Source organism: Zea mays, chromosome 2 (genome assembly GCF_902167145.1).
Source record: "Zea mays cultivar B73 chromosome 2, Zm-B73-REFERENCE-NAM-5.0, whole genome shotgun sequence".
In the NCBI taxonomy this organism is placed as follows: Eukaryota; Viridiplantae; Streptophyta; class Magnoliopsida; order Poales; family Poaceae; genus Zea; species Zea mays.
Genome location: NC_050097.1, coordinates 42,404,924 through 42,477,012, shown reverse-complemented (window position 1 = coordinate 42,477,012; position 72,089 = coordinate 42,404,924). Strand labels below are relative to the sequence as shown.

Genomic DNA, 72,089 nt, shown 5'->3' with positions numbered 1-72,089 from the left:
TTCTTAAATGCTTCTAATTCTAGAATAGCAAATTTTAAAGAGTACTGCAAAGCAAGGGGTGTTAGACCCAGAAAATTTGGCTCGGATATGGATGTTAGATGGAATTCTACTTATTTGATGCTTAAACACTTGGTCCCATACAAAACTGTTTTTTATGTCTTCATCAATTCACATTATGAGTCACAATTGTTGCCTCCTAATCATTGGTATGTTGATGAGAAGATTTTAGAGTTTCTAGAACTGTACTATGACTCTACTGTTGTTCTGTCCGCCAGGTGTTTATTATCCAACTAGTCCACTAGTTCTTCACCATATTCTGGAAATTGCATCTCATTTGAAAGCATGTGAAAGAGATTTAAATCTTAGAACTATATTGTGTTTCCAATGCATCTTAAATTCCTTAAATACTGAAGTGACATACCTTTGCTATATTCGTATGCATTCATTCTTAACCCTAGAGCTAAGATGAGAGGTATAGACCCCGTACAGTACGTGTAGACCACATCGTCCCCGTCGTTATACCCGTAGGTTTGCTGTGAGGGTGCATGAGAGGCCTGACGTCAGCCACATCGTCGTCGTCGACTCGTCGTCGTCGGTGAGCTAGCTATTTCACTACTATTCAGCTAATCAGCTAGGAGCAGCATGCATGCATATATGCATGCATGTCAGCATGTGTGTGGACTGAGGATTCCCTGAACCAGAGATGCGCCAAACAAAAGCATGCATATGCATGCAACAGTAGCAGTGGCCCGGGTGCAGTCTTTTTAGAAGCTTTGCCTTTCTTTTCGTGCGCCCGGTCAGGTCTGCATGCCCCCAGGCCCCAGGCCACGGGCCACGGGCCACGGCCAGGCGAGGCCGCTGAAACCCGAAAGGCGTCCCTTTGTCCTCTTGCAGATAGCGGAGGCGGCAAAAGCAGCAGTCAAGGTTTGTTTATATATAATAACAATAATAATAATGCAATATATCTTCTTTTCACGTTCAGGGCAGCAGCAAGATACGGCTTTTTGTACACGTACACGTACTGCACCCACCAGCCGCATCTAGTACCGTACTATATATTCACAGGGCTTGCTGCTTCTCTCAGCGTGCGTGCGTACGTACGACAGATAGATACTATACTGAGAGGTCAGGGCAAGTATTAGCTGCAAGCCTGCAACAAAGTGCAAGCGGTTGCAACCCCCCAACTCCAAGAAATGGCAGTCTAACAGCGCAAACCCACAGTTTCCTGTAGCGCAAGCGCAGCACTGCTCTTACCCGTCAGCATGCATGCTGCAAAGGCCAAAGGGGCAGGGCAATTGGTTGGATTGGATGGGTGCATGCATGATGGCAAGAGGGGGGCGGCCGGGCAGCAGCGCAGCCGGCAGCCGGATTCCAGGCAGCGCACACCATCACCCCCTGCCCCGGCCCCCGGCCCTGCTGGCTTCTGCTGCTGGACTCACAGCACAGGCCGTTCGGGAGTATATAAACATCTACTCGCTAGGGGGTTTCACACCTCGCGTTTATGCAGCTTCAGTTCTTCACGTCTAACCTGATAGATAGAGATAGCTTCAAGGAGCTGAGGTGTGTCGTTATGACCTCCTTTCCGCCGCCTTCATCTGTACTATACTTTCGTTTCAACAGTGACTATCAGGAGACTGAATGCCACACAGTAGAGGTAGAGCTACGCTGGTTTCGCTGGCTGCAACCACAGTCCGTCAGCGTCAGCAGCAGCGGCAGGGAACAGAGGCGTATGGTAGGACGAAACCATACAGACTCTCACATGCCTGATCAGATTACTGAATGAAGCTGTGCACTTGAAGTCCCGGTCAGACATGGGCCTGCAGTCGCAGAAGAATCGGTCATCTTCTAGCCTGTTGGAACAGGCTTTGCGCTGTCAAATACAGTGTGCAGTGCAGTAGGCTGCGTTAGTTCACGACATAGCGATTGAGATGAGAAAAGACCAACCTACGACATATAAAGATTCCATAAGTGAGGAGTAGTAACCTGCATATCTTCCACAGGGGGACAAGAACATAGACTTCGTCCCATTTATTATTAGCTTTGGAAACATTGTCACAGCAACAGATAATTTCTCTGAATCCAATTTGCTTGGGAAAGGAGGTTTTGGCAAAGTGTACAAGGTACTCGTAAAAAAATTGGGATTAATTTTTTCAAAAAAAAATTGGGATGTTGGAAGGCACAAAGGAAGTAGTTGTCAAGAGACTTGGCACGGGTTCTGGCCAACGCAAGGAGTTCAAAAATGAAGTAGTATTAATTGCAAAGTTGCAGCACAAGAACCTAGTTAAGTTTCTCGGTTGTTGTATTTATGAAGATGAGAAACTGTTAGTTTATGACATGAGTACTTATCCAACAAAAGCTTGGATTACTTCCTCTTTGGTATATTGGAATTCCAGTTTTTGATACTGTTAATAACATCCAACAGATAAAATGTCATATGTGCCTTATGATATCCCGTGTTTTCTATTATTCTTAGTAGCTTCTGCAAGAAAATCAATGCTTCAGTGGCCAACAAGGTTGACGATAATCCAGCGGGTTGCTAGAGGAATTATGTATCTCCATCACGACTCACGATTAACTGTAATCCATCGAGATCTAAAAGCAAGCAACATCTTGCTAGATAAGGAGATGGAACCCAAAAAGATATCAGATTTCGGCATGGATATGATATTCTCTGGTGATCAGCTCCAAGCAAATACTAACCGAGTTGTAGGGATATGGGGGTGTTTGAATTCACTAGAGTTAATAGTTAGCAGCTAAAATTAGTTAAGACACCCAAACGTCCTAGCTAATAGTTCAACTATTAGCTAATTTTAGTAAATTAGTTAATAGTTAGATGTGTATTTGTTAGCTAGCTAACTCTATCATCAATTTTTAGAACTATTAGTTATAGTGCATTCAAATACCCACATAGTAAGTAATTGTTGCACTGTCAACTCTACAGATAGAGAATTGATTTGTTGTATAGTTTTAAAAAAATATGCAAACCTTTTTGGTCAAATCTTTTGTACAGTGGCTACCAGTGACGGATCTAGGGTTAGACCACTACCGGAATCCAAGGCTTTGCCGAGTGTTGTATTCTTTGCCGAGTGCCTTTTGTCGGGCACTCGGCAAAGAAGGCTTTGCCGAGTGCCGCACTCGGTGACGCTAGACTCTCGGCAACGATGCTCTTTACCGAGTGCTGGACACTCGGCACAGGACAACACTCGGCAAAGGGGGCTCTCGGCAAAGGGCCGTCAACGGCCGTCCCAAAGCTGACGGCCGTCAGTCTTTGCCGAGAGCCAACGGCTGGCACTCGGCAAAGAGGCTTCTTTGCCGAGTGTCACACATCTAGCACTCGGCAAAGAACTCTTTGCCGAGTGTCATCTCTAGACACTCGGCAAAGTATATTTTTATTTTTTTGATTTTGTCTCCCAAACTTTTTGTGGTATGTTCCTACACTATGTAGACCTACATGTATCATTTGTGGACAATTATAACATAGTTGCAATCGTTAGTAGATTTAGTTCGTTTATTTGAATTTCTTCGGAAAATTCAAATTTGAATTGCAGGTCACTCGAAACTTGGAAAATCGTGCATGAAAAAATAATATTCATGGTACTTAGCATAAGTTACGATCGATTTCAGAAGCGTACCGGAAACTTCGAGCAACATGCTCACTAAACATGGACGTGAACTTGACATCCACATGTTTAAAAATTGTATAAAACACGAACAAAGTCAGAAAATCATGAAATTTGTCCCCGTGTCATGATATCATATGTATAGGCTGTGATAAAAATTTTAGAATATTTGGAGAAAGTTGTGAGACACTATGTGTAGAAACCTAAGAGGACTTCACATGAAATCATAGAGTTTCAATGTGGATCTCTTAGGTTTCTACACATAGTGTCTCACAACTTTCTCCAAATACTCTAAAATTTTTATCACAGCCTATACATATGATATCATGACACGTGGACAAGTTTCATGATTTTCTGACTTTGTTTGTGTTTTATACAATTTTTAAACATGTGGATGCCAAGTTCACGGCCATGTTTAGTGAGCATGTTGCTCGAAGTTTCCGGTCCGCTCCTGCAATCGGTCGTAACTTATGCTAAGTAACATGAATATCATTTTTGCATGTACGGTTTTCCAAGTTTCGAGTGACCTGCAGTTCAAATCTGAATTTTCCGAAGAAATTCAAATAAACGAACTAAATCTACTAACGATTGAAACTATGTTACAATTGTCCACAAATGATACATGTAGGTATACATAGTGTAGGAACATACCACAAAAAGTTTGGGAGACAAAATCAAAAAAATAAAAATATACTTTGCCGAGTGTCTAGAGATGACACTCGGCAAAGAGTTCTTTGCCGAGTGCTAGATGTGTGACACTCGGCAAAGAAGCCTCTTTGCCGAGTGCCAGCCGTTGGCTCTCGGCAAAGAGGTAGTAAAGAATCTTTGCCGAGTGCCGCAACGGGGACACTCGACAAAGAACTCTTTGCCGAGTGCCGCCGATCTGGCACTCGGCAAAGAATATTTTACAATTTTAAAAAAATCTTTGCCGAGTGCCGGATCGCGGGCACTCGGCAAAGAAGCGACAATTTACCGTCCGCAGCTTCTCCTTCTCCTCTTTCACTCTCACTCAACACACTCACCCGCCGCCGGCCACCGCGCCCATTGCCGCTGCGCTGTGCCTCCCCGCGCCCGTTGCCGCTGCGCCGCGCCTCCCTGCGGCTGACCACCGCCGCGCCCACCACCGCCCGGCCTCCCCGCGCCCGGTGCCGCAGCCGCCGCGCCTCCCCGCGCCCACCACCGCGCCCGCCTCCCCGTCCGGCCACGGCGCCGCCTCCCCGTCCGACCACCACCGCTGCCGGGACCGCCCCGACCCGCGCGGCCCAACCGCCGCCCCCACGCGACCACCACCACCCGCGCGGCCACCACCACCGCCACGGCGCCGCCTCTCCATTAGGTATGAATTTGTTTATGATTTATTTTTGTATTTATTACGTGTCACTTTGTATTTATTATTGATTAGATGTAGGATGTAAATAATGAAATCATGTAAATTTATGAATGATAGGATGTAAATAATGTAAATTATGTAAATCTGTGCATGTTTATTTATAGGATGTAAATAATGATAGGATGTAAATTAAATTTGCAGTATATATTTTGTGGATGTCGGCCATCGTGCTGCTAGTTTTATTTGCAGGTTATGTAAACATCCCCGTACAGGGGAGGTGCTGCCGAATTTTTTACATGTTATATTAAACTATAGTCGGTTATATATGTTATATATAGGATGGAGGACCGTGAGTGGATGTACACGGGCCGTAGAGGAAGGAACGATGTCACCACTGAATGGATTAGAAAGACCGATGATTTCGTGGAACGGGCATATGGCGAAGCTGCTAAAGGGGCGAAGCTAGTCCCATGCCCGTGCGGCAAATGTGACAATCGGAAAAGAAAACCAAAGAAGGTCATGGTAGAACATATTTGGAAGAATGGATTTACGCCGGGCTATACTCGGTGGATATTTCATGGTGAAGCGCATCGTACGAGAGAGGAGGTGTTGAGACAACGTGTCGAGGATTATGACGCGGATGCGGGGGTAGCAGATATGTTGAACGACTATCAGGAGGCACAGTACACGGGAGGATGTATGGATGACGAGCCAGAGCCGACTGCAAAGGCGTTCTACGACATGTTCGACGCGGCACAGAAACCCCTTCATGGCCAGACAAAGGTTTCTCAACTGGATGCCATTGGGCGTGTAATGGCGTTCAAGTCGCAGTACAGCATGAGTAGAGACGCATTCGATGGCTTGTTGACGGTTATTGGGAGTCTGCTTCCGGATGATCACGTTATGCCAAAGAGCATGTACGAGGCACAAAAACTACTTCGTGCACTCAAGATGACGTATGAGCAGATTCATGCTTGTCCGAAGGGCTGCGTGCTATTTAGGAAAGAATACGCAGAGGCAAAGTACTGTCCCAAGTGTAATTCGTCTAGGTTTATGGAGGTAGACTCTGGTGATGGACAGAAGAGGCAGCTCGACATCCCCTTGACAATCCTACGACACCTTCCGTTCATACCGAGGATCCAGCGTCTTTACATGACAGAGGAATCCGCGAAACAGATGACATGGCACAAAAATAGAAAACGATACAATCCTGACAAGATGGTGCACGCATCAGATGGTGAAGCATGGAAACACTTTGATGACATTCACCGTGAGAAAGCCGAAGAGGCTCGTAATGTACGTGTTGCGTTGGCCACAGATGGGTTCAATCCCTATGGAATGAGCGTTGCCCCGTACACATGTTGGCCTGTGTTTGTTATCCCAATCAATCTCCCCCCTGGTGTGTGCTTTCAAAGGCAGAATATATTCGTGTCGTTGATAATTCCAGGACACCCGGGCAACAAAATGGGTGTGTACATGGAGCCTTTGATCGATGAATTGGTACGTGCCTGGGAGGAAGGGGTATGGACGTATGACCGAGCTACGAAGACAAACTTCAGAATGCATGTTTGGTACCAGTACTCCATGCATGACTTACCGGCGTATGGGCTATTCTGTGCCTGGTGTGTTCACGGTAAGTTCCCATGCCCAGTTTGCAAGGAAGCTCTTAGGTTCATTTGGTTGAAAAAGGGTGGCAAATATTCGTCCTTCGATAAACATCGACAATTTCTTCCTGCTGACCATCCATTCCGCCTAGACATCAAGAACTTTACGAAAGGTGTCGTAGTGACAGACCGCCCACCTGCAACGATGACTGGTGCCGAAATTCGTCAACATATAGATGGGCTCGTGGCCAATACAGAAGGTGGTTTTGTGGGATATGGTGAGCATCATATGTGGACACATAAGTCTGGCTTGACTCGGCTCCCCTATTATGACGACCTGCTCCTTCCACACAACATTGACGTGATGCACACTGAAAAAATGTTGCCGAGGCACTGTGGGCAACAATTATGGACATTCCTGATAAGTCAAAAGATAATGTGAAGGCAAGAGTGGATCTGGCAGCGTTATGTGATAGACCAAAACTAGAGATGAAGCCGCCAAGTGGCGGAAAGACATGGAGAAGGCCTAAGGCCGATTTCGTCCTAAGTAGGGCCCAGAGGAAGGAAGTACTTCATTGGATCAAGATGTTGATGTTCCCTGATGGGTATGCAGCTAACCTTAGTAGGGGGGTGAACTTATCTGCTATGCGAGTCTTAGGGATGAAGAGTCATGACTTCCACATATGGATTGAACGGATTCTTCCTGCGATGGTTCGAGGCTATGTCCCTGAGCATGTCTGGCTAACGCTTTCAGAGTTGAGCTATTTCTTCCGTCAGCTTTGTGCAAAAGAGTTATCTCGGACCGTGGTTGTAGACTTGGAAAGATTGGCCCCCGTGTTACTGTGTAAGCTTGAGAAGATATTTCCACCCGGCTTCTTCAATCCAATGCAGCATTTGATTCTTCATCTCCCCTATGAGGCACGAATGGGGGGCCCCGTGCAGGGACGTTGGTGCTATCCAATCGAGAGATGTCTAAAGACTATTCGAAAGAAATGTAGAAATAAATGCAAAATCGAGGCTTCCATTGTAGAGGCATACATTCTAGAGGAGGTCTCAAACTTCACAACAACTTATTATGGTGACAAACTGCCGAGCGTGCATAATCCACCTGTTGGGGCGAAGGCAAAGACGCCACCCTTCGCTCTAGGCCTTCGCTGCAGCCGCTGGTTCGACGGAGACAAAGCGGGCAGGGACACCCTTCGCAGGACTCGGCACTTTGACGAAGGCCTGCGGCGACGTCCTGCCACGGCGCGTCCTCGTTCAGTCCCAAGGCCCACGTGTGATCTGGCCCATTGTAACGGGCCCCGCGTGGCCGCCTCTGTATTACGGGCCTGACTTGTAAAGGAATACTTGTAATTACGGTCTGTAACCCTGCTTTATGGGAATATTCTGGGGATAAAATAGGTGTCTGAGGGCACATGCGTCCTTAACACAAGACGCTGGGCACTCAGATACCTATAAATACCCCCGCACAGTGCCCGTGAGAGGCTAGATCAACAGAGCTATTGCCCCCGTGCACGTAACCCTGTTGTCACCACTGTTCTCCCTAGTTGGCCTACTTGCTGCAGAGAGCGAGTTCCAACATTTGGCGCCCACCGTTCGTGCTACGACAAAACCACCCGCGATGGCACCCAAGAGAGCTAACCCCAAGGCTGACGAGGCTGCGAAGGCAGCACTGCTGGCCGCAAGAAAGGGCAAGGCCCTCGTCCTCACCCAATCCACCCACCAAGAGCCCACTGAAGACAATGTTCCCCACACCGGCGAAGACGACACCTTCCGCACCTGCGGAACCGAAGGACAGTCGCAGCCGCCCCCAGGCTTCGCCCCACTGGAAGGCGCGGACCTCACCGAGGACGGTGAGGTCCTCGGCGTCTCAACAGAAGAACAGCTGCAGCTGCGCGCCCTGCGCCTCAAGAACCGCAATCTCCAGAGGCAGAAAGAGATACTGGAGGCCAAGCGCCAGCGTGTGTCCGCATTAGCCAAAGTGCGGCAAATGATACGCGACGAGGAGCAGAAAGCCCAAGACCTCGAGCGCGAGATCGCGCTGATGCAGCGCGAAGGCCACCTCGGTCTACAGCAAGAGCCACCCCTCCAACAGCGCACACAACCGGAGGACACGCGCGAAGGCCACCTCGGCCGGCAGCATGGCCCACCCCTGCAACACCGGGCGCAGCCGGAGAACCCGCGTTTCCCCCAGCATGACTACGTCTCCCAGCACGGCGCGCCATTCCAAGGGGTCAACTACCTCGACGAGCGAAGTCCCCTGGCGCCACACCTACAAGTGACGCCTTGGCCAGCTAACTTTCGAGCGGGGGCATACCCCAAGTACAACGGCAGCACCGACCCGGCGCAGTACATCATGAGTTATCAAGTCGCCGTTGCATCAGCCGGAGGAGACGACGCCACAATGGCGAAGTCTTTCATCATCGCACTAGAGGGCCCAGCACTCACCTGGTTCACCAGATTGCCTCCGCTGTCCATTGATTCGTGGAGAAGTCTCAGGGACAAGTTCCTCCTCAACTTCCAAGGCTACCGTCCAGACACCGACGCTTTGGCCGAGCTCTCGCTTTGCAAACAGCTGGAAAAAGAGACTCTGCGTGAGTATTACCGCAAGTTCTTAACACTCAAGTCACAGCTGCCCTCTGTCGACGATCAGATCGCTATCCACTACGCCATCAATGGCCTTCGGGCTGGCGTCCTCTACAGCCATTGTATCAGAGATCCACCAAAGAGCTTGCAGGAGCTATATCAGCTCTTCGAAAAATATGCCAAATCCGAAGAGCTCCACCAGCGCAAGGTTGAGTCACAGCGGAAGCCCAAAGATGCCCCGCAGTCCAGCCGCACCTGGACGAGGACTCCGCAACCAGACTCCGGTCGAGATGGCCGCAGTCAACAGCAAGTGCACAACATCGTCAACCAACAGCCTGCTGCTGATCCCCCTCGCCGCCAGGAATATCCCCCAGGGCCGCGGAAACGGAACTCGCGGCAGGGGTCGAGGGCGGGCGCAACAGCCGCCGCGCCGATTCTATTGCCTTTTCCACGGCGAAGACTGCGCCCACCAGACCAAAGACTGCCCCGAGACGAAGGCCACCAGAGACAGAATGGCGCGGGCGCAGCCAGCCGACAATCCCAGAATTGTCGCGCATAATTACCAGCCACCCCCTCCACCATATATTCACGCTCCCGCTCCGCATCCACCGCACCACGCTTACCAACACCATCAGGAAGTACAAATCGTACCTCCTCCACCCCCACCACCACACCAGCAACATCAGAACATCCCCCATGCCCCAAAGCAGGAAGACTTTGCCGATCAACCATATCGCGGAGTCATTCACATGATAACAGGGGGGTCTAGCACTGACTTCGACACCAAGCGGCAGAAGCGGGACCACTACCGCAGCATCAACCATGTCGCCGTCACTGGCCCAGTCGTGCAGACGAAGTGGTCCCACATACCGCTAACCTTCGACGCACGAGACGTCGACCTGCGCAGCGCCCCCCACATCGACGCTATGGTCATCAATTGCAGCGTGGCAGGCTGGGACTTACACAAAGTCCTAGTCGACAACGGCGCGCAACATTGAGCGGGACTTCGTGCCCGGTCAGAGAAACGTACACTGTCTCTCGACCCAGCGCGAGGTCCCTGCGCCGGCCAGCCCAACCGACAAGCAGCACGACAAGGCGCAGTTGCAGTGCCAAGACGGGACCAAGACTGTCCCCCTCGATCAGGCCACACCCAAGCAGACAATAACTATCAGCGAAGACCTCACTTCACTTGAAGAAGAGAAACTTCTCTGCTGCCTGGCCAAGAATAAAGATGTCTTCGCCTGGTCTGCCCTCGATCTGGTCGGAGTCAGCCGAGCCATAATTGAGCACAGCTTGGGCATTGACCCTTCGGTGCGACCCAAAAAGCAGAAGCTTCGCAAAATGTCAGACGAAAAGACAGAGGCCGCCAAGGCGGAGGTGCATCGCCTCCTGGAGGCTAAATTCATCGAGCCAGTGGCTTACCCCACGTGGCTCTCCAATGTTGTGATGGTGCAGAAAAAAAGCAGAAAATGGCGCATGTGCATAGACTTCACCAGTCTCAATAAGGCCTGCCCAAAGGACAATTTCCCGTTGCCGCGGATCGACAAAATAGTCGATAGCGCGGCCGGATGCGAGGTCATGTCCCTCCTCGACTGCTTCTCCGGCTATCACCAGATATACATGAAGGAGGAAGACAAGGCTAGCACCAGCTTTATAACACCCTTCGGCACTTATTGCTTTGTCAGAATGCCGGAGGGTCTCAAGAATGCCGGATCCACCTTCTCCAGACTCACCAAAACAGTCCTCGAGGGGCAGGTCGGCAGAAACATATTCACATATGTGGACGACATCGTCGTCGCCAGCAAGAATAAGGAGGACCATCTCACCGACCTAGCAGAGACATTCGCGAACATGCGAGATGCACGACTCCGCCTAAACCCGGAAAAGTGCGTTTTCGGTGTTCGCCAGGGCAAGATATTGGGCTACCTGGTGTCCCGCCGCGGCATCGAGGCCAACCCAACCAAGATCCAGGCCATCGTCGATATGTCGCCTCCGCAGTCCGCCAGGGACGTCCAGCGCCTGACAGGCAGGATGGCAGCTCTCAACAGATTCATCTCCAGGTCCGCCGAGCGAAGTCTCCCCTTCCTCAAAACACTCCGCGGCGCGAAGGACTTCGCTTGGGGACTGGAGCAAGCAGCGGCCTTCGCCTCACTAAAACAGTACCTGTCGGAGCTGGCCATCCTCACGAGCCCCGACTCCTCGCTCCCCTTATTGCTCTATGTCGCGGCTTCGCCGCACGCAGTCAGCGCGGCACTGGTACAGGAGCAGACAGTCGAGGGCGCAGTCAGACAGTGCCCTGTCTACTATGTCTCCGAAGTCCTGACACCGTCAAAATGCAACATGACAGAGCTGGAGAAGATAGCCTACGCAGTTGTTATGTCCTCGCGCAAGCTGCGTCATTATTTTGAAGCATTCAAGGTCCGAGTCACCTCAGACAGGGGGCTCGGCGAACTATTCAGGAACCCGGAGGCATCAGTGAGGATTGCCAAGTGGGCAGCCGAACTCTCCGGCTACCACATCAGCTTCGAGCCCAGAACAGCTATCAAGTCGCAAGTCCTGGCAGACTTCGTCGTCGACTGGACTGGGCCAGTAACGCAGCCGGACCCATCCACAGAAAAGGTCTGGACCATCCATTGCGACGGTGCATGGTGTCATGCGGGGGCAGGCGTCGCTGCAGTCGTCACCTCGCCAGCCGGAGTCAAACACAGATATGCAGCACGCCTCAGCTTCGCTCTGGAATCCGACAAATGTACAAACAACATAGCAGAGTATGAAGCAGTCATCCTCGGCCTCCGCAAGCTAAGGGCCCTCGGAGTCACCACATGTATCATCAAAACAGACTCCAAGATAGTTGCCGGTCAGGTCGAGAAAGACTATGCAGCAAAAGACCCCGCCCTCATGCAATACCTCGCGGCTATCCGAAGTCTCGAGAGACAATTCAAGGGATTCACCCTGCAGCATGTGGATAGGGCCAAGAACGAGGAGGCCGATGCCTTAGCCAAGGCCGCCGCCAGGGGCGAGCCCCTGCCCCCCGACGTGTTTTTCCACACCATCGGCACCCCAGCTGTCCGGAGCCCCGAAGGGCTCCAGATAACTAATGATAGCGAAGGCCACCGTATAGTCAACCTAATCATGACAGAAGACTGGAGGGCACCAATAACCCTGTTCCTACAGGGGTACTATCATCCAGCCGACGTCAGTGAGGCAAAGCGCCTCAGACATCGAAGCCGGGACTTCGCTCTGATCGAGGGCCAACTGTACAAGAAAGGGGTCAGTCTGCCAATGCTCAAATGCGTCACCGAAACCGAAGGCATGCAGATCCTACGCGAAGTCCACAGTGGCATGTGCGGCTCGCACGCAGGGCCAAGGGCCCTGGCTGCCAAGGTGATCCGTCAAGGGTTTTACTGGCCCGCAATGATCTGCGCCGCAAATCGGGTCACGAGGTCCTGCGAAGCCTGCCAGAAGTTCTCCCCTCGGTCAGGCAACCCCTCGCAATATACAAAGCTGATTGCCCATACATGGCCTCTCCAGCGCTGGGGCCTGGACATCGTCGGGCCCCTGCCCACCGCTCAGGGGAACCTTAAGTTCGCCTTCGTAGCTGTCGAATACTTCACCAAATGGATTGAAGCGAGGGCTGTTTCCACAATCACATCAAAGACTGCCCAAAAATTCTTCTGGCAGAACATCGTTTGCCACTTCGGAGTACCGTCCGAGCTAACAGTCGACAACGGCAAACAGTTCGACAGCCAAGATTTCAAGGATTTTTGTTTTTCCATCGGCACCAAGCTTGCCTTCGCTTCAGTCTATCATCCGCAGTCCAACGGGGTCGTGGAGCGCGCCAATGGGAAAATATTCACAGCTGTCAAAAAGATGCTCCTCGATGAAAGAAAAGGCAGGTGGACCGATTTATTACCAGAGGCAGTCTGGGCGCTAAACACAACCGAGTGCAGAGCGACCGGGTTCACTCCTTTCCGCCTTCTATACGGATCGGAGGCAATGACCCCGCAAGAAATAAAGCATGGGTCCCCGCGTACAGTTCCGTCAGCCGTCCCCGACGTGGATGAGCCAACTTCAAAAGATCTCATTGACGGAGACCGGGTCTTCGCCCTACAGGCCCTAAACAAATATCAGGCCCAGACCAAAGCATGGCGCGACCGTGCAGTCATCCCGAGGGAGTTCAGCGAGGGGGACCTCGTACTCATCCGAACAGCTCGGACGGAGTCCAAGGGCAAATTGGAGCCCAAGTGGGAGGGCCCCTTCATAGTCAAGTCAAAAGCTTCCCCCAGTGCTTACAGGCTCACAACGCCAAACGGCGAGGACCTAGAGCACTCCTGGAACGTCGACAACCTTCGCAAATTTTTTGTTTGACCCATTTAGGGCTGATTTCGCCCTTGTAATTCGCCGCAAACAATCTTGTACCGGCCCGCACTCTTTTCCTCCCGGGGGGTGAGGTTTTTAACGAGGCGGAGCCATGCAATATATGTGAGAAAAATCCCCCGCAAAAGCATGTGTCGAAAAAAGACCGCAACAACGGTCTTCGGCATTCGACCAATTCGAAGTCACCGCGAGGCTAAGCGCTAGCCACCCTCGCGTGCGACCAATCCGTGCAGAAGTCGCCTAAGGGTGCAGCCGGACTTAGCACAACAAGTGCGCAAAAATCCGAAGTCTATCGCGAAGACTATCCGCGCAGAAGTCGCCTAAGGGTGCAGCCGGACTTAGCACAACAAGTGCGCAAAAATCCGAAGTCTATCGCGAAGACTATCCGCGCAGAAGTCGCCTAAGGGTGCAGCCGGACTTAGCACAACAAGTGCGCAAAAATCCGAAGTCTATCGCGAAGACTATCCGCGCAGAAGTCGCCTAAGGGTGCAACCGGACTTAGCACAACAAGTGCGCAAAAATCCGAAGTCTATCGCAAAGACTATCCGCGCAGAAGTCGCCTAAGGGTGCAGCCGGACTTAGCACAACAAGTGCGCAGAAATCTGAAGTCTATCGCGAAGACTATCCGCGCAGAAGTCGCCTAAGGGTGCAGCCGGACTAAGCACAACAAGTCCGCAAAAATCCGAAGTCTATCGCGAAGACTATCCGCGCAGAAGTCGCCTAAGGGTGCAGCCGGACTAAGCACAAGCGCGCAAAAATCCGAAGCCTATCGCAAAGACTTCGCGCAACAGCCGCCTAAGGGCACAGCCGACCCAGTACAACAAAAGCGGAAACGACACCAAGACCAATTACAATCATGCTGGCACAGCATAACCAATCACACCAGACAAAGTACACAGCCCTCGCAGGCACAGGCACGCGAGGGCACACAACTCCATTTTACAAGCCCTTACACATACACAAGCGAGGGCACCGCGCCCTACATCGGCTCAACCTTAGGAATAATCCCCATCTCTCTATAATTAAACAACATTATCCTAAGCTCCTCACCCGCAAACAGGCTTCGCAGCTCCCCTTCCCCTGCACCAGCGGCGGCCGGCAAAGACAGCAGCTCCTGCCGACCAGCCCTGCTAACGCGAAGCCGGGCCCCTTCCTCCGCACTAATCCTACGCTTTGCAACCGCCCTTCGCCGTCGGTGCCCGGTGCTAGGACCGGGCACGTCTGGCGCGTCCGCAGCATGTGACGCAGCCTCCGCCGCAGCCACGTCCAAGGCCGCAAAATAATCCAAGTCCCCCTCCGAAGATTCCTCAGTCCACTCAACCGAGCTCCCAGAGTCAGTAAAATCAAAAAACTCAGAAACAGACCCACCATATTCATTTCCATCTTCCGCGGTCGAAGCCGCCAAAAACTCAGTAGTAGCGGTTGCGTGCGCAGGCCCAAAATCTTGAACCTGCGCAGCAACCAAAATTCAGTACAACATCCAAAAATTCCTCAACCCTAAACACCACCTATGCCACCTGCGAAGGCCCTGCCGCTGCGGGAGCCTCCGCCGAGGCCTCCGCCGCTGCCTCCGCCCCCACCTCCGCTGGATCTTCAGCGCTCCGCACAGCAGCTGCGGGGGCATCGGGCGCGCCTTCGGCCGCCTTTGGGGGAAGGTCTTCCCCGGTCGCAGCCGGTGCAGGGGCGCCTGGTGCATCTTCCGCGGTCTCCGGGGCCGGTCCCGGGGCGACTCCAGTCGCGGCCTCCGCAGGGGTCGTCTCCGGGTCAGGCGGCGCGCTGTTCAGCGCCCCGAAGTCGTCCACCCGCTCGCCGCGCTCCGCCTAAGACAAAACACACAAAAATTCAGCAAACACACGCACAGACCGCATCCAGAAAACGCCGAGCAAACGACAACGTTACCTGAGCCCTCGCAGCCTCGGCCCGCGCCCGAACCACCTCACGACCGTATGAACCCCACATCCGGTCATAGAGGGCCCCGCCGGATTCCTTCACCACGGGGTCTTCGACCTCAAAGATATCTCGCCCAAAATCCTCATCTGCCTGGTCGAGGGCCTCAAAGTGCCGGCAGCCTTCGCGAGAGAGCGCGTTCATCGCTGCCTCGCAGGTGACCAAGGAGGTGAACGACATCAACCCCGCCAAGACGGTGGGGAGCTCCTGCAGTTCCTCCTGCACCCATTCCAGACAGCGAAGTCCGGCCTCTCGCTCCGGCACCTCGAAGTCACCCGTCCGCACACCCAGCTTGCGATATGTAGTCATGAGCTGCGTGCGCGTCCGTTCGGCCTCCGCTCGCATCACGGCCTCGACCCCCTCCGCGCGGCTCTCCAGGGCAGTAAGCCGCCGCTGCAGCTCTCCGGCGAGCTCCTTGGCGATATTGCCTTCCGCCCGCGCCAGCCTGGCCTCCGCCTGAGCAGCCTGCTCTTTGGCGATGGCTTCGTTGGCCTCCCTCCTCTCCCCCGCCAGCTGGCGCCGAAAGTCAGCCTTCTCCTTCTCCAGGGCGGCCACCTTCTCCGCCAGTTTGCGGCACTTGCTGTCGGAGGCCGACTTCTCACGGACAGCGTCAGCATGTTGCGTCCGAAGTCTCTCGACCTCGGCAGACAAAGCTGCCGTAAGAGCCCCCGACGCGGTGCGGCTGGTGAAGTCAGCCACCTGCAGAACACACGTAAGGCCGTTACGCAAAAAAAATGTGTGTGCGTATATCTCGGCGGGCGGAGAGGGAATAGCTCGGCGGACCTGACTCAGCGCCTCCGCCGCTCGACTCAACGCCTCCGTCGCTCCCTTCAGCCGGCGGGTCGCCACGCCCGCCTCGTCCCTGACCAGTGCGAGGGCAGACACCTCGCCTCCGGCGCCAAGGGCCTCTCCCCCCGCCTTCGGCGCTGGCGCAGCCGTCGCGATCGCCGCGCCAGGCATAACTAGAGCAAGCGGGCCCTCGTCCGACCCTGCAACGCGTCAACAAATTAAAAAAAAAGTGTGCATATATTTATTTATATAGACTTACCCCCAAGATAATCCTCCACATTAATCTCGGTGCCGAAGTCGGCAACGCGTTTACCGGGCGGCGGTAACGTTCGGGCCGCCTTCGCAGCCTCCGCCACTCCGCTGACTGACGGCACCACCTTCGTCAGCCTGGGGCCTCCGGCGCCCACCGTCACCTCCGGCGCCTTGCCAGGCGCAGAGGCGCCCACCTTCGCCGGCAGCGGCGGCTTGCCTCCGCCGGAGGCCTCCGCCTTCGCCGTTCCCCGCAGCCTTTTCGGCCGAGCTTCGTGAACCCTCACAGTCGCCTGGCGTTTTCGCGCCGCCCCTTGGCGATCCTTGTCCATCACTGCCCACACAACATGACCGATATTTCGCCCATAAGGAAAAACTCTCCACCGATGAACCATACGAGATGTAAAACAGTCCTCCTCAGCCGCGCAGGGGATAGGAATGTCTTTAGGCCAACAACCCCCGGTAACCCTCAGCATCCGAGCCGAAGACTCCCGGAGCTCGGGCGAAGACATCCTCTCCCCCGGGGCCGCACACGTCCTCATTAACTCTCTAGCGAAACTATCAGACACCCCAAGTCTTCCCATCGCAGTACCTAATTTTCTCTTTTTCGAGGAGGCGGCGGCCTCCAGCGCAGGGTCGCCTCCAGTCTCCACCGCCGGTTTCTTCCCACGGCGGTCCGCTTCGTCTTGACCAGGGTAGCCGTCGTACGGCAGCTGATTTAATTCGAAGACCCTGTTCAAACGTTCATTTGACCCGCGGATGTCAAAGCTGCGCTGGCCTTCCGTCCTCGGCACGTAGCGCCCCACGAGCCGCACCGCCAAGCCCTCCGCATCACGCACAAAGGCGGCCGGGTCACGGTTTCGCAAATTCAGTGCGAAGGCAGGACTTCGCACCACCCTTCCTCTGTGAAAGGGCATCTAACGAGGGCATACTTCGCCCAGCGCCCAGCCGTGCGCCAAGGGCCAGACCCCGTACGCCACGAACTCTTCAACTAAATCTCGACCGCTGCTCTGACCGGCGGCGCACCGAAGGGCCCCTTCGTCTGCGTCATCTTCTGCTACCTCATAAGGCGGATACGCAGAGTAATAGTGAGAGCACATTTCGGACACGGGGAGCCCTTTATGGCCTTCGACAGTAGCCTCAGCAACATAAAACCAAAATTCATTCCAATTGCCCCACTTGTTGCGGGCGCACGGGACCAACTCCACTACTGGCATTGTGGTCTTGCCGGTCTTCGGCGTGAACGTGCATGACCCGAACTGGGCAACTCCGTCCTCAACCATCCTTTTCTGCCAATGCAAACAATAATTCTTCGCAAAAACTTCAACTGACGGCTGTCCGCCGTACGAAGTCGTCGCCCAGACATACTTCGCCAGCGCCACTATGGCGTTCGGTGTTAGCTGATGTATTTGAACGCTGAATCTACGCAGGACTTCGCTGACAAAACGGTGCGCAGGCAAGCGGAGTCCGGCGACGAAGAACGCCTCGAAAACAACCAACTCGCCCTCCGGCTCGGGGACTTCCTCCGTCCCCGGAGCACGGGCGACCCCGCCGCCAAAGTAGCCCAACCGCTGCATATCTTCAATACGGGCTGACGTCATCCGTGACACACCAAATTCAACAGAGTCGCCGGCGCGCAACTCCTCCACCTCCACGTTACTCAACGTCTCCTCAGACGAGGCGGCGGCCGGCGACGCAGCGTCGGCGGAGGAAGAAGAGGATGGCATTGCTACGTACCGTCGTCGGCGGCGGGCGGTCTGCTTCACTCGAGCCAGAACGCCGGCGAGCAAAGGGAGCAGCGGAGGAAAAGGAGCAGCAAGACGGCGGGCGGCTAGGGTTTTACGGAGCGCGGAAGGCAGAGTTCAAAAAGCGCCGCCCCCGCCCCCTTTTATAGGCGGGGCGCGGCTCTTCGGGAAACCCGCAATCCGACAGGCCGCGACGCTTCGGGAAACCCGCAATCCAACAGTACGCCGTCCATCAACGGTCACATCAAAAACCCCCGCGGAACCACTTCGAGCGAGGGCAGCGTCTCCGCCATCTAGCGACGTCTTCGGCACCAGGTGACTTTGTCGAACTGGTCCCTCGGAGGGCAAATGTTGGGGCGAAGGCAAAGACGCCACCCTTCGCTCTAGGCCTTCGCTGCAGCCGCTGGTTCGACGGAGACAAAGCGGGCAGGGACACCCTTCGCAGGACTCGGCACTTTGACGAAGGCCTGCGGCGACGTCCTTCCACGGCGCGTCCTCGTTCAGTCCCAAGGCCCACATGTGATCTGGCCCATTGTAACGGGCCCTGCGTGGCCGCCTCTGTATTACGGGCCTGACTTGTAAAGGAATACTTGTAATTACGGTCTGTAACCCTGCTTTATGGGAATATTCTGGGGATAAAATAGGTGTCTGAGGGCACATGCGTCCTTAACACAAGACGCTGGGCACTCAGATACCTATAAATACCCCCGCACAGTGCCCGTGAGAGGCTAGATCAACAGAGCTATTGCCCCCGTGCACGTAACCCTGTTGTCACCACTGTTCTCCCTAGTTGGCCTACTTGCTGCAGAGAGCGAGTTCCAACACCACCCCCTCGTTACAATGATGGCGACAATGAATCGAACCTTAGCATATTTCGAGGCCAACTCGGAAGCGCAAGTGGCTCGACCACGAAGACCCTGACACATGAAGAGTGGCGACATATCATGCTATACGTATTGACCAACCTTGAAGAGGTGACGCCATACATGGAACAATTTCTTCTTGAATTCTGGCGTCGATCAAGGGACCCCACTCCACAGGAATATGACGCTCTTCTTAGAAAGGGTGCGAGAAATGGGTTGCCCGATTTCATTTCCTGGTTCAAACGTAAGGTACATGCTTAGTTTGTAAAAGAGATACGTCTTTGAACTCAATTTAGCATCTTTTAACTTGCGAATACTTGCAGGGCCAAAGAGATCCGTCTATGAGTGCCGAGTTGAGACAAGTAGCCAACGGCTTTGCTTATAGGGTCAAGAAATATTCTAGGTATGACGTCAATGGATACCGTTTTCGCACAACACACTACGACCAAAGTCGGCCCAATCGGAAAACAACGTGTTCTGGAGTCTTTACGCCGGGCCTTGACAATGTCGATTATTTTGGACGAATTGAAGAAATATATGAGCTCAATTTTTATGGTTCCAAACCTCTTACTCTAGTGATATTCAAATGTCATTGGTTTGACCCTCAAGTGACGAGACAGACACATTCTAATCTTGGGATAGTCGAAATTCGACAAGATTCCACCTTAGCAGGAGACGATGTCTATATCGTGGCCCAACAGGCCACACAAGTGTATTATCTCCCATATGCGTGTCAAACGAAAGAACATCTTAAGGGTTGGGATGTTGTGTATAAGGTATCGCCGCATGGGAGGTTACCTGTTCCTAACGATGAAGATTACAACTTAGACCCGGACACATATGATGGAGAGTTCTTCCAAGAAGATGGGCTAGAAGGGCGATTTGAGATAGACTTAACTGAAGCTATCGGAATGGACGTAGATATTGAAATGGTTGTTGATGAGGAGGATGATGAGGTGCAAAATGATAATGACTTAGTAATCCTTGAAGGCAATGATGAGGTTGCGTCTTCCGATGGTGTTGAGATTGAAATGCTTGATAGTGATGATGAGAGTTATGATCCGGCTAACCCCGACACATATGAAGATTATTTTTAATCGATGTAATGCTATATGCTTGATATCGCACCTGTTTTTAAATACATCTTTTTATATGTGCTTATTTGTTTACTCTTAATTGGAGGTTGTTGGACAAATATGGTGGGCGGTTTCCTGAGGAGGAGGAGGGGGAGGAGGAGTAGGACGGCAGACGATGCAGAGCAGGCAGCGCAGCAGTACGAGGCAGAGCAGGCAGCGCAGCAGCAGGCGGCGCCTCAGGACGACGACGACCAGCAGCAGGACGACGACGACCAGCAGCAGGACGCCTCAGGTTCAGGCGGCTCTAGTTCGAGGAGCATCTACTTGTGAGGCCCCGCGAGTCTCCCGCCGCGTCCCATACTTCGGGACAGACGGCCGTTGATTCGGTCGGAAGGGGAGAGGTATGTAACTTTATGTTCTTCATTCTTGTTCATATTATGTGTTCAAAATCATAATATAAACTAATACGTTTTATTTATCACTTGGACAGGTCTTGGACGATTTTGGATTATGCTGGGGGTCATCGTCGCCCCCCAACAACATCCTCGGCCTGCTGTGCAGGGAACACTTCCCTGGACTTGTGGAGTACGCCGGAGTGACGGGCCCAGCCTTCACCTTCGACCACTACGCCGTCGCCCCCGATGCAGTAGACCGGGACGGCAGGGAATTCAATAACAAGGCGGAGCGGGTGAAGCAAGAGCTGTGGGTAAGTCTTAGTATAATATAAAATATGTCGTATTCGTTGCAAATTCTTGAAATAATGTATGAATACATCATTTTTGTATGCAGGATTTCTTCAGATGCGATGCTGGATACGAGGCTAGGGCGGATGTGGTGGCCACCACGTGCTGTAAGAAGCTCGTCGTGGACATGCACTATGAGGCCCGCATCCAGGCCATCATCACCTACCACGGCTCCGTCCTTGGGGAGAAGGTGACCAAACCTCAAGCCCGAACCATGTCGTTGACCAGGGAGCAGTACCTGCAGGTAAAGTCATGCATGTTTGGTACCAGTACTCCATGCATGAATTTTATTTTATCTTCTGATATGCACTTTATGTGTTTACTTTGCAGGTGATTCCACATTGGTGCGCCGCACATCCTCTGTGCTAGGAGCAGATGGTGGATAGGTGGTGTTCGGCTGAGTGGGACGAGGCGCACACAGCTAGCCGGGAACGGCGTTTGCAGATGCATGGCCCCTCGCACCACCAAGGCAGCCGGAGCCTGGGCCAATATGCCGAAGCATGGGTACACCACCTTTTTTATTTAGATATATAGCACTAAGTTAGATATTATTTCTAACTATCTCGTTGGTTTTCGTTGCAGTCGGCGTCACATGGTGGCAGGCCTTGTTCCACCTTCTCGGCCTATGCTATGGCCCATAAGGGTAAGGCGACGTCCGACGTCACCTACAACCCGGATGACGGGCCCGAGGCCTACACCAACCCCGCCGTCTACAGCCGCCTCCATGACTACACCGCCATGGCGCAGGAGGTCCATGGCCCAGACTATGATCCGAGCACCGAGCCTATCGACCCCGATGTGCTCATGAGGGTCGGAGGAGGCAAGAGACATGGGCGGTACTGGATTGCCGACGGGGCAATCGACTCGTCCTCCACTCCCACTCTGTCTCAGGTGAGAGCAAGGAGCACGGGCTCGAGCCCAGCCATTCGACCTCGGCACGACAGTTCACACCTTCGCATACAGCAACTCGAGGTTAGTGCTTCTGTAACTCGTCCTTCCTTTAGTTATATACCTAGTCTTTGAGTTACTATAACGTTGGCTTGTAATATTACAGACCCAACTAGAAGAAGAGAGGAGGGAACGTCACGAGATGGAAGCGAGGATGATGGCAGAGCGGGAGGCAGAGCGCCGGGCAGATCATCAGAGGATGGCGGAGATGTTCCAGTACATGCAGAGCCTTGGCGCCGCACAGGGCATCGCTCCACCACCTCCATTGTTCCCTCCAGTTGACCCTGCTCTCTTCCACACTCCTGTGAGTATAAAAATTGTAGTTAGATGTTTGTAATGCATCTGGTATAACACATGCAATCTCTTATCTGTGCAGGGCCAATCTGGAGCGGCATCCAACAACCCTCCGGAAGGGTTCAGCCCAACGCAGCCCCGGTCAAACCGCCCACCTCCATGAGTGTTGTGTTTTCATTGTTTTAGACTTCAGAACTTATGTATAATACTTATATCTGTGTTTGATACTTATGTGAGACCTTGCGACGTTTGAGACTTATGTTTGTGTTTGATACTTGTGTTGAACACTTATGTTTGTGATGGATATTTATGTTTGTGGTGACGGTTTTATGTTTGTGTTGGCTATTTATGTCTGTGATGATATCTGTGATGTATATATGTGATATATATGTGATATCTTATGTTTGTGTGGATGGAATACAAAAAACAAATAAAAAAGGTATATACTGGTCACTTTGCCGAGTGTTACACTCGGCAAAGAGGCGCTTTGCCGAGTGTCCAGGTCATAACACTCGGCAAAGAGCACAGACCTGGGCACCGGCTTAGGTTCTTTGCCGAGTGTTATGTCGCTGGCACTCGGCAAAGAGGTCGGCTTTGCCGAGTGCCAATTGGGACACTCGGCAAAGAGCCTGACATGGGGACCCTCCCTGGCGGGCTCTTTGCCGAGTGTCCCAACTGGCACTCGGCAAAGAAGGCGGCTTTGCCGAGTGCTGCCAGGAAGACACTCGGCAAAGATATCTTCGTTGCCGAGTGTCACCGTTGACACTCGGCAAAGCCGCCGTCTCCGTCAACCGGCACCGTAACAGTCGCTTTTCTTTGCCGAGTGCTCCCTGACACTCGGCAAAGATATTTGCCGAGTGCCCGAGAAAAAGTACTCGGCAAAGAAGTCTTTGCCGATGCACTGTTTGCCGAGCCTTCTTTGCCGAGTGTTACACTCGGCAAAGCCTTTGCCGAGTGTTTTTAAGGCTTCGCCGAGTGCTTCAGGCACTCGGCGAAGCTATTGATTCCGGTAGTGGACGGTGGAGTATACCATATAAAATTTTGATATATATTCGATCAATCTGTTTAACAATTAGAAATATTTTTTTACATCAAATAACATAGTAAATTTTAAATTTAAAGATTAAGTTAAAAACATAAATAATAAGACTTAAATCTAGAATTTAAGTTACAAATATTCATATGAAAAGCCATACCGATAGTTTAAATGACTTTTTAGTTGATATCTTTTAATTAAATGACATAATCAATATCTTAATTATGTTATCTCCATCCACTTGAAAACACATAATATCAAACGATTAAATAAATTATACCTGCACGGATTAAATCATTAGCTCTCACATGTAACTAACACAAACCGTCACATAAAATATACCAAGTTGTTGATCGACCTCGCTCATTTACTACTTCTTGACTGTCAAAAAATTAAGACCCACCATAAAGTGGTTTGGGTTTTCGTCGGTTTCGTTAGATATAAAGAATCCGAGAGATGGATGTTTGGACTGTCGATTTTATGATCATATTATCTGCCTAACGAATAATCTCTAGAATTTATTAGATAAATCATGAGGACATAAACCTAAACACAAAGGGAACACAATCTACAAGACTATTATCACAACATCCTTTTATGTTTGGCAGGTTAGGGACTAAAAGTGACTAAATTTTAGTCACTAAAGTTTAGGAGGTGAGAAGTGGGAACCAAACATCCCCTTAGAGCTGGGCAAAGAGTTCGGGAACACGTGAAGCCCAGCGTGCGGCGGCTCACTTTCGTGACCGAAGATGCCTTGACCCCAACGTACGGCGATGCCTAGGCTTCCATCATGGGTCGATAGTTGAGATAAGACTCATGTTCAAGGTTGTATATTTAGAATCTATGGGTTGGAGTCCTAAATAAATTTGATTAAAATTTATAAAATATGGCCTTTGTTGGAAGCTATTTTTAGTGCTAAACCCTTTAATTTAAAATAAGATGTAAGTACCTTTGTTGGAGTTGCTCTTAGTCAGGGCGCGCGGTAATAGCTCAATTGCCCATTTAGTTAGGGCCATCTCGGTCATGCAGAGGTGGAGAAGTGTTGCACCTTGTTCGCAGGTTGTGGCATGACACAACCAACACGCGGCATGTGCGTGCTTGTAGGGCGTTGGTCGCGATGCTTGTTCTCTTTTTCTAGTCGAAGAAACACAAACAGAAAAGCAGCCCATTTTTGTTGTGCTTGTGTGATTCTTGTGTGTGTTAATTCCCAAACATCATTGGCGACGAGAGGACACGCTGAACTCCGATATTTGGTACTGGAGACGACGCCGCTCATCAGACCCAGTCAACCATGTCTATGCGCTCTTTCCGCACCACTCCTACTTATGGAGACTGTTTGTTGTCTCTGCCGCCACATCGTCACGCCTCACACTCACCCCAACACTGAGGTCATCATGGTGGTGTCATCATCGAGCGCATCGTCAAATAGAGTGGAGAAACTGTGTCGACTCGACTCTTACGTGTATCAACTACCATGAATGGACGCTCCTGGTCCTGGTACGAGTTGATCAAGAGGCGGTGGGCCTCTAGCACGCTATGGTACCAGACGAGGAAGGCATCATCGAGTATCATGGGGACCGCCTCTCCATGGTGGTCATACCTCGATTGGTTTTTTCCTATATGCTTGAATTGCTCGTAACGAAGCGCAATGTCTGTTCTGCATGGGAGGTAGATCGCGTGCTCCATCGAGATGCTCCTCGACATCAAAACGTTGTTCATTGAGGAGGTCGTCGGTCATCTCCGTGCCATCGAGCAGAGGAAGAAAAAGCAAGCCGCACTGGCCGCTACCGCCTATGACAAGTTGACAACAAGGGGAGACTTCTTCTCACGCAGGAGGATTCGGCTGCCAAGCTCTAGCTATGCGAGGTAGACGATTCTTGTGGATGAGGAGCCAACAAAAAACGTTGGAAGCCTAGACAAGTAGTCCTGGGTATGGGTCATCCAACCCAACCCGCCCAAAAAATCTGATCTGACCTGACCAATGCGACGAACAGACATGGATCATATTTTTTTGACCCGCAACAATCCACAAGTCTAGTACGAGCCATGATTTTTTGACTCAAAATCTGACTCAAACCAAAACCCCGAACCTAACTCGAAAAAACCTAACCCAACACACATCAACATGGAGGCACGAGTCAAACCGATCTGATGTAACACCAACAAATCCAAGAAGCAAGGGTAGGTTCATCACGTCGATAAGATAGTGAGACACAATTAGAAGACTAGGACTGCTTTGGATGGAAGCTTTATCAAACAAAAAAACATTGATTTGTCTTTTAACAATATAAGATGATGTTGTCTTGTTTATTTTTATGTGGGCCTCAAACAAGTCCTCTTTATTGCTATAGTGCTCAAGATAGGTATTGCTAGTGCCCTAGGTTGCTAACCTTCAAATAAATTGTGAAAACCCTACTTCTAATGCTGGTTTTATTGTATTTTCATATTTCAATTCTTTTACATCATTTATACTTTAAATTTAAACTAAAGAAATAGATGTGGCGACAAGCAGATAGTTGCCCATAGAGGTGTACATTTGGGTCGGTTTGATGGTCTGGCCCGAAGCATGAAAAAAAGCACGGACCAAACACAACACGGCCTGGAAATAATTTTAGGGTGAGCCATCCCGACCTGATGCATCGGGCCGTGTTTGGACCGAAGCCAGAGCCCACGGGCGGGCACAACCCATTTATAGATGCACGAAATAGCCCTTTTACTGGGCACAGAATAATTTGTTTATTTATTTGCTACAATATCGATAGTCACACTGTTTCCAGTGTCTCAGTCCTTGCCATTTGCCACTGTCAATCGAAGGCCCATTACCATGACACCACTAAAGGCCCAAGTGCGGAAGTGACCAACCGAAGCAGCCCCTCATTGCCTAGCTAGCACAACACCAGAGGCGGGCCAAGCGGGCTGGCAGGGCCATGACCCCTCACAAGGCTGCGACACTAATAGGAGAATATATATAGTCTAAATTTTGTGTGTCTGAATATATATATATATACTCTAAGTTTTGTGCAGCACAATTAATCAAAGGTTTGATATTGTGGTTGGTAATACATGATCCATAACTCTGTTTTAGTATGTCAACCAAAGTCTAAAAGAAACAAAGAATATAAGATAAAATATTCGTTGAATGACCAATAGATGCATGAAATGTCAAACCTAATTCGCTCGCAGATGTTGATATCTGAATCTCACCCCTTTATGATTCATCATATCGTCTTGCTAGACAGCTGTCGATTGCCACTGGCCATTTGACTTGCCTTTGCCATCCACAACCAAAGTCCAAAGAAAGTGATCACACAAAGCAGCGGAATGAGCGTCAGCAACTTATATACATACTACATTGGATCTCGTGCATAATAAAATCTACAAATTTCAACTAAAGTTGTCAATTGATAGTTAGTGTGTATACGGCAATTTTGACATGTACATGCGAAGGTTGACATATTTATCCTCGAGGCTAGTTGGATTTTTGAATTTTCTCAAAAAAATGTTAGTTATCTCATGAATAATATAGTCCTTATATAAAAGTTGAATATCATCAGTCGTATATTCATCATTATGTCGTCTTTATTATTTTGGTATTGTTCTTGTGTCACAACTTTAGTTCAATATATTAGTTAGCTAGAAAATAGACTCATGGACTAATATAATTTATAAAGATCTAGAATTCTTATTACATGTCGAGTGCTTAAACTTAATAACATTATACGATATTTTTTATCATATAATATTGATGAATTGGTTTGGCCCCCTTATATCGTAATCCTGACTCCGTCCACCCACAACAGGTCAGCAGTCAGAAAGTCACCGGCGTAATAAGGACTAGTTTAGGAGCCACAAAATCAAAGAGTATTGGAAGGGCTATAATCCTTATCTTATTCTCCAATCACATCTGTTTTATGGCTCACAAATTAGCTCTAGATCCCTTCACCATCCCCTAGAACCAGCCGCCGGAGCGCGCAGCCTTCTACCACTCTGTGCCACCACATCACGCCCGACGGCCCAATGTCCTCGCCTCCACCACGCGCGACGCCCGCCGACTTGAGACCTTTCCTGTGTCCCCGCGCCGGCCGTCAGCAATAACTGACCGAAGCGGAGCTCCTCCACACCCGCCGTCCAGAACGGAGCCTGCGCTCCATGCAAATTTTGGGCGTTCGGGCCACAATTCTTATTTCAGTCTTTTTCTAATTTTAGGTCTAGGGATGTTCCGATTTATATAATAAATCTAATATTTTAATATTAATATATATGAAATCTTAAGCTAATTTATGGTCACACTAGTTAGGTGACTATGCGTTGCGACGGCACACAAATATTCAACAAAATGTGAGCGTACACCGATTACATAAAAAAGAACACATATATTATCAATGAAGTTTTCTTTAGAATCTAGTACCTAGGAGCACCAAATTACACAAAGGTACATGATAAGAATATGTCTAAGTTTGTGTTATTTACTAATTTGTCCTTGATTCACCGTATCAACAAATTATGGACAGAAAACAGAGCAACCAATCATAAATCCATACATGGCAACAGATCTTGCACGCTTTCGATAATAAGTTAGAAGTATGCGACCAACATCAACGGTCTTAACTTGAGTGCATAAGAGTATATCCTGCTTGGGAAGCAAGCTGTAGAGGTGAAGCACTCAACTAAAATCTAGTTTAGCTAGAAGATATATTATGCTTGCTGCCATGCCATGGGCGTGAAAACCCAGTTCATGACATAAGCACAAAAATAATTAGGCATAATATAGTAATTTCACCAAAATAAGAAGCATCCATATTGTATTGCATACAAAAAAGATAAGAAACACAGGTGAAACATTACCACACATATTACACAACTTATGAAATACTAATCCCAACCTGCATAAGTACAAAACATTAAGTCCCAACAGGTTATGCTGCTTAATTGTCGAGGAGCAAACCAAGTAAGAAACCAACCAAAAAGGTAATAACATAGGACTGTAAAATATTTCTTGTTCCAAGAAGTGTAGGACCTGATACAGTTTTTTATTTAATTATTGCATAAACTGTTCTAACATTAACGTTTATTGGAATTGATGGGCATTTGTTTTCAATAATCCAAACAAAATATGACCTTTGGCACCTAATGTCCATGTTGATCCATCATATTTTCTAATGCCAAAAACAATGCAACTTTGTAACACTTTGACCCTATAACTACAAACCAATGTACCAGACTAACAACTAATAAACTTCAATAGGCAGTGACATCAGTAATTTGTCTGATATGATAGTACCGAATTATATATGTTTTTGTGCAACTTCCAAGTTGAGAATATATTCATCATCAGCAATCCATAACCAGCATTTCATGGTCATTTCAAAAAGGAAAGCATGGCGGCTGTCAAGGACAACTAAGAGAAAACCACATCTTAAAAATTTAGGAGATATAATTGTTACTGCACCTATCAACATGACAAAGATAACTACTAAGCACCATTTTTTCAGCAAACACTAAGATGCAACAAAGTTCGAAGTAGCCATCTTAGGCTGTACATGAGAACTGAAGACTGGATGTACAAATAGTTACCAACATGGTAGTTATAAGCAATCGACAATGGAACCATAAAATATATGATATCCAGAATAATAAAGGTTTAGGGTTAGAAAACAAATTCAGTGTGGAGAAATCTCAAATGTCAAGAATTTTTGCCTTTCCATAGATAACGGCTTATTCTCCAATTCTACTTATATTGAAGTTAACAACAACTCTGCTCCTTTGCGGAATGTTCTTCTCTTCCTCTCTTTCTGGCGTCTACTCACATCTACGGATCAGCACCAGTGAACCTCGTCGGCTTTGGGATAGACAGCAGCACCTGCACAAAAACCTAAATCAAATAAAAAACATCCCCCACAAGAAGAAAGTCTAGAGATGGAGCCTTCAATCTGTTCCAAGAAAGCCTCACCTCCCGGTTGATAGTGAAGGTTGGGCAGTGGTGGGCCACCACGTCAAACCACACCGACATTGACTGCAAAACCATGCCAAACAAACACACAGATCAGATGGCTTTGTTTGGCTACGGTTTGTTTGTGCAAGTTATTGATAAGATGGGCATTTTACCTATACATCATAGTCATTGTCATTGACTTCGTGGCCTCACCTGCTGGTATGCATGCCTGTTGGAAGGTGTTGCGTGCATGTACAATGGTCGTGGGTGAGGCATCTCGCCTTCGCTTGTGCAATAGGCGCAATAGGGTCAGTCTTATGAAAGATTCCAAGAACTCAAGCAAAAAGATGTACACATAGAATTGCTTCTACAATGTAACAACTTAACTAGAAATTTTGCTTAGGGAGGTGCATGCAACATACACATCATTTCAAATAATCTAATTCTGGTAAAGGTCATGTAGATCTTCAATTGCAGTAGAATTACAAATAAACATTTACCCTAACATTTACATGCGAGAAGAAAAGCCCCAATGTTGTTACTCGTGTGAACGCGTAGACCGAGGGCGCCACACCCTCCAGGCATCAATTCTAACAAATAAAAGATCCAACACACCTCTCAGCAGCGAAGGCACTTCGCCGAGCGCGTCGTGGGAGCAGTAGCAGACATGGATCTCATCTACATAAAAATGTATTGCTCTACTTATCAACATTAACACCTAATGTAGAAGTTGACTAAATGATCATTATAGTGGAACCATGTCTGAATGTTTCCAAAAGAAAAAGCACGTATACTAAATTATACGATAAACCAACAACTTCAAAGGGATGTGACCTTATGGCAGAATTAGAAGAAAATAGGTAACACCTACACAGATGTAAAGTCACCTTGTGGCACCAAAAAGCATTGGATTGTGTAGTTTCATTACATATACAGTTATTGCAAAGAAATTATCAGCAAGCACAGATTCATCCTCTTTTTCTTTGAATTTTATTTTTTCAGATACTCAACAAAGAACTCTTTGGTCATATGACACCATACTTCTACACACTGCACATTTACAATAAATCCACTTTTGACTAAATCCAACCAATTCGCTTCATACAGTTCTGGCCCAATTAGAAAATTCAGATTAGTAATACATTTGTCCTTTCTCACAAGGGTAGATGCCATAATATTAGCATAATTAATTTATAATACACTAAGGCAAATAATGAGATCATGCATGATTATATGATGGGAACATACCAGTAAGACCAAGCTTGCAGTAAGATTTAGTAATGCTGATGACTTTTCTGAACATGTGCAACATGAACCTAAAAACACATATACATAAGAAAAGGAGACAAAAAGTGAATGTGACACATTATTAAGACATGGAACCAAAAACACTTCAATAATTAGATAATAGATTAATCCACCTCATCCATTAGAAGCAAGCCCAACGGTATCTCTTCCATTACCAGCGTCTGTTGCATTCATGCCTCTCTGTTCTCACGTGATACTGGAAGATCATCATCGGTTCCTATAACCATAGCCAAATTTCTTAGTACATCATTTCAAATGTTGTTACCTGACTGGTTCAAACTGGCGGGCAGGTAAAATTCTGAAAGTTGTTCTGCTTGTACAAAAATGTGACGTTCCTGATGTTCTAATAAAAAAGGTTCATGAATTAACCAACAGAAGAAAACAAATCATGATTTACCTGCTCAATTTCTCTTTTATACATGTTAACTGTTAAGTGCCCTTATTATGTCACCTCTCTGCATCTCAAAGAACTGCGGTGTGCAGAATATGTAAGTTACCTCAAGAAAATAAAGACAAATGACTTTTCTCTGATTTGAAAAGCAAGCTGATAGTACTCACCTTGTCAAAAAGATAGAGTATCACGTCATTGATGGCTGTTTGGATCCTAGCACTCTCTAGAGCAACCTACAATTAATAACACATAAACACAAGTTCAAGGAATTCTAAGATCACTTGTCCGATGAATAACAAATGAAGTGCAGCCATGAGCCTAGAGCGGTTGTGGATAAGGATGACAGACTACCACAACAAGCTAGGGAGCTCGAGTCATGCATCAGCAAAGGTGAGTCATCCTGCTCCTCTCCCACTTCTTCCCTCAACAACGTCAAGATGACTTATGGGGAGGACACCATCCATGCGAGACCCTAAAATGATTGGGCTTGATTGACCTTCTAAAGCGAAATGATTCCCAAAATGGATCTGGTCAAATAAGCCTGGATAATACTTCCCAAACCATTCCTGAAAGGGAAATGTGCCCTTGGGCCATTTCTAAGTATTTTGGTGATTTAGTGTCCAACACAAGTGCCTAAGTGTAAAAGGTGGACAAAGTACAAATCAAGGATAAAGGAAAAATCCAATTGTAAATGTCTTGGCTCGAGTAGCCAAGACTCTGCTGAGTCTGGGAGCACCGGACTGTCCGGTGGTGCACCGGACAGTGTCCGGTGCGCCAGGATGGCTCGAGCGAAGTGGCCGCTCTCGGGAATTCACCGGCGACGTACGGCTATAATTCACCGGACTGTCCGGTGTGCACTGGACTGTCCGGTGAGCCAACGGTCGGCCGGGCCAATGGTCGGCCGCGCGATCTGCGCGGGACACGTGGCCGAGCCAACGGCTAGAAGAGGGCACCGGACTGTCCGGTGCGCCAACGGCTCTCAGGCTGTCAACGGTCGACTGTGTGACACCCCAGTGTCACCTAGGGTTTCTCTTAAAAAGCCAAACCAAGGACCATTATTTTATGTGAACCAAAGTAAGCATGAGCATCAAAATAACTTAAGTAAGAAAGAATTCACCAAGTATATGCTTAAAAGTGTCATGATCAAGACAATTGAGTCTCTTAAAGGATAAGAATGTGCAACCCTAATTAAGAACCCTAAGTGAACCCCATGAACAAAATTCAAGAAAATAAGCAAAAGGGAATGAAAAGTTTAAAATTTTGAGTTGAGCCAATTATATAAGTTAAAGTATATTTGATAAGCAACAAGATAGATTGAGAAAGCTTAGCCAAAATAATTCAAGAAAACCCCCAAATCAAGCTTCTTTTGTTGGGACTCATTGGGAATTCTGAATTTCAGAATTCTGAAATTCAGACCTTGAGCCAAAGATTAGGGATGTTCACCTTGATCCCTAACTCGAATCCTAATGGCCCCATTGACAAAATTGTGTCTAACTAACCCCTCTGTCGTGTGCCAGAAGATGGCATTGGGACGCGAGCCCTAGACACGACAAAACTTGGGATTTGCCTCGGGTTTGGGCAGGGAGACAGACCAGATTTCCTGGCTCCATATCTCTGCAACCAGTACGCAAAATCCTATGACCTCCACACAAGAATGGTAGCTTGTAGGGAGGAGAAGAGGTTTTGTGCACTGACCAAGGCGAGAGCAGGCTCGGATGAGCGACCACACGCGCCAGAGCTTGGGCAGAACGCACGGGCACACGTGTTCGACCCTGGTCGGCACGCCAGAGCTCGCCCAACCCGCGCGCGCGCTCGCCCCGGCGTCCGGTCAAGTCCGCCGCGCGCCCACGCTCTCGGACGTGCCCGCCCGCGCCTATAAAGCCTCCCCGGGCGCACCTCTCTTCGCCCCGCACTCACCCTCACCGGCCAGCCACCGTTCCTTAGTTCCGGCGAGCTCATTTCCGCCCGCCATTGCCGCCAGAACTACGGCCGCCGTGGCCAGCCCACTCCAGCCACCCTCCAGCCCAACCAGTGCTTCGGCTAGCTCCGCCAGTAGCCCGTGAAGTTTGCCAAGCCCTCGGACCCGACCGGACTTCACCGGAGGCCCGAGATCAACCTCACCGGACTTCGGTCTTCCGCCGCCGCGCGTGGACCAAGCTATCCAGTGAGTCTCCGCCCGATTCCTTTTGCTCATGTCTTCTCTGGCATCCCGTGGACCTCCCTGACCTATTTGATTGAACTATCTCGCCGCGACCAGGCCGGTCTCCTCGCCGCCGACGAGCATCCCCGCCTGCGCGCGTGGACCGACCGACTCCGGCCATCTCCGACGGTGTTCCGCACACCGTTGTGATCCCCGCGACCTCCCCTTCACCCTCGGCCACTTCACCGGAACAGTCTCGCCGCCGGTAAGCCCCTCCGCCCTTTTCTTCGCCGCGGCTACTGTTTAAGGTAGAAGAAGGACCTCGGGTTAGGTTCTGTAGAACCTGAGGGGTTTTTCGTAATGTCAGCGACTCATGTGAATAGTAACCTAAGGACTGAATTGCGAGGAAAACTTAGAAAACCGCCAGGGACCCCAGTGCAAAGTGGATTTCCATTTAATCAATTTTGTTATTTCTTTTTAAAATGACCAGAGAACTTAGAAAATCCATAACTTGATGAAATCTTAATGAAAAGCTGTCAAACCAATTTTGCTAGCTCTGGAATTTTATGACCTATCATTTAAAAATAATGAACCATATGCTTTCTGTTCTAAATTTTAGAATTTAAAATTAAAAACAGAAACCCTTTAAACCTTGTTTAATTAAGGAAAATTAGTTTTTCTTTTGTGCTGAGCTTAAGAAAATTTGTAGATGCTTATACCTTAATTAGACACTGTTTAAAAATAGTAGGAGCCCCAGCATTAGAGATTATGATGTAGTTATTCATTTAAAGCCATTTTGTCCAAAACTTAGAGAAAATCAGAAAGGCCTTAGAGATTAATGAACAGTGATTAGTAATATTTTTCCTAGATTACTTATGCAACAGAGAACCTAGGAAAAATGCAGAGACCATTAATTTGGACCAATTTCTAATTAAGATGCTTTAATTAGCATTATGTAGACTGAAAATCAATTATTAGAATTGCAAAACTATAACCAAAGTGGTTAACAAAAATCCAGTGAACTTATAACCACCAGAGCCCCACTACAAAAATACAGAGCACCCCAGCCTAACTTTTTAAGTAGGGAAAATAAATACAGAATGATAATAAGGCATTTTCCCACTAAATCATGAGCAACCCCAAATAATGTGATGATGGGCAACCAAAATTTTGCTAAGTCCATGATGAGATAAACCACCAGAGAAAAATACAAACCCATGAAAAAGAAGTGAACCCATGCCTTTTGCTAGTAATTTGTGAGAAAGGCCATTTAGCTCAAATAATGCAAACCACCCCTTCCCTTAGGCAAAAGGAAGCCAAACTCCAGAATGATTGCTCTTGCACAAAATACTAGCTAAGAAAAATAAGAACTCTGTTGTTTGATGTTTTTCAAGTATAGTGGTAGTAGAAAGCACCCCTTTGGCTAGAAACCTTAAGAAAATCTTAGGGAAAGAATTAAAGGGTATTAATGACTAGAAATTTGTATCAAGTCATGTTATAACACCTAAAAGCCAGCAAAAATAAGTTTTTGAGAATTACCCACTATTAAATAATAGTTGTAGTTCAAAGTACCCCTTCTGCCCTAAAATTTGGTAATTTTGTCCAGAGAAAACCATTCACTTTCTGAACCCCAAATTTTGAGACAGAGAATCATACACCAGTAACAAGCCACTGTAATTTTTGCAGAATTTTTGGAATTTTATAAAAGCAACTTGTAGTTCAAACCTACTCCAAAACATTAAAGAGAATAAAAGAAAAGAGAAGAAGAAATAAACCTCATCCCAATAAGACTAACCCAATTTACCAAGTATACCACTAAAGGGTTTTACATAAGTAAAGTTAACTGGTTTTAACTCAAAAGATCATACATCTTTAAAGTTATAAATTCTAAAGCACATATCATATCATGCATATATCTTACGCATTGCATTCATTAGATTGTAATCTTGCCGACGGAGAGTACGTGCTCATCCCCGATGTTGGGGGCCTTCGGCTTCCGAAGGTCCTCAAAAACATGATTTAACAGTGTTTCTAGAGTATAATATGTGAACAGGTATCTTCGGACTCGTATCAGAGAGGGAGAAGCTCAAAAGATACGAAGGTTGATACAGCGCCGAAGCTGTGAAGCAGGGAAGCTTCGGCATGTTCGCAGAAAAGGGAACCGACTTGAAGATGAAAAGGCCATTTAGACCTCGATAGATTACTATAGAATTACCACCAAATGTAAAGGGCATGTATGTAATTTTGTATGGGTTGTACCCCGTGCCTATAAATAGGTGAACAGTACCCCCGTACTGTTCACGCTGACTTGGTGTTCACTTTTGCGTCACGCTTGTACTTTCATTTCCTTCAAATTGGAGGTACATCTGTAATTCAATGTTATTTTTATATAATAATATATGATGATCTACATAATTTTTATGTTTCTTGTAATTCATTCTTCGTCAATATGTAATGCATTTATAAAGGTTCGCCCTTTGTGACCTTCGTCCGAAAATCATTATATCCCAAGGGAAATAATGCTTCGTAGGACGAAGGACTTAACCGATTAACATTTTCTATGTTGCCTTGTTCTTGAAGCATTTGAGAACAAGTCCCCAACATTGGCGCCCACCTCCGGTGAACTCACTTCCACTCTTTGAAGTTTTTTATCTTCGGCGATCATAAACCTTCGTTATGGCGCCGAAGAAAGCTTCAGCACCTGGGACTGCAGCTCTACAACCGCTGGACCACAATCAGGAGACAGTCTCTCTTCGGGAGGCCCGAAACCAGAAAAGGAAGGCTGTTAGCCCGTCACCACCAGAGGACGAGTTAGATCAAGAAATCAGAGATATGGAGATGCTTCATCAACAAGTGCAGAGGAAGAAAGAAAAGATGGCCAGGCTAGCTGAACTACAGAGGCAGATAGACGAAGCCTCTGAAGAAGTTCGTCACCTTGCTCAGGATGAGCAACACCAAAGGCCTCAGCACCAAGACCTTCATCAGGAGGGTTTTCCCAACGGAGATGACTGGTATGACAATTTCCATCATGGGAATTTTGTTTTTGACGATGCTTCTCCTCTGTCCGCTGAGCTGCAGGCTACACCTTGGCCTCCGTCCTACAAGCCTCCTCAGCTTCCCGTATTCGATGGCCACTCAGACCCGAAGCAGTTTTTGATGAGCTACGAGGCAACAGTATCTTCCTATGGTGGCAATGCTGCGGTCATGGCCAAATCTTTTGTTATGGCTGTCAGAAGTGTTGCTCAAACCTGGTATTCCTCCCTTTGACCAGGAACGATCACTTCATGGCAGAAGCTGAAGGACCTCTTGTTAACTAGCTTCCAAGGGTTTCAGACGAAGCCGGTTACTGCTCAGGCTCTATTCCAGTGCACCCAGGATCACGAAGAATACCTTCAGGCGTATGTCCGAAGGTTCTTGCGTTTGAGAGCACAGGCACCAACGGTGCCCAATGAAATTGTCATTGAGGCCATGATCAAGGGGCTTCGGCCAGGACCGTCAGCTCAGTACTTCGCCAGGAAGCCCCCTCAAACTTTGGAGAAGCTTCTCCAGAAGATGGATGAGTACATTCGGGCCGATAACGATTTTCGCCAAAGAAGGGAGGAGGCCTTCAGGTTTTCTGAAATGACCAGGGGCTTCGGTGGGAGGTTTTACCCGAGGCATGTTAGATCAATTCATAACTCTACACAAAGTGATGATAAGGGGAGCCAACAGCAAAGGCCACAATATTCCTCACAGGCTTCGGGGCAACAGCAAGCTCCCTTCCGACCACCAGCTCCAAGAGGCAGAGGTGCCAGGGGCTTCAGAGGAAGATTTGGCGATCAACAGAGAAGAATCTTTTGCTTATTCTGTGGTGAGAACAAGGGCCATACTACCAGGATGTGTCATGTTACCATCCAGAAGCAAAAGGAAATAGCCGAAGCCGCAACACAACAAGCTCAGCCGAAGCAGGTCATGCATACAGCTTCGTATCACTCGCCCTACATCCCAGAGTATGTAGGCAACCACCCTGCAGTTTCTGTTGCTTCGGCGAGTCAATCTCAAGCTTCTTGGCAACAACCTCCGCCTCCACCTCCGTTACAGCAAGGACAGCAGCCAGAAGGGAGCCAGTATGCTCCACACCAAAGGGACTTCCGAGAGCAGTCCGAAGCTCGTACAGTCAACAGCACCGTGCCAGAGTCAAAGCACATCTATTGACAAATATCCTACCCTAATAGCAATCTTTTCTATCCAGTTTTGTTTTCTGTAATAAAGGATATTGTTTAGGTTTCATATAAATACTTTCGTTGATTCCCACAAGGAAAATATATTTTTCTCAGGCTTAAATTGTTAAAGTTTGAAGACTTGTGATAATCAAGAGGACCTTCGGACTACCGAAAATTATTCGAAACAGCAAAAAGTCGTTCTAAGGAACGCAGAGTAAGTTGCCGAAGTCACAAAAAAGTCGTTCCAAAGGGAACACAGTGTAAGTTTTTTGCTCCAAAGTCGTTCCTAAGGGAATGCAGAGCTTACAGCGAAAAGTCAACGCTGATGCCGCCAAAAGTAAAGGCGAAGAAGCTCCAAAGACGTTCCTAAGGGAATGCAGAGCTTACAGCGAAAAGTCAACGCTGATGCCGCCAAAAGTAAAGGCGAAGAAGCTCCAAAGACGTTCCTAAGGGAATGCAGAGCTTACAGCGAAAAGTCAACGCTGATTCCGCTGAAGTAAAAGGCGAAGAAGCTCCTAAGGGAGGCTTATAATGAAAAATTTTGTATGTTTTGTCACAGGAACGCGTGTATCTTCGGAATAAACAACATTTTACTCAGCATAACATCATCGCATCATTTCGCATAACATAAGCATCATACATCATATTGCATAAAGCACAAGAAGGGGATGTGACATCGATCTTCGGAAGAATGTTTTGAAAAGGGCAAACCATGCTAAGTAGCTTCACATTGTCGAGAAGCCTGGATATTATTCATCAGAACACTGGATATTGTTGTGACAAACACAAATCCTTCTTCACGAAGCATGAAAAGAAGGGAAGGTGTTTTTTCGTCAAAGACTCAAAAAGCGGTACGTGTAAAGTTTCATGCATCGTAAAGAATTAAGCAATAAAAAGGGTATATTACATTCAGGATTACAAAATGTTACAATTCAGAAGTTTACTTTACAATAGTGTTCAATTTTCTTTTAGAACAACTTCTGCAGCCTCATTCAGGAGTCGATTGACGACTTTGTCCATGATTGCTTCGGCCATCTTTTTAATTTCATCGTCTCCTTTCGGCTGAGGGCCTGGAGACGCTTCAGCAGGATCTGAAGGACAGGACACGGCTATGCTGCTATTACAAACGGAAAACGAAGCTTAAAACCAAAAATTACAACACAATACAAACTATTAGTTAATACCTAATTGACCTTCGGGCTCTGTGCTCTTTTCAGCAGCCTTAGCCACTTCTCTAGCATCGTGAATGCCCTTTTCACTTCTTTGAATAATATCTCCTGCCATTTCTCGGCCACCATTATCCCAGATATCAGTAAAAAACTTTCCACCAATTATGCTTGCTTCGGCCGAAGGGTCTTTTGCGTCTTCAAAGGACAAAGCAGTCTCGGATTGTGCTAAGATTTTTACGTGTTCACAGCCCTTCTTCTCTAGAATGGTGGCAATTCCTCTAGCCCTAGAGAAAGCACATATATCCCCACGGCTATTTAAAATTTCTTCGAAGGCTTCAGCTTCGTGGTCGATCCATTCAATAGGACCTTCGGGATTGCCTCTTATAAAGTTTTCTTCACTAGAGAAGGCGCCGACCCTGGCGAAGCTAGCCTTCAGCTTCTTAACACATTCTATAGATTTGTTATAGCACCTCTTTTTGGATGAACGAAGCTCTTCAACAGTTGCTTCCAAGTGATCCGCCCATTGGTCGCTGAGCTCTCGCCTTGTTTCTTCAAGTATACGTTCTTCCCTGGCTCTGGCCAGTTGTTTCCGAAGATCTTCTATTTCGCGTCTCTGAGCTTCAGCCTGACTCTTGAACGCAGCTTCGTCTTCCTTTATTTTATTTATCAATGAGTGTAATATTTTATCTTTTTCGAGGCCTTCGTTCCTCAGTTCAATTACTTCGGAACGAAGGTTGCTCAGGGCTATAGTACACCCTTCGTCTTCAGCATCTTTTTGTGCCCTGAGGGCATTACTAAGTATCAGGCCCTGCAAAGAAAAGTATGTGTGTTTCAATAAAACAAGCAAAAGGTTTTTTTTTGGTATCAACAAAGAACACAAGGATCCCATTTGTCGCACCTTTAAGCTATTGTAGGCCAGGCTGTCGGCCAAATCGTTCTTCGACAGCACCGAGAGCCCGTCTTCTAAGGTTGGGAATCCGAAGCTCTTGCTCATCTCCCGGCAAACAGAAATTTCCTTGTTGTTAGGGAGACAATACAAAAAGTCTTCTTCTCCACTACCATTGAATATTAACGCCCCCTTTGGATATTTCAGCTTTCGGGCGTAATGCTGGGCCTCTTGCTCCTCTTTTTCTGAAAGTTTTTTCCCCGAAGCATGACGAACAATATAATCACGAGCTCTGATGGATGCTTCGGGGGCAATGACTCCGATCTCTTCAACAAAAGTTGGCTTTGTTATTTTTTCCTCAGTTTCCAAGGATTCTATCTTCGCGGGCTCTAAGGACCCAGCTTCGGCTTCAGTCCCTTGCGCTGGAGTTTTGTTATCAGAAATTTCAGTTGTCGTTTCAGGAATGGCAGCAGCCTTCTTCGGAGGTGTGCTTGAAGTTTTAATTGTTTCTAGTACATCTAGCACATTGGCCATTCTTCTTCTTTTTGGAGTCACTGCTGGCACTTTTTGATTTTTTATTGTCTCAACATTTGCTGCAGGACTCACAATTTCTGGTACTTTTTCTTCAGTTGGTTTTTTCACTTCTCCAATTTTTTCTGTGGATGGCGCTTCGGCCATTTCTTTTGTTTCTGGCAGCGAAACCTTCGGTTCTTCTAGTTCTATCTTTTTCGCCGTTTCGGTTATCCCTGCAGCTGCAGGTGGCGTGACTGGTCTGGTTGGCTTTTCAGCCTCGGTAGCCGAAGAAGATTTTTCGGTAAACTCCGGCACCGAAGCTGGTTCGATATACCGCGGCCGGTGAGTGAGGACTTTTATTTTCTTTCTTTCAGGCTCTGGCTCGCTAGGAGCAGTTGCAGCTTCTTCTTTTGCAGAGGTTGTGTTCTTTCTTTTCTGCCTTCGGACGGGGTAGCAATAGTCAGGGTAAACAAACCCAATTGCATCAAATACCCGATTCAGCCTTTTCTTTTTTCGGCCTCCGAAGGCTGCTGACATCGCTGTATCTTCGACCTTTGAATAAGCACCAAGCAATTCGTCACTTAAATTTTCAATACTCTTTAGCCAGTCATCATCTGGCTCAGTAAATTTATCTCCAAACTTGAAGGTGTACTTCAGTCTCACAAGCCCACCTTCGTCGGCCTCTTTTATGGTTTCTTGAGGCATTTCCCATTTCTCCGCAAGAGGCCAAACCCGGAAGGCAATATGCTCTTGTACTAAATCTCTTGTTCCAATAAAAGAGCAGATGACGCCGAAGGCCCTCTGGCATTCTTCGGCAGCTTCATTCATTTCCACCTTCGGCCTCCGAAGGCCGAAGCTTTGCCAAATAGGACGCATAATTATACCTTTGATATCTTCTCGTGCTGATAGGTCATTCTTCACATAAAACCATTCTGTCATCCAATCCCCGGGCCATCTCTTCCGAAAGGTTGGTACGGGACAGCTTGCCCCGGACCGAGAGACGAAACTGTAGCAGCCAAAGTTATTATGGTACTGTTCTTTGCCCCAAGGCTTTGTTTCATATAATAATTCGTGTATATTACAGAAGCTTCTTGCATCAGGCTTCAGACCTTGGCTTCTCGCGGCCCACACGAAGATATTTAGCCTTATAATTGCCTCGGGAGTAAGTTGATGAAGATAGACTTCGAAGATTTTCAACACCTCTACGACGAAGCTACTCAAGGGAAATCGTAGCCCAGCTTTCAGAAAGCTTCGGTATACTACGACTTCATTCTCTTCAGGGTGTGGACAAGTCTTCTCTCCTTCATCGGCCCTCACAAAGGACAAATCCCGAAAATACCTTCCTCTCATGTTGACAAGATGATTCTCTTTGATAGTTGATTTACCATAAACTGAATGGCTTGGTCGCCAGGGACGATCTTCGGAGTCTTCGCTACCGCTGTCCACATCATAACTGTCACTGTCACCAGTATCCTCAGACAAGCCTTCCAGAATTTCCTTGGTAATTTTTTCCGTGTTTGTCTTCGACATCGCTATAAGAAATCCCAAGTTTTTCTCCTCATCAAGAGACAGCTTCGTCTCAGCAACAGCTTTCTTGTCTCCAGACATCTTCGGAAATACTAAAAAACTGTTTTCAAAGCCGAAGCTTTAAAATTAAAGACTCAGGGAATCTTAGTGCGCAAAAGCTAAAAATCGAGCGAGCGAGAGCAAGTGGCAAGAGAGTGTACCAAATGAGCTCGCGGTATGCTCTTATTTATACGCTCGGTGCGGTAAAAATGGAAAGACCCCGCCTGTCAGTGAATGTTGCTATTCTAGCAAAGGGAAGGTGTTTTTTCGGACCTTCGGCTTAAAGCCTTCGTCCATGTCGCAATCTAAATTTATTATTTTAACAAATTAATATTGCGAGGGGCTACTGTTGGGGGCCTTCGGCTTCCGAAGGTCCTCAAAAACATGATTTAACAGTGTTTCTAGAGTATAATGTGTGAACAGGTATCTTCGGACTCGTATCAGAGAGGGAGAAGCTCAAAAGATACGAAGGTTGATACAGCGCCGAAGCTGTGAAGCAGGGAAGCTTCGGCATGTTCGCAGAAAAGGGAACCGACTTGAAGATGAAAAGGCCATTTAGACCTCGATAGATTACTATAGAATTACCACCAAATGTAAAGGGCATGTATGTAATTTTGTATGGGTTGTACCCCGTGCCTATAAATAGGTGAACAGTACCCCCGTACTGTTCACGCTGACTTGGTGTTCACTTTTGCGTCACGCTTGTACTTTCATTTCCTTCAAATTGGAGGTACATCTGTAATTCAATGTTATTTTTATATAATAATATATGATGATCTACATAATTTTTTATGTTTCTTGTAATTCATTCTTCGTCAATATGTAATGCATTTATAAAGGTTCGCCCTTTGTGACCTTCGTCCGAAAATCATTATATCCCAAGGGAAATAATGCTTTGTAGGACGAAGGACTTAACCGATTAACATTTTCTATGTTGCCTTGTTCTTGAAGCATTTGAGAACAAGTCCCCAACACCCGAGCAAGGACCTATCCAAGAGGAGGACCAGGAGCAGGCTTCAGAGGCTGCTATTGAGGATCTCCCAGCATCCCCAGCAATTGAAGGCAAGCCCCGGTTTTATGCATAACCATGTTATTATATGCTACTTTACTACACTTAATACTTGTAGGATTGCAATGTGCACTTAAGTGTAGGAGTTGCTTGAAACCTCTAGTTGCATGAACTTAGGATTCCTTTTTGAGATGAATACTAGTATGCTAGGTCGAGTAGCTGCTTGCTAATCAGGATCTCGGTAGAAGTCGAGTGATTTTTCTAGCACTCGCGCGAGGTCAGGAATTGATTGTATTCATCTTGATAATGGGGTATATGTTAGTCCGTGGACTTGGGTCCAGGGAGGATGCCATGTCCATGAGACGGGAAAAATGAATTAAGGATTAATGTGTGGATACCTGAGTCAAGCTTTTGAACGTACTAAGCACATGCCGGGAAAAATGGTAACCGGTAAACCTAGTACCTGAGTGAAGCCGGGCGCGGACTTTATCCCTCATGCGACCTGAGACAGGGTCTCCCATGCTAGCTATGGTGGGTACAAGTGCGACCACTGCACGACGGCAGTCGGGGTCAGTGGAGCATTGTATGCCAAGGCGGTGAGGCCTGGACGCGAACGGGGAATCGATGGGGACGGTTGTCATGTGTGGGGTCGGAGTACCCTGACATGCCGTGTGTTTAGGTTTACCTTGCAAGGTTTAAAAACTCGATTCGAATCGTCTGCTTCTCGCAGCTAATGAGACTGCTTGATTCCTTGTACTGCATCGAGTAAGAAGTGAAATGTGGATTATATGAGATAACTTGTTGATTGAACTAATTGATTGTTACCATGTATGCTTAGAAGGAGCAAATCTAGCTAAGTTAATGATGGTAGAATTTGAAAAGCTAAAAGTTGATTTTAGAAACAGCTAGTGCTTTTGGCAAACCAAACCCCTCAGCCAAACAGCTGCATAGTCTAGAGGTAGAGGAGTAGACTCCTCACACCGGTTAAGTCTAGCTGAGTATTAGTATACTCAGCCTTGCTTGTGGCACCATTTTTGCAGGTACCATGCAGGATGTAGTTGATGGTGTGACTTGGCCTACCACCCTGCCACCGGGTTGGACGGTCGAGTGGGATGTTGCTCCGGCAGGAGAGGAGCATGAGGAGTAGTGGGCTAGGCCTTGCCCATTTCCTCATTACCGACGACATCGATTATCCGCTGCACTTTAATTTATGAACTTTATTCGCTACTCAAAAACTCTGATTTATGTAATAACTCAGTACTTAATTTGAGGTTTCCTGTTTTATTGTATTTCTTCTGTGACTCACCTTCGAGTGAGATTGTGGGATTTGATCCTGGTTAAGTGGCTTCATCAGACTAGATCTGAGGGACTGACGGGTTATTCCGATTTAAGTGTGTTACGGCCCCTGAGGCGTGACTTAGGCACTTAAGCTGGAATAATTCGGGCGGTTCTGCCACAGCTGGTATCGGAGCAAATTCCACCACAGAGAAGGGCAATAAACCATGAATACCAATTTTCAAAATCTAAAACCTGCCTAGAAGCTACTACGGATCGTCAGGACTAGACCGCTAGACCTAGGACGAAAGGCCTTAGGCATAGAGGGAGAAATAGGTGGCTAACTAATTAGGCCCTGTGGGCCAATACTTATATTTTAGGATGCCCTAAAAAGGCACCCTATTTTCCTTTTGAGAGGCAACGTTTCTTTCCGCATGCATGCATTATAAAACACAAGGAGGAATTAAAATTTGAGCTAACCCCTTTTCTTCGAACCATCCGGCTCTCTTTTTCTTTTTCCTTCCACCATAATATTTATCCTTGATTCCCTTCCGCAGATGAATTCACCCACCCCCGCCAGTGGAGGAGACTCTCGTTTCAGTTCTGACTTCCTTTCTCGCGATGGCTTCCCTTCCATTTTGTGGGAAGTGCTTAATTCCGCCGGTTACCCTACGCCCCCTTTGTACACGGTGCAGTTGTATGAGGAGCATCGGGTACCTCGTTGTCGGGTCTGGCTAACTTTGGAGGCTCATCCCCTTCAGCCGGGTTGGCGTTCTCTTGACTCTGAGACGATTGGACTCAGGACGGACGACACCGTTGAGGCAGCAGCCATGAAGACTCTAACGACTTTTTGTGGCTACCATCCCCTGGAGATGGTGATGCACCCCTTGGGACTCTTCCCCGCTGAGAAGAAGGATGATCCCATGTGGTGTAACCGCGTGAGCCATGTGAAGGATGTGTGGGCAATGTATCCTGACTTGGTTGGGAGGGTCACTGTTCAGTGCATGAGTGCGCTGTACCGCCTTCAGGCCCTTCAGAGCGATGCTATGACACTTCTTGCCAACACCGCTCAAGCTGCCAAGCTCACCCTCGACAGTCGGGAAGATTTTGTGGTCGACCTATCCACAGAGTTGGTGGAAAAGGATCTGCAGGTGGAGAGGCTGAACCAGCGTATTACCACCCTGGAGCAGCAAGTGGAGATCCGAGATAACACTATTGATGTCTTGGAGAACCAGCTTCACGACGTGCAGAGGGAACTCGAGGAAGCAAATGACCACTTGGACATGCACCACCTGGAGATGGAGGCCAATGAAGCAGGAAGCGAGGGAGAAGAGGCTCCCGAGGAGCTAGGACCAGCCCCTGGTGCCAATGGGACTACCTCCGCGATACCTCCTTCACCCGTATCCAGTGTCGCTTCCACCGCTCAGGGTTAAGCAGTCGCTTTGACATTTTTAGGCGGATAGAAACCTATGCGAGCTTAGTGGTATCATATTTTGGACTAGGCTTGTGGGTACCTTCCCCTGATTAATGTAACCCTGTAAACTTTTGATATCTGTGGGATCCTTGTCACCATGTTATCTTCATTCGAACCTAATATTATGATTATGGCATTTTCCTTCCATATGAGATGATATCTTGTCGTTCGGAAATGTGAATTGGGATAACAATGGCGACAATCTCTGTTTTCAGATGGCAGCGAGGCAGCGTCGCGGGCAAAATGAGCAAGCTCCCCCGCCACCTCCTCCAGCTCCCACAGTGCAGGAGCTGATGGCCCAGCAGAATGAGATTCTGCAACAGCTCTTGCAGCGCCAGCCCCACCAACAGCATCATGGTGGAGGCCAGCATCAGCGACCTCCGGCTATGGCAACATACCAGGAGTTTCTGAGCACGCAGCCGCCCTTGTTCACCAAGGCAGAGGATCCGTTGGACGCCGACGTGTGGCTTCGCGTCGTCGAGTCCAAGTTTCCCCTCCTCACAGGAGACTGCCCTGATGAGGCCAAGGCTCGCTTCGCCGCACAGCAGCTTCGCGGCCCTGCTCGGACTTGGTGGGATCACTTCCGTGCTATGCTCCCCGGTGATCGTGAAGTATCTTGGGAGGAATTCAAGACTGCCTTCAGAGGGCACCACATTCCAGCTGGCATTCTTGATCGGAAGTTGAACGAATTCCTGGCCCTCAATCAAGGAACCCGCACGGTACTGCAGTATGCGCAAGCCTTCAACGACTTATGCCAGTATGCAGGGTATCATGCTGATTCTGATGAAAAGAAGAGGGATCGCTTCCGCAGGGGTCTCAATACCAAGCTGCGGGAACGACTCAACACTGTCCGGGCCGATAGCTTCAATGAGTTGGTCAACATGGCCATCTCTCAGGAGGATTGCATTGTTGCTCACCGGGCAGAGAAGAAGAGAAAGGCACCAATGGCAGCACCATCCGCTCAGGCTCAGAGGTTCCGGATTGTTTCTCACAATCAGAGCAGGGGTTTTCAGCAGCAGGCAGGCAGATGGGTGATCAGGCCACCTCAGCAGCAGCAGCAGCCGACACCCAACCGCTATCCAGCTCCCGCCCCAAGAAACAATCAGCCTCCGCAGCAGCAGCAGTTCCGCCAGGGCAATGGGAACAAGTGTTTCACTTGTGGCAATGTGGGCCACTATGCCAAGAATTGTCCCAGGAACCAGCAGAGGCAGATGCCAGCACCAAATCAAGACAAGGGAAGAAAGCAGAAGGTGCAAGTCAGGCAAGGGAAGCTCAACTTCACTGCTCTAGAGGAAGTGCCAGAAGGAGCTCCTATCATGACCGGTACCTTTTCAGTTTATAATCAACCTGCTTTAATTCTGTTTGATTCTGGTGCATCTCATAGTTTCATTAGCCAAAAGTTCAGTGCTAATTGCAAACTGCCATTCTCTCACTCAAAAGGGTCATTCATGATAGTCACACCTGGGGGTAAAATTGCAACTAATCAATTAAACCAAAGTGTGCCTATTCAACTGGGAAGCCACATTATCAAAACCACTCTTCTTATGTTGGGATTGGAAAATGTGGACATTATTCTAGGAGCAAATTGGATGACCTTGCACCAAGTTGTGCTTGACGTAGCCAGTCGTACCGTGGAAGTTAATTCTCCCTTCTGCGGGAATTTCACTTTGATTCTGCCTAGTCAGGGTTCTTCTCAGCCATGTGCTTTCTCTATGACGGAATTACCCCTAAAGAAGATCCCAGTGGTCTGTGAGTATGCAGATGTCTTTCCTGATGAATTGCCAGGAATGCCACCGGACCGGGATATTGAGTTCGCCATCGAGTTGCAACCGGGAACGGCCCCAATTTCCAAGAGGCCCTACCGAATGCCACCCGCTGAGTTGGCAGAGTTGAAGAAGCAGTTGCAAGAGTTGCTGGATAAGGGATTTATTCGCCCAAGCACTTCGCCTTGGGGCTGTCCAGCACTGTTTGTGAAGAAGAAGGATGAAAGCTTGAGGCTGTGTATAGATTACCGCCCTCTTAATGCGGTAACTATCAAGAACAAGTATCCTTTGCCTCGTATTGATGTTCTCTTTGACCAGTTGGTCGGGGCCAAGGTGTTTTCCAAGATAGACCTTCGCTCTGGCTACCATCAGATCAAAATACGAGCAAGTGATATTCCGAAGACGACATTCTCAACCAGATATGGGCTATATGAATTCTTGGTGATGTCATTCGGGCTGACGAATGCACCAGCATATTTCATGTATCTGATGAATTCTGTTTTCATGCCAGAATTGGACAAATTCGTGGTGGTTTTCATCGATGATATTCTGGTGTACTCAAGGAACGAAGAAGAACATGCCGGGCATTTGCATGTAGTACTTCAACGTCTGCGAGATCACCACCTTTATGCCAAGTTATCCAAATGTGATTTTTGGCTAAAGGAAATCAAATTCTTGGGTCACACTATCTCTCAGGCTGGAATAGCTGTTGATCCTGATAAAGTGCAAGAGGTGATGAACTGGAGGCCACCAACGACTGTTCGCCAAATTCGGAGTTTTCTGGGATTGGCTGGTTATTACCGAAGATTTATTCCGGACTTCTCTCGAATTGCGAAGCCTATTACTGAGTTGCTGAAGAAAGAAGTCAAATTTGTGTGGAGTCAGAAGTGCGAAGATGCCTTCCATGCATTAAGGCAGCATCTCACCACAACACCAGTATTGGCGCAACCCGACAGTAGCAAGCCTTTTGATGTATATTGTGATGCCTCTGGCACCGGGCTAGGTTGTGTCTTGATGCAAGACAACCGAGTCATTGCTTATGCCTCAAGAGCACTCAGGCCTCATGAGCAAAATTATCCTACTCATGACCTTGAGTTAGCAGCAGTGGTTCATGCATTAAAGATGTGGAGGCACTATCTAATGGGAACCCACTGCAACATCTTCACTGATCATAAGAGCCTTAAGTACATTTTTACTCAGGCTGATCTCAACATGAGGCAGAGAAGATGGCTAGAGCTGATCAAGGATTATGACCTGGAGGTACATTATCACCCAGGGAAAGCTAATGTGGTAGCAGATGCCTTGAGTCGGAAGTTGCAGTGCAACTGTATTCTGATGGATTCTCATGTTAACACCTTGTGTGATGAGTTGAGCAAGATGCAAATTGAAGTGATTCCTTCTGGTTCTTTGTCTCACATTGCTGTTGAGCCAGCTTTGCAAGACCAGATTATCATGGCCCAGCTCAGTGACAAGGGAGTACAAATTATCAAGAAGAATCTCCATCAGAAGGTTGAGAAGTATAATTGTTTCTGCCAGGATGAGAAGGGTGTGTTATGGTTCAAAAGCAGATTGGTAATTCCTAAGGACCAGGATCTCAAGAAGAAAATTTTGGATGAGGCTCATCTCTCCAAATTCTCTATGCATCCAGGAAGCACCAAGATGTACCATGATTTGAAGCTTTTGTACTGGTGGACCAGAATGAAGAGGGAGATAGCCCAGTATGTATCAGAGTGTGACACCTGTCAGAGGATAAAGGCAAGCCACTTGAAGTCCGCTGGAGCTTTGCAACCACTGTCCGTACCTTCGTGGAAGTGGGACGACATCAGCATGGATTTCATTGTGGGTCTACCCAACACCTCTCGTCATCATGATTCAATTTGGGTTATTGTGGACCGATTGACGAAAGTGGCACATTTCCTTCCTGTGCACACCACTGATAAGGCTCAGAAGTATGCAGAATTGTATATTGACCGAATCGTGTGTTTGCATGGATTACCTCGGACCATTGTTTCTGACCGAGGAGCCCAATTTGTTGCCAGATTTTGGGAACAATTGCAAGAGTCTTTGGGAACTAAGCTAATCAGGAGTTCAGCTTACCACCCACAGACTGATGGTCAGACGGAAAGGGTAAACCAGATTCTGGAGGATATGCTGAGAGCTTGTGCGATCGATTGTGGCAAGAACTGGGATAAGCACCTCTCCTTGGCAGAGTTTGCTTATAACAATAGTTACCAATCCAGCCTAAAGATGGCACCTTTTGAAGCTCTCTATGGAAGAAGGTGCAGGACACCACTCAATTGGTCTCAGCCTGGTGAAAGAGAAGTTTTTGGACCTGATTTGGTGACTGAAGCCGAAAGGAGGGTCAAGTCAATCAGGAAGAATCTAGAAGCTGCTCAGGCCAGGCAGAAGAGCTATCATGATAGAAGAAGGAAACCTCTCCAGTTCGAGGTGGGAAGTTTTGTATACCTCAAGGTATCACCCACCAAGGGAGTGCAGAGGTTTGGGATCAAAGGCAAGCTAGCCCCTCGTTACATTGGACCTTATGAGATCATAGAAGCATGTGGACCCGTGGCATACAAGTTGAAGTTACCTTCAAAGATGTCTGCCATTCACAGCGTATTCCATGTATCTCAGCTGAAGAAGTGTGTTCGATTGCCGACTGAGATCATAGCAGAGCCAGAATTGGAGATAGAGCCAGATCTCTCGTACCAAGAGTACCCCTCCAAGATTCTGGACTGCAAGGAGAGATCAACTCGGGCTAAATCAATCAAGATGTTCAAGGTCCAGTGGAGTAATCACTCAAAGGAGGAAGCTACTTGGGAAACCGAGGAATTCTTAAGATCCAACTTCCCTGATTGCCTACCTAAGGAAGCTGGTATGTAATCACCCCCAACCCCTCCTCCTGCCTTTCGAATCTAATTTCCAAAAATATGATCTTAATTCAGAATGAAGTAACTATAAAGTAAAACTTAAAAGGACTTCCTTCTGAAGTTGCAAAGAGAATGACATTCGAAGAGCAGTTTTGCCCTAATAATAACAATCCCCACCCTTTTCCTATCAGTCTCACCCTTCGCTTCACCTCGAAAGGACTCTGGCCCGAATCTCGGGACGAGATTCCCTTAAGGGGGGAAGGCTGTGACACCCCAGTGTCACCTAGGGTTTCTCTTAAAAAGCCAAACCAAGGACCATTATTTTATGTGAACCAAAGTAAGCATGAGCATCAAAATAACTTAAGTAAGAAAGAATTCACCAAGTATATGCTTAAAAGTGTCATGATCAAGACAATTGAGTCTCTTAAAGGATAAGAATGTGCAACCCTAATTAAGAACCCTAAGTGAACCCCATGAACAAAATTCAAGAAAATAAGCAAAAGGGAATGAAAAGTTTAAAATTTTGAGTTGAGCCAATTATATAAGTTAAAGTATATTTGATAAGCAACAAGATAGATTGAGAAAGCTTAGCCAAAATAATTCAAGAAAACCCCCAAATCAAGCTTCTTTTGTTGGGACTCATTGGGAATTCTGAATTTCAGAATTCTGAAATTCAGACCTTGAGCCAAAGATCAGGGATGTTCACCTTGATCCCTAACTCGAATCCTAATGGCCCCATTGACAAAATTGTGTCTAACTAACCCCTCTATCGTGTGCCAGAAGATGGCATTGGGACGCGAGCCCTAGACACGACAAAACTTGGGATTTGCCTCGGGTTTGGGCAGGGAGACAGACCAGATTTCCTGGCTCCATATCTCTGCAACCAGTAGGCAAAATCCTATGACCTCCACACAAGAATGGTAGCTTGTAGGGAGGAGAAGAGGTTTTGTGCACTGACCAAGGCGAGAGCAGGCTCGGATGAGCGACCACACGCGCCAGAGCTTGGGCAGAACGCACGGGCACACGTGTTCGACCCTGGTCGGCACGCCAGAGCTCGCCCAACCCGCGCGCGCGCTCGCCCCGGCGTCCGGTCAAGTCCGCCGCGCGCCCACGCCCTCGGCCGTGCCCGCCCGCGCCTATAAAGCCTCCCCGGGCGCACCTCTCTTCGCCCCGCACTCATCCTCACCGGCCAGCCACCGTTCCTTAGTTCCGGCGAGCTCATTTCCGCCCGCCATTGCCGCCAGAACTACGGCCGCCGTGGCCAGCCCACTCCAGCCACCCTCCAGCCCAACCAGTGCTTCGGCTAGCTCCGCCAGTAGCCCGTGAAGTTTGCCAAGCCCTCGGACCCGACCGGACTTCACCGGAGGCCCGAGATCAACCTCACCGGACTTCGGTCTTCCGCCGCCGCGCGTGGACCAAGCTATCCAGTGAGTCTCCGCCCGATTCCTTTCGCTCATGTCTTCTCTGGCATCCCGTGGACCTCCCTGACCTATTTGATTGAACTATCTCGCCGCGACCAGGCCGGTCTCCTCGCCGCCGACGAGCATCCCCGCCTGCGCGCGTGGACCGACCGACTCCGGCCATCTCCGACGGTGTTCCGCACACCGTTGTGATCCCCGCGACCTCCCCTTCACCCTCGGCCACTTCACCGGAACAGTCTCGCCGCCGGTAAGCCCCTCCGCCCTTTTCTTCGCCGCGGCTACTGTTTAAGGTAGAAGAAGGACCTCGGGTTAGGTTCTGTAGAACCCGAGGGGTTTTTCGTAATGTCAGCGACTCATGTGAATAGTAACCTAAGGACTGAATTGCGAGGAAAACTTAGAAAACCGCTAGGGACCCCAGTGCAAAGTGGATTTCCATTTAATCAATTTTGTTATTTCTTTTTAAAATGACCAGAGAACTTAGAAAATCCATAACTTGATGAAATCTTAATGAAAAGCTGTCAAACCAATTTTGCTAGCTCTGGAATTTTATGACCTATCATTTAAAAATAATGAACCATATGCTTTCTGTTCTAAATTTTAGAATTTAAAATTAAAAACAGAAACCCCCTAAACCTTGTTTAATTAAGGAAAATTAGTTTTTCTTTTGTGCTGAGCTTAAGAAAATTTGTAGATGCTTATACCTTAATTAGACACTGTTTAAAAATAGTAGGAGCCCCAGCATTAGAGATTATGATGTAGTTATTCATTTAAAGCCATTTTGTCCAAAACTTAGAGAAAATCAGAAAGGACTTAGAGATTAATGAACAGTGATTAGTAATATTTTTCCTAGATTACTTATGCAACAGAGAACCTAGGAAAAATGCAGAGACCATTAATTTGGACCAATTTCTAATTAAGATGCTTTAATTAGCATTATGTAGACTGAAAATCAATTATTAGAATTGCAAAACTATAACCAAAGTGGTTAACAAAAATCCAGTGAACTTATAACCACCAGAGCCCCACTACAAAAATACAGAGCACCCCAGCCTAACTTTTTAAGTAGGGAAAATAAATACAGAATGATAATAAGGCATTTTCCCACTAAATCATGAGCAACCCCAAATAATGTGATGATGGGCAACCAAAATTTTGCTAAGTCCATGATGAGATAAACCACCAGAGAAAAATACAAACCCATGAAAAAGAAGTGAACCCATGCCTTTTGCTAGTAATTTGTGAGAAAGGCCATTTAGCTCAAATAATGCAAACCACCCCTTCCCTTAGGCAAAAGGAAGCCAAACTCCAGAATGATTGCTCTTGCACAAAATACTAGCTAAGAAAAATAAGAACTCTGTTGTTTGATGTTTTTCAAGTATAGTGGTAGTAGAAAGCACCTCTTTGGCTAGAAACCTTAAGAAAATCTTAGGGAAAGAATTAAAGGGTATTAATGACTAGAAATTTGTATCAAGTCATGTTATAACACCTAAAAGCCAGCAAAAATAAGTTTTTGAGAATTACCCACTATTAAATAATAGTTGTAGTTCAAAGTACCCCTTCTGCCCTAAAATTTGGTAATTTTGTCCAGAGAAAACCATTCACTTTCTGAACCCCAAATTTTGAGACAGAGAATCATACACCAGTAACAAGCCACTGTAATTTTTGCAGAATTTTTGGAATTTTATAAAAGCAACTTGTAGTTCAAACCTACTCCAAAACATTAAAGAGAATAAAAGAAAAGAGAAGAAGAAATAAACCTCATCCCAATAAGACTAACCCAATTTACCAAGTATACCACTAAAGAGTTTTACATAAGTAAAGTTAACTGGTTTTAACTCAAAAGATCATACATCTTTAAAGTTATAAATTCTAAAGCACATATCATATCATGCATATATCTTACGCATTGCATTCATTAGATTGTAATCTTGCCGACGGAGAGTACGTGCTCATCCCCGAGCAAGGACCTATCCAAGAGGAGGACCAGGAGCAGGCTTCAGAGGCTGCTATTGAGGATCTCCCCGCACCCCCAGCAATTGAAGGCAAGCCCCGGTTTTATGCATAACCATGTTATTATATGCTACTTTACTACACTTAATGCTTGTAGGATTGCAATGTGCACTTAAGTGTAGGAGTTGCTTGAAACCTCTAGTTGCATGAACTTAGGATTCCTTTTTGAGATGAATACTAGTATGCTAGGTCGAGTAGCTGCTTGCTAATCAGGATCTCGGTAGAAGTCGAGTGATTTTTCTAGCACTCGCGCGAGGTCAGGAATTGATTGTATTCATCTTGATAATGGGGTATATGTTAGTCCGTGGACTTGGGTCCAGGGAGGATGCCATGTCCATGAGACGGGAAAAATGAATTAAGGATTAATGTGTGGATACCTGAGTCAAGCTTTTGAACGTACTAAGCACATGCCGGGAAAAATGGTAACCGGTAAACCTAGTACCTGAGTGAAGCCGGGCGCGGACTTTATCCCTCATGCGACCTGAGACAGGGTCTCCCATGCTAGCTATGGTGGGTACAAGTGCGGCCACTGCACGACGGCAGTCGGGGTCAGTGGAGCATTGTATGCCAAGGCGGTGAGGCCTGGACGCGAACGGGGAATCGATGGGGACGGTTGTCATGTGTGGGGTCGGAGTACCCTGACATGCCGTGTGTTTAGGTTTACCTTGCAAGGTTTAAAAACTCGATTCGAATCGTCTGCTTCTCGCAGCTAATGAGACTGCTTGATTCCTTGTACTGCATCGAGTAAGAAGTGAAATGTGGATTATATGAGATAACTTGTTGATTGAACTAATTGATTGTTACCATGTATGCTTAGAAGGAGCAAATCTAGCTAAGTTAATGATGGTAGAATTTGAAAAGCTAAAAGTTGATTTTAGAAACAACTAGTGCTTTTGGCAAACCAAACCCCTCAGCCAAACAGCTGCATAGTCTAGAGGTAGAGGAGTAGACTCCTCACACCGGTTAAGTCTAGCTGAGTATTAGTATACTCAGCCTTGCTTGTGGCACCATTTTTGCAGGTACCATGCAGGATGTAGTTGATGGTGTGACTTGGCCTACCACCCTGCCACCGGGTTGGACGGTCGAGTGGGATGTTGCTCCGGCAGGAGAGGAGCATGAGGAGTAGTGGGCTAGGCCTTGCCCATTTCCTCATTACCGACGACATCGATTATCCGCTGCACTTTAATTTATGAACTTTATTCGCTACTCAAAAACTCCGATTTATGTAATAACTCAGTACTTAATTTGAGGTTTCCTGTTTTATTGTATTTCTTCTGTGACTCACCTTCGAGTGAGATTGTGGGATTTGATCCTGGTTAAGTGGCTTCATCAGACTAGATCTGAGGGACTGACGGGTTATTCCGATTTAAGTGTGTTACGGCCCCTGAGGCGTGACTTAGGCACTTAAGCTGGAATAATTCGGGCGGTTCTGCCACAGACTGCGCCATTTTTGGAAGGAAATCGGGCACCGGACCGTGTCCGGTGTGCACCGGACTGTCCGGTGCGCCAGTCGACAGAAGGCAAGATCAGCCTTCCTAGATTGCTCTCAACGGCTCCTAGCTGCCTTGGGGCTATAAAAGGGACCCCTAGGCGCATGGAGGAGGACACCAAGCATACTTACAACATTCCTAAGCACCAAGACATCGATTCCGCGCATTTGTTTCTTTGTGATAGCATATAGAGCTCTTGTGGAGTTGTGAACTCATTGGGTTGTGTTGCGAGCTCTTGTTGCGACTTGTGTGCGTGTTGTTACTCTGATTTGTGAGTCTTGTGTGAGTTGCTCATCCCTCCCTTACTCCGTGATTCTTTGTGAACATCAAAAGTGTAAGGGCGAGAGGCTCCAAGTTGTGGAGATTCCTCGCGAACGGGATAAGAAAAGCAAGCAAAACACCGTGGTATTCAAGTGGGTCTTTGGACCGCTTGAGAGGGGTTGATTGCAACCCTCGTCCGTTGGGACGCCACAACGTGGAGTAGGCAAGTGTTGGTCTTGGCCGAACCACGGGATAAACCATTGTGTCATCTCTGTGATTATTCTCTTGTGGTTATTGTGTTTTGCTAAGACTTATCTCTAGCCACTTGGCGATTACTGTACTAACGTCTAACCAAGTTTTGTGGCTTAAGTTTTCAAGTTTCACAGGATCACCTATTCACCCCCCCCTCTAGGTGCTCTCAATTGGTATCAGAGCCGTTCTCTTCAAGAAAGGGACTAACCGCCCAAAGAGATGGATCCTAAGGGCAAGGGGATGGTGATCAACGATAAGGAGAAGGAGTCCTTCGTCAACGAGCCCAAAGATGACAAGCCTACCGACTCGGGCTCGGGCCACAAGCGAAAAGATGGGAAGAAGAAGAAGACAAGACGCATCAAGGAGATCGTCTACTACGACGACAGCGACGAGTCCTCTTCTTCCCAAAAGGACAACGACGACTACGACAGACGAAAGACGGTTAACTCAAACTTTTCTTTCGATTATTCGTGCATTCCGCATAGCTCAAATGCTCATTTGTTCCCCATTCCACTTGGCAAGCCCCCTCACTTTGATGGAGAGGACTACGGATTTTGGAGCCACAAAATGCGTACTCACCTGTTTTCTCTCCATCCAAGCATTTGGGAGATTGTGGAAAGTGGAATGAAATTTGATAGCTCGGATAGCCCTTTGTTTATTAATGAACAGATTCATAAAAATGCACAAGCTACTACTGTGTTGCTAGCCTCTTTGTGCAGAGACGAGTATCACAAGGTGAGCGGCTTGGACAATGCCAAGCAGATCTGGGACACCCTCAAGATCTCTCATGAGGGGAACGACGTCACCTTGCTCACCAAGATGGAGTTGGTAGAGGGAGAACTTGGAAGATTCGCAATGATAAGGGGCGAGGAGCCAACCCAAACATACAACCGGCTCAAGACCCTTATCAACAAGATAAGGAGCTACGGAAGCACGCGATGGACGGATCACGACGTCGTCCGCCTAATGCTAAGGTCCTTTACCGTTCTTGATCCTCATTTGGTGAATAATATTCGTGAGAATCCCAGGTACACCAAAATGTCGCCCGAAGAAGTCCTTGGAAAATTTGTAAGCGGGCGAATGATGATCAAGGAGGCGAGGTACGTGGACAACGCATTGAATGGTCCAATCCATGAGCCTCAACCCATTGCTCTCAAGGCAACAAGGAGCAAGGAGGCGCTACCTAGCAAGGTGGCGCTAATTGAGGCAGCCGGACTTAATGATGAAGAGATGGCCCTCATCATCAAAAGATTCAAGACGGTGCTAAAGGATCGCAAGGGACAGCCAAGCAAGACCAAGACCAAGGGAAAGCGCTCATGCTTCAAATGCGGTAAGCTTGGTCATTTTATTGCTAACTGTCCCGACAATGATAGTGATCAGGAACAAGGGAACAAGAGGAAGAAAAAGAAGAACTATAAGAAGGCAAAAGGCGAGGCACATCTAGGCAAGGAGTGGGATTCGGATTGCTCCTCTTCCGACTCCGACAATGAGGGACTCGCCGCCACCGCCTTCAACAAATCGGCCCTCTTCCCCAACGAGCGTCACACATGCCTTATGGCAAGGGAGAAGAAGGTATGTACTCGAAACTCTACTTATGCTTCTTCAAGTGAGGACGAATCTAGTGATGAGGATGAAATAGATTATTCATGTTTGTTTAAGGGCCTAGATAGAACCAAGGTAGACAAAATTAATGAATTGATTGATGCCTTGAATGATAAGAATATGCTTTTAGAAAAGCAAGAGGATTTGTTGTATGAAGAACATGATAAATTTGTAGAAGCACAAAAATCTCATGCTCTAGAAGTTAAAAGAAATGAAATGCTTTCTTGTGAATTATCTTCTTGCCATGAGACAATTTCTAACTTAAGGAGCATTAATGATGATTTGAATGCTAAGTTAGAAATAGCTAGTAAGTCAACATCTTGTGTAGAAATTGTTGCAACTTGTAATAGGTGTAAAGATTTTGACATTGACGCTTGTAGGGAACACCTAGTTTCAATTTCCAAACTTAATGATGAATTGGCTAGTCTTAATGCTCAACTTAAGACTAGCAAGAGTGATTTTGATAAGCTAAAATTTGCAAGGGATGCCTACACGATTGGTAGACACCCCTCAATTAAGGATGGGCTTGGCTTCAAGAGGGAAGCCAAGAACTTGACAAGTCATAAGGCTCCCATCTCTGCCAAGGAGAAAGGGAAGGCCCCTATGGCTAGTAGTGTGCAAAAGAACCATGCCTTTATGTATCATGATAGGAAACAATCAAGAAATGCTTATAGGAGTTGTAATGCATATGATGCCTTTGACTCTCATGCCATGTTTGCTTCTAGTTCTTCTTATGTGCATGATAGAAATGTTGATAGGAGAAATGTTGTTCAGAATATGCCTAAGAGAAATGTTGTTCCTAGGAAAGTTAATGAACCTTCTACAATATATCATGCTTTAAATGCTTCCTTTGCTATTTGTAGAAAGGATAGGAAGATAATTGCTAGAAAATTAGGGGCAAGATGCAAGGGAGACAAAACTTGCATTTGGGTCCCTAAGGATATTTGTGCTAACCTTGTAGGACCCAACATGAGTTGGGTACCTAAGACCCAAGCCTAAATTTGCCTTGCAGGTTTATGCATCCGGGGGTTCAAGCTAGATTATTGACAGCGGATGCACAAACCATATGACGGGGGAGAAGAAGATGTTCACCTCCTACGTCAAGAATAAGGATTCCCAAGATTCAATAATATTCGGTGATGGGAATCAAGGCAAGGTAAAAGGGTTAGGTAAAATTGCAATATCTAATGAGCACTCTATCTCTAATGTGTTTTTAGTTGAGTCTCTTGGATATAATTTACTATCTGTTAGTCAATTATGTAATATGGGATATAATTGTTTATTTACAAATGTAGATGTGTCTATCTTTAGAAGATGTGATGGTTCACTAGCTTTTAAGGGTGTACTAGACGACAAACTTTACTTAGTTGATTTTGCAAAAGAAGAGGCCGGTCTAGATGCATGCTTGATGGCTAAGACTTGCATGGGCTGGTTGTGGCATCGCCGCTTAGCACATGTGGGGATGAAGAACCTCCACAAGCTTCTAAAGGGAGAACACATGATAGGTCTAACCAATGTTCATTTCGAAAAAGATAGACCTTGTGCAGCTTGTCAAGCAGGTAAACAAGTGGGAGGAGCACATCACAGCAAGAATGTAATGACCACGTCAAGATCTCTGGAGCTGCTGCATATGGACCTCTTCGGACCCATCACCTATCTGAGCATAGGAGGAAGTAAGTATGGTCTAGTTATTGTTGATGACTTTTCCCGCTTCACTTGGGTGTTCTTTTTGCAGGATAAGTCTGAAACCCAAGGGACCCTCAAGCGCTTCCTAAGGAGAGCTCAAAATGAGTTTGAGCTCAAGGTGAAGAAGATAAGGAGCGACAACGGGTCCGAATTCAAGAATCTTCAAGTGGAGGAGTTCCTTGAGGAGGAGGGGATCAAGCACGAGTTCTCCGCTCCCTACACACCTCAGCAAAATGGTGTGGTAGAGAGGAAGAACAGGACGCTCATTGATATGGCGAGGACTATGCTTGGAGAGTTCAAGACCCCCGAGCACTTTTGGTCGGAAGCCGTGAACACGGCTTGCCACGCCATCAACCGGGTCTACCTTCACCGCCTCCTCAAGAAGACTTCATATGAGCTGCTAACTGGTAACAAACCCAATGTATCGTACTTTCGTGTATTTGGGAGTAAATGTTACATTCTAGTGAAGAAGGGTAGGAATTCCAAATTTGCTCCCAAGGCTGTAGAAGGGTTTTTGTTAGGTTATGACTCAAATACAAAGGCGTATAGAGTCTTCAACACATCATCGGGTTTGGTTGAAGTCTCTAGCGACGTTGTATTTGATGAGACTAATGGCTCTCCAAGAGAGCAAGTTGTTGATCTTGATGATGTAGATGAAGAAGATGTTCCAATGGCCGCGATACGCACCATGGCGATTGGAGATGTGCGGCCTCAGGAACAATTGGAGCAAGATCAACCGTCTTCCTCAACTATGGTGCATCCCCCAACCCAAGATGACGAACAGGTATCTCAAGTGGAGGCGCATGATCAAGGGGGAGCACAAGATGTTCAAGTTGAAGAGGAAGAAGCACCTCAGGCACCTCCAACCCAAGTTCGAGCGACGATCCAAAGGGATCATCCCGTCGACCAGATATTGGGTGATATTAGCAAGGGAGTAACTACTCGTTCAAGATTAGTTAATTTTTGTGAGCATTACTCCTTTGTCTCTTCTATTGAGCCTTTCAGGGTAGAAGAGGCCTTGCTAGACCCGGACTGGGTGTTGGCCATGCAGGAGGAACTCAACAACTTCAAGCGCAATGAAGTTTGGACACTGGTGCCTCGTCCCAAGCAAAATGTTGTGGGAACCAAGTGGGTGTTCCGCAACAAACAGGACGAGCACGGGGTGGTGACGAGGAACAAGGCTCGACTTGTGGCAAAAGGTTATGCCCAAGTCGCAGGTTTGGACTTTGAGGAGACTTTTGCTCCGGTGGCTAGGCTAGAGTCCATTCGCATTTTGCTAGCATATGCCGCTCACCATTCTTTCAGGTTGTTCCAAATGGATGTGAAGAGCGCTTTCCTCAATGGGCCGATCAAGGAGGAGGTGTACGTGGAGCAACCCCCTGGCTTCGAGGATGAACGGTACCCCAACCACGTGTGTAAGCTCTCTAAGGCGCTCTATGGACTTAAGCGAGCCCCAAGAGCATGGTATGAATGCCTTAGAGACTTTTTAATTGCTAATGCTTTCAAGGTTGGGAAAGCCGATCCAACTCTTTTCACTAAGACTTGTGATGGTGATCTTTTTGTGTGCCAAATTTATGTCGATGACATAATATTTGGTTCTACTAATCAAAAGTCTTGTGAAGAGTTTAGCAGGGTGATGACGCTGAAATTCGAGATGTCGATGATGGGCGAGTTGAACTACTTCCTTGGGTTCCAAGTGAAGCAACTCAAGGACGGCGCCTTCATCTCTCAAACAAAGTACACACAAGACTTGTTGAAGCAGTTTGGGATGAAGGACGCCAAGCCTGCAAAGACTCCGATGGGGACCGACGGACACACTGATCTCAACAAAGGAGGTAAGTCCGTTGATCAAAAAGCATACCGGTCAATGATAGGGTCTTTACTTTATTTATGTGCTAGTAGACCGGATATTATGCTTAGTGTATGCATGTGTGCTAGATTTCAATCCGATCCTAAGGAGTGTCACCTAGTGGCGGTGAAGCGAATCCTTAGATATTTAGTTGCTACGCCTTTGACTTGATTGGATACTCAGATTCCGACTATGCTGGATGTAAGGTCGATAGGAAGAGTACATCGGGGACGTGCCAATTCTTAGGAAGGTCCCTGGTGTCATGGAATTCTAAGAAACAAACATCCGTTGCCCTATCCACCGCTGAGGCCGAGTATGTTGCCGCAGGCCAGTGTTGCGCGCAACTACTTTGGATGAGGCAAACCCTCAGGGACTTTGGCTACAATCTGAGCAAAGTCCCACTCCTATGTGATAATGAGAGTGCTATCCGCATGGCGGAAAATCCTGTTGAGCACAGCCGCACAAAGCACATAGACATCCGGCATCACTTTTTGAGAGACCACCAGCAAAAGGGGGATATCGAAGTGTTCCATGTTAGCACCGAGAACCAGCTAGCCGATATCTTTACCAAGCCTCTAGATGAGAAGACCTTTTGCAGGTTGCGTAGTGAGCTAAATGTCTTAGATTCGCGGAACTTGGATTGATTTATAGCATACATGTATTTATGCCTTTGATCATGTTCCTTGTGCATTTTGTTGCTTAATAATGGTGCTCAAGTTGTACAAACATTCTCTGGACCTCACAAGTCCGTTGCAAAGTGGTGCACATGTTTAGGGGGAGATGTGTTACAACTTGACCCTTTGAGACTAACCATGTGCTTGAGTTTGCTTGTTTTAGTCTCAAAGGAGGTTTGAAAGGGAAAAGGTGGACTTGGACCATGAAAAACTTCCACTGCACTCCGATGAAAGGGTAACTTATTCCAAGTTCATCTCATGTACTCTTATTGCCTTTGTCTTCTTATTGAAGATTTTGGTGAGGCAATGGGGTTCAGGGGCCAAGATTGATCCCGTTTTGGTGCTTGATGCCAAAGGGGGAGAAAATAAAGGCCAAAGCGATAAATGGATCAGCTACCACTTGAGAGATTTTGAAAATAGTAGAATAGAGCTTTTGGTTTGTCAAAACTCTTTTATTGTCTCTCTTGTGTCAAAAGATGGCTTCTTGTGGGGAGAAGTGTTGATTATGAAAAAAGGGAGTTTTTGAAATCTTGAATCAATTTCTCTTGGAATAACTCTCTTTATGTCTTAACATGTGTGGTTGACTTAGAGATAGAAATTTGAGTTTGATTTGCAAAAACAAACCAAGTGGTGGCAAAGAGTGATCCATATATGTCAAATTTGAATCAAAACAATTTGAGTTCTTATTTGAATTGATTTTGTACTTGTTCTACTTGCTTTATGTTGTGTTGGCATAAATCACCAAAAAGGGGGAGATTGAAAGGGAAATGTGCCCTTGGGCCATTTCTAAGTATTTTGGTGATTTAGTGTCCAACACAAGTGCCTAAGTGTAAAAGGTGGACAAAGTACAAATCAAGGATAAAGGAAAAATCCAATTGTAAATGTCTTGGCTCGAGCAGCCAAGACTCTGCTGAGTCTGGGAGCACCGGACTGTCCGGTGGTGCACCGGACAGTGTCCGGTGGTTCACCGGACAGTGTCCGGTGCGCCAGGATGGCTCGAGCGAAGTGGCCGCTCTCGGGAATTCACCGGCGACGTACGACTATAATTCACCGGACTGTCCGGTGTGCACCGGACTGTCCGGTGAGCCAACGGTCGGCCGGGCCAATGGTCGGCCGCGCGATCTGCGCGGGACACGTGGCCGAGCCAACGGCTAGAAGAGGGCACCGGACTGTCCGGTGTGCACCGGACATGTTCGGTGCGCCAACGGCTCTCAGGCTGTCAACGGTCGACTGCGCCATTTTTGGAAGGAAATCGGGCACCGGACCGTGTCCGGTGTGCACCGGACTGTTCGGTGCGCCAGTCGACAGAAGGCAAGATCAGCCTTCCTAGATTGCTCTCAACGGCTCCTAGCTGCCTTGGGGCTATAAAAGGGACCCCTAGGCGCATGGAGGAGGACACCAAGCATACTTACAACATTCCTAATCACCAAGACATCGATTCCGCGCATTTGTTTCTTTGTGATAGCATATAGAGCTCTTGTGGAGTTGTGAACTCATTGGGTTATGTTGCGAGCTCTTGTTGCGACTTGTGTGCGTGTTGTTACTCTGATTTGTGAGTCTTGTGTGAGTTGCTCATCCCTCCCTTACTCCGTGATTCTTTGTGAACATCAAAAGTGTAAGGGCGAGAGGCTCCAAGTTGTGGAGATTCCTCGCGAACGGGATAAGAAAAGCAAGCAAAACACCATGGTATTCAAGTGGGTCTTTGGACCGCTTGAGAGGGGTTGATTGCAACCCTCGTCCGTTGGGACGCCACAACGTGGAGTAGGCAAGTGTTGGTCTTGGCCGAACCACGGGATAAACCACTGTGTCATCTCTGTGATTATTCTCTTGTGGTCATTGTGTTTTGCTAAGACTTCTCTCTAGCCACTTGGCGATTACTGTACTAACGTCTAACCAAGTTTTGTGGCTTAAGTTTTCAAGTTTCACAGGATCACCTATTCACCCCCCCCCCCCCCCTCTAGGTGCTCTCAATTCCAATGTGTGATTCTTAATTGCATCCTGCTGAGACCTTTTAAAGGAAAGATATATCAGTTTCCTATTTGCATAAGTTCTGCTGAGACCTGTGATGGTTTTAGTTTTTTACCCCTTACTTTTAGGTGCAACAATCAGTGCTAAAAGACATGTAGCATACCTTGCTACACTGAGCAAAAAAAGATTCGACTTCCTCCAGTTTTACATTGTAAGGAAGCGGTGATGCAGCAACTGTCCTAGAGTCCACTTGCTCTATAACCTCATCTGGCTTCAACAACTCCTTAGACCTACCAACTTTCTTCCCTGTGGTAAAGACAATACTGAACCTTAATACAGGATATAACTACCAAGTTACTGATGTATACAACATTCCAACTAAAGTGAGTATTTTTTTCATTTGAACCGTGCAGAAAATGTCCATATTAGTATGCGACCAGGTGATTCAGTGATAGTTATAATGTAAGGTCGAACATTCATCAGAATTCAGGAAAGGGCCATTGTTCTGACATTGCTGAAAATGGAAATGGAACATTGCCATATTCTGCTGAATGAAATTAAGCTTCTACACCATCTTAATTCAAAATCAATTTTAACTAAATACTACTACACGATTTCTGCATAACACGTATGGACGAAAAGGTAGAGATAACGAGCTTACCATCCTCTAATACGCGGAGCGCTGTGGAACGGCGCAAGATGTCGACAACTACAAGTACGGTCTCCTCTGGCACTGTTTCTGGTTTCGCATCCCCTTCGAGACCTAGGTGTGACCTCATCTGCGAGAAGGAACAGATGAGAGCCAAGCTCACCACTAACCAATCAGCCCCGCACCCAAAAAGGAGACAACCATGAATTAGCACCTGGAAAAATCTCAGCGAAAATTTTAAAAACATCAAAATCACCATGAATGAAATGCTCACCAGTGTTTTTCGCGGTGGAGATGAACTGGATGCTTCGCCTCGCGATGACGTAGTTGCCATGTTGCTGCTGCGCGATCCAAACAAAACCCAGCCAGGGATGAGGAACCGAGACTGCAATAGAAATCAAGCGTGATGGCGCTAAAGAAGGTGAAGAAGCAAAAACGCGAAATAAATCCAAGGTAAAGCAGATAGGGTTTGTCACCTGTTCGACAGCTGCTACAACAATTGTGTGCGCCACGGCGAGGATGACATTCGTGACGAGCAAGACAAGAGAGGGGAAGTGGCTGGGTGAGGGACGAATGCAGCTAGGCGAGGAGGCGACATGGCAACTACGTCATCGCGAGGCCCATGATCTCGATATCAGGAAGCATCACATAAGAGTTTCACTTTCCAGCTTGTTTATGTCAAAAAAAAGAAAGAAAAAGAGTACACCCTAGATAGAAAAGGTGTGGAGGGGAAGTAATAGACCTGAGCACGTTATTTTGTGCGCTGAAGTTATAGTTCCATAAATCGAAGAGGGAATATCTGCAATTTTTTATTGTGTCAGAAAAACATATATCTGCTAGCACTATTGCAGCTCAAAACCAAGCATGATAATTGACAACTACAAGCTATGGTTTCACAGCGATGGAACCACACAACAGTGATTCTCAGGCTGCAACCGTTGGGCGTCTTTAGAAACTGTGTTGATTCGTTTGTGGTTAAGTCCTAGAAACAAGCTGGAAGACTCATTTTCTAAGTACGTTCATCTTGTCTCTCAAGTAATACAGCTTAGCTCTCCTGACTTTCTTCCTGTCCAAGATCTTGATTTCTTTGATATTTGGCGAGTAACTGAACAAAAAAGGGGGAATATATGATGTGGGGTATATACTTTTCTGCGCTACATTGCATGTTTGACGTGGACTTTTGCCTATAAAATCAATTGGTTTGGTGGAAGAATTGATAGAAAGAAAAGTATATATCCCAAATTTCCAGTAGTCTTTAAATCAACATATTAAAGGGATAACACGAGTAAATGATTACCACCTTGAGAAGCATATGACCAAGAATTCAAGATGGAAACTGAATATGATGTTTTGGTATATAGGTTTTTGCCATTTTTCCACTCGGGTTAATTAAATGAACCTATGGAGCTGCTAAACCACAAACATTTTCAACCCACCTTATAAAAATAGAAAGGCACTCTCTATTATATCCTAAGCACAAATGGTTTAGACTTGTGCAGCTGAAGGTAGGCCTGAAAAAAAAAGAATACTCACATGTTGCAGAACTCAATTTGTGGCCTACTTGGTCTTCCCTATTGATGGCATTGAGATTTGAGAATGGAGGTGAGAACAACAGCACCAGCTTCCGTGGAACTAACTGGTCTGGCCGCCGGTCCTATCGTTGGATGCCGTGAGAGGAAACGTCCTGACCCAACTTGAAATGGGGAATAAAATTAGAGTAACATCCTTGACAAATCTTCTAGATCTAACCTGATCCAACTCTGGAGGTGCGCAAGGGGTGGACAGGCGGTTGCGGTGGTGTCGAAGGGGGTGGCCGAGGCGTTAGGCTGCAGGAGGAGGGAGGAGAAATTTGGGAGGTGGGGGGAGGTGGTGTCCCGCGCGTTGGTACCTCAATGGAGAAGGATGAGGAGGGGGTGGTGCCAACTGACGACGACGCGCTGATGCGACAGCGGCAGAGGGAGTAGGCCGACGGAGCCCTGCAGAGCAGGGAGAGGAAGACCGCGGGCGGATGGCATCATGGGGCGCGACAGCGAGCAGGTTGAGCAGCCTTGCCCGACCGTAGAACTTGGTGAGGAAGACAGTGTGAGTGGCCTGTGCATCCGCGATCTCCAGCCATTGTGGGGACAACGGCTAGGGTGTGTGCGTGGGTGGGGGGAGGGCGGTTGGAGCTCACGAGCATGACTCACTTATCAGAGCATTGCAACAGAGAGGAGGCACCTTCCGTAGACCGAGCGCCTTCCATCGACGCGGTGCGCGGCTGCATGGGCGAGGATGGAAGGGATTGCAAGCTTAGGGGCAAGGATGGTGGGGCGCGGCCGCTTGGGGTGAGGATGGCTAGGATGGCGGGCTTCCATACAAGGATGGTGGGATGCGGGCGACGATGCTTGTCGGGGACCATAATTAGGGGTACCCCCAAGACTCTTAATCTCAGCTGGTAACCCCCATCAGCACAAAGGTGCAAAGGCCTGATGGGTGCGATTAAGTCAAGGCTCGGTCCGCTAAAGGAACACGATCTCGCCTCGCCCGAGCCCAGCCTCAGGCAAGGGCAGCCGACCCCGGAGGATTCACGTCTCGCCCGAGGGCCCCCTCAAGCAACGAACACACCTTCGGCTCGCCCGAGGCCCAGTCTTCGCCAAAAAGCAACCTTGGCCAAATCACCACGACGACCAACCGTATCGCAGGGGCATTTAATGCAAGGGTGGCCTGACACCTTATCCTGACACACGCTCTTCAGTCGACTGAGCCGAAGTGACCGCAGTCACTTCGCCGCTCCACTGACCAGTCTAACAAGAAGACAGCGCCGCCCGTGTCGCTCCGACTGCTGTGCCACTCGACAGAGTGAGGCTGACAGCGGCCAAGCCCGGCCTCAGGCGCCATAAGAAACTCCGCCTCGCTCGACCCAGGGCTCGGACTCAGGCTCGGCCCTGGAAGACGTTGAACTCCGCCTCGCCCGACCCAGGGCTCGGACTCGGCCTTGGCCCCGGAAGACGACGAACTCCGCCTCGCCCGACCCAGGGCTCGGACTCGGCCTCGGCCCCGGACGACGATGAACTCCGCCTCGCCCGACCCAGGGCTCAGACTCGGCCTCGGCCCCGGAAGACAACGAACTCCGCCTCGCCCGACCTAGGGCTCGGACTCGGCCTCGGCCCCGAAAGACGACGAACTCTGCCTCGCCCGACCCAGGGCTCGGACTCGACCTCAGCCTCAGCTGACAGTCTCCGTCTCGCCCGACCCAAGGGCTCGGACTCGACCTCGACCTCGGAAGACAGACTCGACCTCGACCTCGGAGGAGCCTCCGCCTCGCCCAACCCAGGGCTCGGATCGACCACGTCACAGGAGGGGCCATCATTACCCTACCCCTAGCTAGCTCAGGCTACGGGGAACAAGACCGGCGTCCCATCTGGCTCGCCCCGGTAAACAAGTAATGATGGCGCCCCGCATGCTCCATGACGACGGCGGCTCTCAGCCCTCTTACGGAAGCAAGGAGACGTCAGCAAGGACTCGACAACCCCGATAGCTGTCCTGCCGCCAGCCTCCAGCGCTCCTCCGACGGCCACGACATCACACGAACAGGGTGCCAAAACCTCTCCGGCTGCCACGACGGCATGTACTTAGGGCACTAGCTCCTCTCTGCTAGACACGTTAGCACACTGCTACATCTCTCAATTGTACACCTGGCCCCCCTCCTTACGCCTATAAAAGGAAGGTCTAGGGCCCTCTTACAGAAGGTTGGCCGCGCGGGGAAGGACGAGACAGCGCGCATAAGCCTCTCGCACTCTCCCACGCGGACGCTTGTAACCCCCTACTGCAAGCGCACCCGACCTGGGCGCGGGACAAACACGAAGGCCGCGGGTTTCCCCTTTTACGCCTGTCTCCCTCCGGCTCCATTTCCCCCCTTCGCGCTCCGTCTCGCGCCGACCCATCTGGGCTGGGGCACGCGGCGACAATTTACTCATCGGTCCAGGGACCCCCCCGGGCTCGAAACACCGACAGTTGGCGCGCCAGGTAGGGGCCTGCTGCGTGTTGACGAACAGCTTCTCGTCAAGCTCCAGATGGGCAGTCTCCAGCAACCTTTCCAGCCCGGGACGGTGCTCCATTTCGGGAGTCTTGAGTTCATGGCCCTTGACGGCAGCTACGACATGATACTCTTTCCCCCGCCGCGCGACAGCGACAATGGCGGTCGACAACCCGCCCGCCGGCGGCGGAATCGACGATGTCTTCCCCACGTGGCGGAAGAACAACATTCGGGTTTGTCCCGTCGCCTCCCCTGCCGACGGAGGAGGAAGCGGGGCAACCAAGGCCAAGCAGGAGGCGGCACCTCGTCGGCTGTCGAGCGAGTCGACGGCACCGGCGCCCCAACGGGGGACACGCTGGGCATCGACCTCGCGTCTGAGACGAAGACGAGCGTCGTTTCCTCGCAACACACCAACTCCAGGCAAACGAACGACACCAGCATGCTCGCAAGGGACTTGCTGGGCGTCACCCTTGTACCTGAGACGACGGTGCAGTCTACCCCTGACGTGACTTCGTCACCGCCCGTCGACCAAGAGGTACCGACCGATTCCCATCTCGTGCCTTTTGGATTCAGCCTCGACCCACCAAGCGACTTCGCTTTGGTGGACGCTTTCATAGAGGCAAGTCCAAACCCTTCGGGGTATCATATGCGGTCACCCTGGGACCGGCTGACAGCCGTCTCGACCTACGGGCCCTCGGGTTCCGAGGGAGATGACGAGCCCGACTTTTGTTGGGATTTCTCCGGACTTGGTAACCCCAGTGCCATGCGGGACTTCATGACCGCATGTGGCTACTGCCTCTCCGATTGTTCCGACGGTAGCCGCAGCTTCGGCGACGAGGACTGTGGCCCAAGTCGTGAATGTTTCCACGTCGATCTAGGGGGTCCCGACGAAGGCAACCATCTTGGTATACCGGAAAACGGTGATCCCCCTAGGCCTATGCCTCGCGTTGACATCCTTCGGGAGCTAGCTGTGATCCCCATCCCGGTGGGGGGTCATGACTCACAGCTCGAGCAAATCCGTGAGATGCAGGCCAGGCTCGACGAGGGAGCAGGAACGCTTGAGCCGTTCCGCAGGGACATCGGGCAGGAATGGGCGGGCCAACCTCCGGCCGGAGAAGCGCGTCATCTACCCCAGGGCATCCAGCACCGCATCGCCGACGATGCCAGGGCAAGGCCGCTACCGGTTTCCAGTGGGGTCGGCCAGAACCTGGCTGCAGCAGCAATACTTCTCCGCGCGATGCCGGAGCCATCAACCACCGAAGGGCGGTGTATCCAGGGAGAGCTCAAGAATCTCCTGGAGGATGCCGCGGTCCGACGGGCCAAAAGCTCTGCCTCCCGAAGGCAGGGCTACCCCTTGGAGCATCGCGCCGTGACTTCCCGATTCATGCGGGAAGCCTCGGTCCATACCGGGCGCATGCGCAACACAGCGCCTGCGGCTCCAGGTCGCCTCGGCAACGAGCACCATCACCGCAACTGTCGAACCCACCTCGATGAGAAGGTGCGCCAAGGCTACCACCCCAGGCGTGGGGGACGCTACGACAGCGGGGAGGATCAGAGTCCCTCGCCCGAACCACCCGGTCCGCAGGCTTTCGGCCGGGCCATACGATGGGTGCCGTTCCCGACCCGGTTCCGAACCCCGACTACTATCACAAAGTACTCGGGGGAGACGAGACCGGAACTGTGGCTCGTGGACTACCGGTTGGCCTGCCACCGGGGTGGAATGGACGATGACAACCTCATCATCTGCAACCTCCCCCTGTTCCTCTCCGACACCGCTCGAGCCTGGCTGGAGCACCTGCCTCCGGGGCAGATCTCCAACTGGGACGACCTGGTCCAAGCCTTCGCCGGCAACTTCCAGGGCACGTACGTGCGCCCTGGGAACTCCTGGGATCTCCGAAGCTGCCGCCAGCAGCCGGGAGAGTCTCTCCGGGACTACATCTGGCGATTCTCGAAGCAGCGCACCGAGCTGCCCAACGTCACCGACTCGGATGTCATCGGCTCGTTCCTCGCCGGCACCACCTGCCGTGACCTGGTGAGCAAGCTAGGTCGCAAGACCCCCACCAGGGCGAGCGAGTTGATGGACATCGCCACCAAGTTCGCCTCTGGCCAGGAGGTGGTTGAGGCCATCTTCCAGAAGGATAAGCAGCCCCAGGGCCGCCAGCCGGAAGATGTCCCTGAGGCGTCCACTCAGCGCGGCACCAAGAAGAAGGGCAAGAAGAAGTCGCAAGCGAAATGCGCCGCCGCCGACGCGGACCTTGTCGTCGCCGCCGAGTACAAGAACCCTTGGAAACCTCCCGGAGGTGCCAACCTCTTCGACAAGATGCTCAAGGAATAGTGCCCCTATCATCAGGGGCCTGTCAAGCACACCCTTGAGGAGTGCGCCATGCTTCGGCGCCACTTTCACAAGGTCGGGCCACCTGCGGAAGGTGGCAGGGCCCGCGACGACGATAAGAAGGAGGATCACAAGGCAGGAGAGTTCCCCGAGGTCCACGACTGCTTCATGACCTACGGTGGGCAAGTGGCGAACGCCTCGGCTCGGCACCGCAAGCAAGAGCGTCGGGAGGTCTGCTCGGTAAAGGTGGCGGCGCCAGTCTATCTAGACTGGTCCGACAAGCCCATCACCTTCGACCAGGGCGACCACCCCGACCGCGTGCCGAGCCTGGGGAAGTACCCGCTCGTTGTCGACCCCGTCGTCGGCAACGTCAGGCTCACCAAGGTCCTCATGGACGGAGGCAGCAGCCTCAACATCATCTACGCCGAGACCCTCGGGCTCCTGCGGATTGACCTGTCCTCGGTCCGGGCAGGCGCGACGCCTTTCCACGGGATCATCCCCGGGAAACGCATCCAGCCCCTCGGACAACTCGATTTACCCGTCTGCTTCGGGACTCCCTCCAACTTCCGAAGGGAAACCCTCACGTTCGAGGTGGTCGGGTTCCGAGGAACCTACCACGCAGTGTTGGGGAGGCCATGCTACGCCAAGTTCATGGCCGTCCCCAACTACACCTACCTCAAGCTCAAGATGTCGGGCCCCAACGGGGTCATCACCGTCGGCCCCACGTACCGACACGCGTACGAATGCGACGTGGAGTGCGTGGAGTACGCCGAGGCCCTCGCCGAATCCGAGGCCCTCATCACCGACCGGGAGAGCCTCTCTAAGGAGGCGCCAGGCGTGAAGCGCCATGCCGGCAACTTCGAGCCAGCGGAGACGGTTAAGTCCGTCCCTCTCGACCCCAGCAACGACACCTCCAAGCAGATCCGGATCGGCTCCGAGCTCGGCCCCAAATAGGAAGCAGTGCTCGTCGACTTTCTCCGCGCAAACGCCGACGTCTTCGCGTGGAGTCCCTCGGACATGCCTGGCATACCGAGGGATGTCACCGAGCACTCGCTGGATATCCGAGCTGGAGCCCGACCCGTGAAGCAGTCTCTGCGCCGATTCGACGAAGAAAAGCGTAGAGCCATAGGCGAGGAGATCCACAAGCTAATGGCGGCAGTGTTCATCAAAGAGGTATTCCATCCCGAATGGCTTGCCAACCCTGTGCTTGTGAGAAAGAAAGGAGGGAAATGGCGGATGTGTGTAGACTACACTGGTCTAAACAAAGCATGTCCAAAAGTTCCCTACCTTCTGCCTCGCATCGATCAAATCGTGGATTCCACTGCTGGGTGTGAAACCTTGTCTTTCCTCGATGCCTACTAAGGGTATCACCAAATCAGGATGAAAGAGTCTGACCAGCTCGCGACTTCTTTCATCACACCCTTCGGCATGTACTGCTATGTTACCATGCCGTTTGGTTTGAGGAATGCGGGTGCAACGTACCAACGGTGCATGAACCACGTGTTCGGCGAACACATTGGTCGAACGGTCGAGGCCTACGTCGATGACATCGTAGTCAAGACGAGGAAAGCCTCCGACCTCCTTTCTGACCTTGAAACGACATTCCGGTGTCTCAAGGCGAAAGGCGTAAAGCTCAATCCCGAGAAGTGCGTCTTCGGGGTCCCCCGAGGCATGCTCTTGGGGTTCATCATCTCCGAGCGGGGCATCGAGGCCAACCCGGAGAAAATCACGGCCATCACCGACATGGGGCCCATCAAGGACTTGAAAGGCGTACAGAGGGTCACGGGATGCCTTGCGGCTCTGAGCCGTTTCATCCGTTTCATCTCGCGCCTCGGCAAAAGAGGCCTGCCTCTGTACCGCCTCTTAAGAAAGACCGAGTGCTTCACTTGGACCCCTGAGGCCGAGGAAGCCCTCGGGAACCTGAAGGCGCTCCTCACGAACGCGCCCATCTTGGTGCCCCCCGCTGCCGGAGAAGCCCTCTTGATCTACGTCGCCGCTACCACTCAGGTGGTCAGCGCCGCGATCGTGGTTGAGAGACGAGAAGAGGGGCATGCATTGCCCGTCCAGAGGCCAGTCTACTTCATCAGTGAGGTACTGTCCGAGACCAAGATCCGCTACCCGCAAATTCAGAAGCTGCTGTACGCGGTGATCCTGACGCGGCGGAAGTTGCGA

General features: G+C 48.7%; 1 protein-coding gene across 2 annotated transcripts; it reads right to left on the bottom strand.

Moving 5' to 3' along the window:
• Window positions 1-29,802: 29,802 nt before the first annotated feature.
• On the bottom strand, window positions 29,803-64,369 carry LOC103646351 (la protein 1-like). 2 transcript variants are annotated; one of them, XR_562153.4, is made up of 8 exons: window positions 64,047-64,369; window positions 63,845-63,955; window positions 63,583-63,735; window positions 63,085-63,227; window positions 31,009-31,074; window positions 30,848-30,920; window positions 30,564-30,667; window positions 29,803-30,458 (listed from the first exon to the last, which is right to left on the bottom strand). XR_562153.4 is itself a non-coding variant. In XM_023301774.1 (8 exons), exons 2-6 carry the CDS (start codon window positions 63,902-63,904, stop codon window positions 30,873-30,875), a joined length of 435 nt encoding a protein of 144 aa, XP_023157542.1. In that variant the 5' UTR covers window positions 63,905-63,955; window positions 64,047-64,195; the 3' UTR covers window positions 30,390-30,458; window positions 30,564-30,667; window positions 30,848-30,872. The 2 variants fall into 2 exon arrangements, 1 of the variants encoding a protein (XP_023157542.1); XM_023301774.1 differs by having other exon boundaries at window positions 30,390-30,458; window positions 63,583-63,700; window positions 64,047-64,195.
• Window positions 64,370-72,089: the final 7,720 nt, after the last annotated feature.

Bases quoted from the DNA above. Each gene is read 5' to 3' on its own strand.
- LOC103646351 (XM_023301774.1), bottom strand. From the start codon at position 63,904: ATGGCAACTACGTCATCGCGAGGCGAAGCATCCAGTTCATCTCCACCG. The intron at 63,701-63,844 runs GTGAGCATTTCA...TCCTTCTCGCAG, and splicing joins CTCCACCGCGAAAAACACTG to ATGAGGTCACACCTAGGTCT. The intron at 63,228-63,582 runs GTAAGCTCGTTA...TCTTTACCACAG, and splicing joins GCTCCGCGTATTAGAGGATG to GGAAGAAAGTTGGTAGGTCT.